Below are 63,218 nucleotides of genomic sequence, written 5' to 3'. Positions count from 1 at the left end.
TACTGAATCATGAAGAGGAAGTGTGCTCTTAAAATCCTTGCCCAATGCCTTTATAAACCCAGGACTAGGACCCGGAATACAGACTTTGTCACAAGACTTTATTTGTACAGACTTTGTCACAGTGGTCCTCCCTGTGATCTTGAGCACTGAGCACCTAGAGTGATTTATCATTCTGTCCCCAAGAGCACACTTTTACAGGCAGTGTACCTGAGTTCCACATTCCAGTTTAACAGTGTCTGAACAGATTTCTTGAGTTCAGTGGCACAGTGAAGCGGGTGAAGGGGGTAGCAACTGCACTGGGCAACAAGCTGTAGGGGAGCAACAAGCTGAGCTTGACATTAGTGGCCAAAATTGTGAAAATCTGGTATGTACGAATAATATCACCATGATACATATAATTGGAAACGGTAATTAAATGCAGAATGCAATGAAACAAACTGCACTGGGATATCTGTATTCTATCAAAAGTTACCACCAATTCGCCAGAAAAGGAAAACACAACTGCCTTATGGAACAAAAAGTGGATTTTCATAACTCAGAACCTATCTATGACACTTTGTTCTGAGAGTCAATGAGATGTTATTATGATACGCCTTGGAACCAATAAGGTGTTAATGTGAGTGAGCTCTCAGTTCCATGTATCATAATACAGTTATCACTGCTAACTGGGTAAAGAGGAACTTTCTCCTCTCATATTTTGCAGGAGGAGAATAACCATCCCTCTTCACCCCAGCACAATGTCTCTAACCAATAAGAAGCACCCTTTTTATTTATTTACTTAATTAAATTTGATTTTGTTGTGAGGTGGAGGCTACAAAATCTTCTTTGACCCCAGGTAGCAAATATGCCTTAGCTATGCCACTTAGCTATGCCACTGACTATGCCACTGCCACTGTGGCACTGCCTCCACTTAGCCACTTAGGCACTGTGCCACTGCCACTTAGCTATGCCACTGACTGGGGGGAAGCAGCAGGGCAAGTGGGTAGTGAGCTGGTGCGGGGAAGAGATGGGTTTTCCTCTGATTTTCACTTTTTCAAAAGCCCGGGCGTGACATCACTTCCGCTTGTGACATCACTTCCAGGGCATCACTTTGAGCTCGGTAGTGGGCTACACAATCATTTGCTACACCACTGCTAAATCAAGTAATGTACCTGCTTGTGTGAATCAGCCCCTTTGACTGACAATTGAATGTGTGAATTGCCTAACTGAAGAGTATTGCTTTTGGAATACCTTAAGAATAGGAATACCTATTGACTATAGGAATACCTTACTATACTATACTATATATTGTATACTATATTGTACACTATATATTGTATATTGAATACTATACAATAGGAATACCTTTGAACTACAGGAATACTATAGGAATATATGGACCATAGGAATACCGATGGACCACATGCATGTCAGTGGTCAAAGCACAACAAAGAGGCTCTTAATGAGAAAGTCAGTTCTCTCATGGCTTGCAGCAGTGTCTGTTTGCACATCAAAGAGGCTCTTATGCAAAGAAGAGGCAATAAGGCTGCAATCCTAGACACACTTTCTTGAGAGTAAGCCCCACTGAACAACACAGGACTCACTTCTGAGTAGACCTGGTTAGGATTGTGCCCTAAGTCTCCAGTACACTGAATCACAGTGCAGCCTCCAGAAGCACAGTGCAGCCAGTGTCTGTTTACACAACAGCAGTGGACCTCCCCAAACAAACACCCCAGGGCAAAGGTCTGCAATGGTGCCCTCTGTGGGATGCCGCCACCCCCACACACGCAAATCCACCCCCCACTTACCTGGAGCATACAGTGCCTCGCATAACTCCAGGACGCATCAGGGAAGCCTATAGATTCCCTGACACTTTAAAGGGCTTTAAACCAGAAGCACAGTTTCCAACTTTGTCAGGGGACTCAGAGAAGCTTCCACGGGGTCCTAAAGGTGCGCGAAGCAAGGCTCCAGGTGCGTTTGCCCCTTGAAGTTAATGGCAGGTTCATCGCTGCACAAGGCAGGCTGGGCCAAGTGTTCATTTAACGACCTAACCACATAACAACAGGGATAAGAGAGCGGTCCCCGCGGTTAAGTGGCAGACACCTGCAGGTGGACATAGTGGTTGCGATGAGGGCCCAGTTCACAAATGCAGGCCACTGCGCACGACCATCAAGGGAGGAGCAGGCACGCGAGAGACAGAGCAAAGCCACCCCATCCCCACCGCGTGCAGCCCGCTCTCCAGGCGTGCAGGGAGGCACGAGGCGCGGCGCATCGCATCGCAGCAAGGAACGCGCAGTAGCGCCGCACACCAGTCGCCCCGCCCACTGCACTGCATCTGTGCACGGCAAGCGACGTGCATGCGTGCAACCACAAGCCCGTCTTTCCCCCCGCGCGCCGCAATCCCCTTTGTCTGCCGCCCCTGATTTGCTATCGGAGGATAGCTCCCCACCCCCTACTCTCCTTTAAGGCGCCCGGCGCCGCCTCCCCTTTAAGCCCGGCTGGCGCTTTTTTTTTTCTCCCCCAGTCGGGCGCGCGCGCGCTCCTCTTAGGTCTGATTTGTCTCGCGCTGCTGCTGCTGCTACTGTTGCCGTCTCGGCGCGAGCCCGGGCGAAAGCGAGGCTGCCGTTGCAACCTGCCGCCGTTGCTGCTGCTACTGTCGCGCGGCCGTTGCCATGGCGGGGGGTTCGGCTCGCGCTCCTGCCCGCCCCCTCCCCCCGCCGTTCGGGCTGGCGCTGGTGCTTCTGGGGCTGATGCTTGGGGGCCACCGAGGGGCCCAGGGTGAGTGAGTGAGCGAGCGAGCGAGCGAGAGCGGGGGAGGGGCTGAGAGGGAGAGAGGAACCTTATCCAACATGGCGGAGGCTGCTTCAAGCTGGGGTGGGGCTTATAATATTGGGGCGCCCCCCCCGTGGTAAACTTGGGAGAGCTTCCCTTGAGGGGTGAGCGAAGAGACCGGCCTCATCCTCAAGGGGAGCTGAGGAGGAGGCTGTTGGGAGGCCGAGCCCAGCCTCTCGGAGGGGCTGTCCACCCCCCTCTGCCTCCCCCCTGCACCTTCCCTCAGTGGAGATGCTGCCCTTTGAGGGCAGCTTGGGGAGGGACCCCCTCCCTCCTCCCCCTCCCCCCATACGGACTCTCCCTCCTCCCCCCCCCCATACTGGCCTTTTCCTTTCGTCCCTGCAGCCCTGGGGCTGCACCCGCCTCCACTGGTTGCCCAGGGCCAGGAGAGGTCCATTTGGGGTTGTGTGTCCCTTGCTTACGAGGGAGAGAATGGGAGAAGGTATTGGGGGATTTGTGACCATTGGATGGAAATGCATTCAAGTGCTCTTTCTGCCCAACGTTGCATATACGCAACAGGGACCCACTGTGTGTACCTGTGGGAATGGGTGGAGGCTGCAATCCTGTCCACACTCACCTGGGAGTAAACCCCTTTGACTCTAATGCAGTGATTTTCAACCTTTTTCATCTTGCAGCACACTGGCAAGGCACTAAAATGGTCAAGGCACACCATCAGCTTTTTGACAGTTGACAAGGCACACTATGCTGTCAGTGGGGGCTCACATCCCCCACTGGTCCTATTGATAAATGACCCTCTCCCAAGTTCCCGCGGCATACCTGGGGACCATTCGCGGCACACCAGTGTGCCACGGCATAGTGCTTGAAAATGGCTGCTCTGATGGGACTTACTTCTGAGCAGACATGCATAGGATCCGGCTCTAAGCCATTTCTGCCCAACGTTGCATATACACAACAGGGACCAAATGTGTACTCCTTGTGGGCCTGGCAAAAATGAGTTAAAAGGGGTGGGGCGGGGACTGTTGGTGGTGATGTTGGGAACCAGTGGCTGGCATGGAAGTCGGGTTAATTCCTGGAGAGAGACAATGGAGGAGTAGGAGACCACCACCTCCCTCATTTTTCATGGAAATGAAATTGGGGTGCTGTTCTTTCTGGCATTGTATCCCTATGATTCATTTTGTGTGGGGATGATGGTGATTGCATGGGACCCTTGCCTAGAAAGTTCCTTGTTCGTATTGACTATTGCAGATCAGATTTTGTGACAAAGTTACGGTATGATCAACAACAACAAAAGATGCTTTGATATGTAAACATTTTAATCATGTCCACAAGTGTATAAAACTATAAATGAATTCTAGCTTCTTCTTTTCTTAAAGGCAGTACAACATGGGACCAAATTTTACCCTTTTTAACTAGCCATAAACCTTAAATTGAATTTTAGTACTGTACATTCCAAGTAACTTGATTCTGATTGACTTGAGTCTTCATTTTACCACAAAGCTCTGTCAAGTCTGATGACTCCAGATTCCCTTTTGCTGTCTCAGCAAAGACATCATCAAATAAGGAGTCAGTTAAAAGGCAGCTTCTTATTTGCAGAACTATTTGTTAATGTATTTTAAAGGGATGTATGGCACATCAGCATCACCCTTGAGTACATCTTGTGTGTATATCAAAGCTTTTGGTTGGGCAAGAGTAACTGTTGCATTACACTAGACAAATAAGTATGCTTAAGCATTGTAGCTGGTCAGAATTTAACCATAAAAAGGCAATCCCATGTCCCAACTTCAAAATGGAATTAAATTCAGCTTTAATTTTATTATTGCCACTGATTTCTCAGGCCCAAATCCTAACCAACTTTCCAGCACTGGCACAGCTGTGCCAATGGAGTGAGAACTGCATCCTGCAGTAGGGGGGCAGTCAGGGAGGCCTCCTCAAGGTAAGGGAATGCTTGTTGCATTTCTTCAGAGCTGCATTGCCCTTATCTTGATGTTGGAAAGTTGGTTAGGATTGCACTCTCTGCAGTTCAACATTTGTCCAGATCATGTCTGTGATGAGGCTTATGTTCCTCCTCATAAACTTCTCTGATGAGCTGGACTTGGATCAGATACCCGGAGACAATGATTTATCACCTGGTAGAATCTAGGCTGACCTTTGTGATTGCCAATGACCACAAGTTCTATCAAAAAGTCTAGGGGCAAAAACTATATCATGAATATGGAAGCAGAAGGCACCAACTTTATCCTTACACTGTTTGATGTCTGATTCTCCCCCCCCCCCCCAAAAAAAAAGAAAGAAAAAAGGCATGGAGGATGTTCTGGGATGTGAAAGAAATGAGAAGTGGTATTTGAATTTGGCTTCTCAGGGAAGAGAATGAGAACTGGTTAGATCTAAGTATTAGGTAAAAGATCAAGTGAAACATTCTGTATTCAATCTGATCTTTTGAGGATTAGGATAGCCTTATTTTATAGATTACAGATGTTTGGAGACCACTCTGCAATGGGGCTATGGAAAATGAAAAACTGGAATAGCTCAGTCTAGAATTAAGAAAGGGCTGGTAAACATCCAAAGTGTTCTGGAAGAGACTTTAAAGAGCTCCTGTAGTGAGATACTCCATAACAGGTCTCAGTCTTTTTGAAGCTGTAGAAAAGATTTTGTCAGTTACTTGGAAACTTGGAGTTTGGGAAAGGATGGCAACAAGATTACTTGCCAGAACATTTGCATAGTTGGGCTTATTCTGCTTTAGATATAGGTATAAAGTAGCTTCTTCAAAGAAAGAAGATCTGGAAAAAGATCAGCAGCAAATAGTGTTGGGTAGCAGCTTGCTGTCTCTGAAATATGAATTGGTAGAGATTGAAAGAAAATCTCACCATGTTCCTGAATGATGGTGTCCAAGGCTATTTGCTTAATCTGTTTTATTATTAAGAGGTTTATTGCCTTGGTTTCTGAAGGCTAATTGTTTACCATTGGAGAAAATGTAGCTTTAAAGGGATTCTGCTATCAGGAGTTCCCATCAGATTTATCTAAAGGCCTGCTTGTTTTTCAGAATCTTTTTTTAATGGAAATTTCCATTTTAGTATTGAGGTCAATGTTTTAAAAACTCTTTCTTAAATTATAGTTTTTAAAGGTTCACAATAAATAACCCATTTTGCAGGAGAGCAGCAGTTTAAAAAAAAAAAAAGTCCATTGTTGGAATTATAATGCCCTTTCAAAGAATGAGCAATGACCTTACACATGTTTACTTCAGAATAGTTCCCACCACCTTAATGAAGTTTACTTTCTAGTAAGTGTACTGTACTTAGGATTTCACCCTAAGGCTGCAGTGCATAGCAGTTCATTGGTGTCAGCTGTATTTAACTCAGTTGGATTTTCTTTTGAGTAGCTAAATAGGTTTTGGATGCATTTCTCATTTATTGATTTTTCTGAAATACTGTATTAGGTAGCAAACATTTTCACTCATGGGTAAAATTTTAGATGATGTGAATGTAAAAACTCTATGTATGGAGGTTCATGAGACAAGATTTTTGATTAATAAAGTGTTGATATGATCTCTTGGCCTTTTCAGTCCTTCAGCTCTTCTGTAGTGTCCTGTAAGCATGCTCATGGTTTTCAGTTGGTGTAATCTAGTAATTTTTCCAGTGAGACCTAAACTAAGGCACTCTGTTCATTTACTATATGTCTTCAAACAGTTATTTCAGCTTTGGATTGTTCAGCTCTAACGTTAAACAAATCCTAGGTTTCTGGCATTTGAGGCAGCAGATGAAAATGAATTTATAAAGTTCTAGTTGGAATTTTTCTAGGAATATGAAATCATTAGGGGCAAAACAGTGTGTGAAGCCCAGTGAAGACTGAGCCTGTGCATCAATGTCATGCTTCAGACTGCTCTGAAAAGTTCATATTGATTTCCTTAAAAGTTCTGGCTCTTCAAAAAATAAACAGGAATGGGGAAATTGACTTCCCTAGTCTTTGATGCTTTGTTTTGGTAGACAGCCACTGTTTCCAGCAAATGCTGTGTGTATGTTTTGACTAACAGTATTCTTTGGTAAGTGTGCATGCAGCATAGTCTAACAGGCATGGAGAAATGCACCTTGATGTTTGTGAATAAATGTGAGCAAGGAACTAATTTTGCTGTGCTGCAGGAGAAAGGTGTGGGTAGCTGAAAACCTTTTAAAAGGAGGAATAGTAAATAGCAAGAACTGTGAGAAGGCTAACTGTTCTGTTTGTTGTCTGCTTAAGCAGAAATAACATGATTTGTATGGCCTGCTAACAAGGGTGGTTTTCAGTAGCTTTCTGTTGTGCCGTGTATGTATTTTTACACAAGAGCCTTCAAATTATTTTGTATGAAAAAAGCATTCTTTGTGATGATTCCGTAGCTTTTGTGCATGCAGCTCTCTGTGCAACTGATAAACCCCTTGCTCAAAATCCCAGCAGCAATCCCCCTTGTGCCATAACTTAAAGAAAAATAACTACAATATTAGTTGAATACACTGGCAGATTCAATACTTACTTAGAACAAGGGCTTCCTGAGCTCTGATTTGTTCTGAATAGAGCATAATTTATAAGTTCTCAAGCAAGATACCACTTAAGTGGAAATTGAATGCACTGTCCAAAGAAGCATTCTTGAATTCGTTGGCTAGACAGTTGAGATTTCCCCCCCCCTGCTTCTTGCAGTGGGTCTAAATGTCTAGTTGTCAGTGAACTTATGGAAACGGCACTTAAAAGACTTTTAGTAAAATGTCTGTCTCATGGTACTAGTTAGGAGACAAAGTTCATTGGGTGTCAGCAAATAAGATTATTTCCCTTTCATAAGCCATTGAGTTTATTATCTGGGGTGGTTTTGTGCTGTTGCATTCCAGGAGAACTCGCAATGGGGTGGGTGGCAGTGAGGGGATGGGTCTAAGGTGAGCTTTCACTTAATCATAAACTGGGATACAGTTATTTTAAGCCAGTGAAAGGAAAATGTTGGTAGCCTAGGCCTGGGGAACTGTGAAGCTGCTGCTTATCTGCTAAGACAATGTCTCAAACTGTGGGTTGGAACCCACTAGATGGGTCCCCATTCATTTCAATGTTTTATTTTTAATATATTAGACTTGATGCTACCATGGTATGCGACTACATTTGGGGCAATGTTACAGACCTGTTCTTTTAACAAGCTACTATATATATTTTAACAACATTAGTAAATGGGACGTACTTGCTGGGTAAGTGTGGATAAGATTATAGCCTAGGATTGTTAAAAATTTTCCTGCTTGATGATGTCTCTTCCGGTCATGACATCACTTCCAGTGGGTCCTGACAGATTCTCATTCTAAAAAGTGGGTCCCGGTGCTCAATGTAAGAAAACCACTGTGTTAAGATTTAAAAGCAATACTGAATTACAATGTGTATAATATTGTAGTAATTATTGGAGTCTGAGCCTCAAGATGTAAATTTGATAAATTTACCAGATTGAAATAAGCTTACAGAGCTGTGTATTATTATGAGGAAAGCATCCATTTATCAGTAATGCAGGTCAACCTTGCATTTATTAGCATGTTGCAGTAAAATGTAATTTTACATAAAACGAAAGGAAAGAATGTGCCTCTGTTCACAAGCTACTATTTTTTATAAGTGCCTCACTTTCCATTGTTCTCCTTGGATATAATAATTTCCCCACCCTCTTACCTCTGTTGTACAATATAGGTATCACACTGATACTTTATTGCAATTATGAATATTAGAGGAAGTGTGGGATTGATTTACATTAGTTGGTCTTTCACTAATTATATCTGTAGTAATTGCCTCCCTCCCCCCTGTTACCCCCATAACCATTGCCATTTTTTATTCAGCACGCCAAAAATATCCTAAATTCGTTCAGATATCATTGGCAACTAAAAAGGTTTTGTTTTTTAGTTCCCTCCCACGGCACACCCAAGAACCATCCGTGGCACACCAGTGTGCCATGGCACAGTGGTTAAAAATCTCTGCTGTAGAGAAAGGGACAGAGCAGGGTCTTTGTGGTTAAAAGTACGTGTTTCTCTGTGAACCCTGACTCATACAGGATTTAAAGCAAGTATCCATCATTTCTTCTTTCATTTATCAGATGTCACCATGATGCAGTAAACATAGGCCACAGATACACAGGCATTCTTGAATTGGAAAATTTAATGAATGGATAATTCTTGGCTTTATAGTTTGACCATAGTCAGTGAATTGGTATGACATCCCAAACTATCTGATTTAGGGCGCAATCCTAATTGCGGCCTGGGCCAGCACAAATCTCTTGTACCAGCCTAGGAGGGATGCAAATGTGCCGTAAAGCACATTTGCGCCTGCATGTGAGTAGGTTGTGCCAGCGCACTGAGATACACTGGCCTATTGAGGCCATATCCAGCCTCTGTGGCAGCAGCAGCAGATAAGTATGTATTGGCTGACACAGAGGTCTGGGGGGTGTGGGAGGGCAGGGAGGAGGCGGGAGTGAGGCATTTTGGGGTGGGGCAGAGTGGGTGGTGGGCATTCCAGGGGCAGGCGGGAAGTGGGAGGTGGGGCCAGGACCCAGCAGTTATGCCAGATCCTAGCCCATTGCACTGGCAGTGAGGAGCGGCTCCAGGCTGCTCCTGAGATGGCGCAGATCCAAGTAGACCCATTGGGTCTGCTGTGGCTCTCCCCAGATTAAGGGGAAAAGTTTTCCCTTGTCAGAGCCACAGGCAGCCTCAAACTCGTGCTGGATAAAGCGCAGGTTCACTGGCCTGCCTGTTCCATGGCAAGTTGAGATTGTGCTGTTAGATCTGTTCTAAGAAGAATTCAAGTATTGCAGTTAACTGTAAACTCTCACAATTCCTTTTCTGAACTCCTAATCTCAAGGAAAGCAGTGTGAATATATCTTAATATGGGTTGGAAATAAGGTTTAATGTGAAAAAAGGAAACTGCCTTATGCTGCTCTGTCCACTGGTGTATCTTGTCAGTGTTATTCACACTGATTATTAGTGGGCTCTCTGGGTTTTCAGACAGGAGTCTCTTGCAGTCCTATCTGGAAATGCCAGAATTGAACCTGAGGCCTTTTGTGTGCAAAGCATGTGTTCTACCACTGAGCTGGCCTTATCTCCTGTAAGTTCCTTCAGGGAGTTGTTCATGCACTTCTGATAAAACGTTGGGTAAAGGAGAAATGTGACAAAAAGTTTCTTCCCTTACCTAGCAAGATGGAAATTTTACTGAAGCAGAAATTGCACAGCATTTAACTTTGTGTCGTTGGAATAACAAGATTGTGAGAGCAGAGTTGTAATAAATTTTATCCCAAATTACTCTTGTATTTTAAAAATTAGAATCTGAATTCTAGTGTAAGTAGCTTATTGGAGACCACAATTTTAAGTCTGAAACATACCCCTGCTAACTGGGCAAAGGCACTTTTACAAGAGGTATTTCTCTTGTTTTTAGCAGGGAAAGGTAAGTGTTCCTACACACCCTAGCATTCACCCTAGTGATTTTCTAGCAGCTTGTTTGCTGTTGTGTCTTCTTTTTAGATTGTGAGCCCTTTTGGGACAGGGAGCCATTTAGTTATTTGACTTTCTCTGTAAACTACTTTTTGAACTTTTTTTGTTGAAAAGCATTATATAAATATTCTTAGTAATAATCTCCACATGGTGTGAATTAATGTTGTTAGAATTTTCCGTAGTGCAAGTGAAGTCAAATGTTGTTGTTGGCATCCTTCAGTCTCGGAAGACTATGGTATCGCACTCCGAATGGTGGTTCTGGAACAGTGTCCTCTCCAGTGCGCAAAGCCTGGATAAAGTAGATATGGAGGATAGACTGTTTCCCATGCAGCAAATCCCCCCTCTCCACGTCGCTGAAATGGTCCAGTGGAAAGGCAGAGGCCAATACGGTTAGTTCCAGCGGCGTTGCAGGAGTTGCCAGAATGTGACTGTTCACCCATGAACTGCCTCAGGGACTCTGGCTCCGGATTTTGCCTCGAGGTTGACTCCTGAAGCCTTTTCCATAAGTGGATGTAGCCACAAGGCAGTGGAGGTTTGGGATCAGAGTTTTCCTTCTCTCAAATGAGCTGCCTTCCCAGGCTAAGGCTGGTGGCTACAACAGGTACAGCCAAACTGAGGGCCTATTCTTATCCCCAGCCCCCAGGGGAAGTCAGATATTCTCCTCCTTTCACAGTATATCACTGTGTCCATTTGCTCCTCCTTATCTTGCCAAGACAAGAACTGAAGGCATTGCTCTGGATTTGGAGAGTAGTAGACTTGTACCAGAATATTTATTGACACCAATTTTTGTATTTCCATATCTCTAAATTTTGAAAAAACTAAAATAAACTATTGTAAGGGTTTGAAGATATCCTTATTTGTTATAGACCCTGCTTCTAGCAGTGCCTAAAGATTGTGTCCAGTTGAAGAAAGCAAATGAGGGAAACAGAACTGAGTTGGGCCTTCCCTCTGTCACCCAAACTTGTGTCATAGCAAGTCTGTGTTCTGTCTAAAGCACAGTGACAGTTCACTTCAGCACAAATGCATACCTGAGAGGTCTCTTGAGCAAGAACAAAGCTTTCATTCTGTGTCTCTGCAGCTTAGGCTTGTTTAAACAGCTTCTTTTGGGGTTGGGTCCTGCTTGGAGCAATATGTCAGATACAGGCATGCCAAACAGATATAAATGCAATTCACAACAAGCTGGTGTTACCTTTCTTTCAGCTCATCTCTTAAACATTTTATTAGAGCTGCAGATAATGATCTTTTTCATGGGATGCCACTTATTGCATTCAATCCAAGAATTTTCTTTTCAGTAGATTATGTGTTTTATTCAGTATGTGTTATCTTTTCTCCCATCCTTATTTTAAGTGCTGGAAAAAGTCTGATTGGAATTGCTTTTGTTTTGTTGATGTTTTAAAGTTGGGCTTTCCCAAATATTCCCAGGTGCATTCTGGATCTTTCTACAAAAGAAATTTGTGTTGGTCTCTTAAATACCTGTTGGTTTCCTAACATTTTTTTTAAGGTGAAATAATCATAATACCTAGCTTGCATTTGTTTTGATTGGTGCAGGAATAACTTTTTCCTGTTGCTAGTAAGAACTTAAAATATTAGAACTGCACAAGTTGCCTTCTCATCTAACTTTTGCTAGCTACCTAAAAGTTCCCTTCCTCTCTGAAGGGTTGAGACAGACATGCCTGTTTCATGTCAAAGTACCAGTCACCTAGCCTTGGCAAACAATGATGCGTTATCACTGCAGCTTGGTCAAATTACCATTACAACATGTTGTAGACAAACAAGGATCTCAGTATTGTTCTACCCATTTGCAACAGCAAATACTAACTCTGTGCTTGATTTATTCATAACCCAGGAGCATTCTGATAGACAAGACTAGTATCTAAGAAATGAAATTGGATACAGATGTTTCTTAAAGGATTTTTTGTGTCAATCTAGTACAAAGAAAAATCTGCAGGCTTAAAAAAACTTTACATAGGGAAATACTAGTGTGGAGAAGGTCACTCTTTTCAGCATAAATTCTCCTGTGATTCTTTCTCCCTGTAACTATAGAAGGCTGCTCCTTGATGGCAGATTTCCCATCCTTCATGTCAAGTGCATTGAGACAGCATGGATGAAATGTGCATGCTTTGCATGTTATGGGGCATGCTCTGAGACATGTATAACATGCTCATGCAGGGAAATTTTGACTGCATATATGAGGTGCAGTGGCTCATGATACATCTCAATGGATTGGCATGAAATAAGAGTGAGAGAGACAAGGATACAGATGCAGCACAATACTGTACAATTTTTATTAGGGGGATAAATTTACAATAAGAAGAATGGGGAAATATGCAGTGCAATTCCCCCCCCCCCCCCGGCTAAATCCTAAATGTCAGGCAGATTAATAAAAAGGGCTAATCCTTGGGAGTACACATAAATGTACAGAATGGAGGAGGTAGTGAGGGAAAGGGAGAAATATAACAGACAGTTATAGGGAGATGTTACCATCTACCCAGAGGGACCAGTGAATAAGAAGCTGGGGCTTGTGTGATATTAAGAGGAGAGAAGTAATAGAATGTTGGAAGAGGAGGAAGAAAGAAACTGGGGGAAGCAAGGGTTCTGGCTATAGCACAAGACTGTGTCATAGGTTGGAGTTCACTGTAGCCTGGAACATTGCCTATAGGCAAGGAGTGAGTCCCTAGATGGACCATAAAGCAGTAGGATAGACTCCAGCACACACTTGCCACACTCGCACCAAAGGAGGAGGGGATAGAGACACTCAGTGTGTCATCAATTTGACTGTACAGAAGACAGTGTGGATTGGGGCCAATGGGCAGGGTCACCTACTGTAGATATTGTCTATAAGTCGATCTCACAGATAGCTCAAGGGCAGGTTTTGAGCCAAAAATCATGGAGTTTTCTATGACCCTTGGATGAGTTGGGGGTTAAACTTAGGGTGGTTCTTAATATAATTTTGTCTGATTTTACTCAAGGCTAGATCCTGAAAAATAACCTACCAGTAATTGTTACCAAAGACAAGGACATCTGCAAGAGGGATCTGAAGGCCTTAGGAGTGGACCTCAACAAGTGGGAAACCCTGGCCTCTGAGCGGCCAGCTTGGAGGCAGGCTGTGCAACATGGCCTTTTCCAGTTTGAAGAGACACTTGGCCAACAGTCTGAGGCTAAGAGGCAAAGAAGGAAGGCCCATAGCCAGGGAGACAGGCCAGGGACAGACTGCACTTGCTCCCAGTGTGGAAGGGATTGTCACTCCCGAATCGGCCTTTTCAGCCACACTAGACGCTGTTCCAGAACCACCTTTCAGAGTGCGATACCATAGTCTTTCAAGACTGAAGGTTGCCAACTATTGATTGTAGTCTCTAATATTTTAAAAGACATAGTAAAATATCATAAGATACATTTTTATTCATTAACTTTTTAAATTCTGGTTTTCATAACCTTTTTGTAACAGAGTAAGTGCCCTGTAAACGACATACCAGTAACACATCAATCAGATTCTTCTTTCTGGTGTATTAAGCCAGAGGCTTTACATATAACATACAACTTATAATACAACTGGGAGTGTACAATTCAATTCACAATGGAGAGACAAGCAACAAGGAATGACCGTGACTAAGTTCAGCTGCACATAGTTGCAACCCAATTTATTCAGAAGTTAGACCCATTGCATTGGGTGTTATTCTTCAGAAATGGTGCACTGAATTGTAGCCTGGGACTTTGTTTCAAATGAAAACAAGGATTACATCCTCCTGTTTAAAAAACCAGACCCCTGCCAAACATTTGCAAAATGGAATGAGGGTGTAGAAGGGTCTGCTAAAGAGAATGTGGCTTGCTTGATTTCAGTGGAAGCCTTGAGCTCTGACAGGCTTTTTAACCAGGTGGAAGTTACACTTAGTGGTGTGTGAAATTCTTTGAAAATGACTTACCAGGAATTGTTCTGAGATAGCAGCAAAAAGAAAAAAACAGGAAGGGAGATAAAGAGGTTTATGGGAGTTGTAGGCTTTGTGAGGAGTACTGTGCTGTATTTCCGTAGCAGCAACTTTCATATAGACTACAATTCCTATAAGTGCCTTCACCTCACCTGTTTGGAGAAAAAGTTAAAATGGCTATCTCTGAATACCATAATTACTGGTAAGTAAAATTATTCCCTTTTTCTCCACCCTCTGTGTTCTGCTTCTCAGCCCAGTCCCACCCCCCACCCCCACTTCACCAGACAGCTGCTAAGCTCCCCAGAAGCTTCCCAAAGCCTCTCCTCCACCCACAAGTCTGACCCATGTATAAGTCGACCTGGGTTTTCAGGGTCAATTTTGGGCATGAATTTTTGGACTTATACACAAGTATATATGGTATCTGTATCTGCTATAGCTGAGTCTATAGTTGAGGTGGAAATGGGTTTGATAAATAAACCCAGAAGGGGCTAAGCAGCAAGGTGCAGCTTTTTATGGAATTTTCCAAGCCAGCCTGGTCGGGTGGGGAGTGTTGTTCCAAAGAACCAAAGTTGGATCTTTGTGCTGCATGATGCTTTCTTGTCATTAGCCCAGGTGAAACAACATGAGACTGGCTTTGGTCACAGTCTTCTATCACAGAGGTTCTAAAACTGTGGGTCACAACCCACTTGGTGGGTTGCGAGACAATTTCTGGTGGGTTGTGAGAAGCTGGAGGCCACCATATTGAAAAGGGGCAAAATGAAGTGGGCGGTGCCATTTTGAAAAAGGGCAAACAGACCTTGGGGGTGCCATTTTAGGCTTCCAGGCACACAGAGTAAATAAACAGAAAGAGCGACTCACACATGCGAAGGGCAGGCAGTGTGCTGCTTTTCCTTTGTGAGCATGCTGCTGCCCATCCCCATTTGCAGCAGAGGAGAGCGTGCTTGGAGATTTTCATGTGTGTGCTCCCTCATCATTGAGGGGTACGGGGCCTCCTTTAACCTTAGGCAGGCGAGAGGGAGTGTGGAGAGGAGCACCACACTTTTCTGATGCATGTCATTTAGTCAAACAGATATGATACATGTCTCCTAGTGCCTTGGCCATCTCATCTGCACTGCGCATATGTGTGAGAAGCTACAGACAGGGGGTTGGAATAGATGACCTCTTATGTCCCTTCCAGTTCCATGATTTTGGTGATCTTTGGAGTTGTATATGAAATGGACTGAAAGTAAAGTCAGAGTGTGTGGCAGAGAAGCATTTGAAATCTTTAGGATAATTTGTGAAATGGGGTGTGTTACTGATGATGGGAATGGTGGTGGTTGTCCTGGCAGCGAAGTGATTTCAAAGCCCACAAGGCTCACTCCTTGCTTGTGTCTCTGGTTCAATCTTCAGAGAACTACAGCGCTGCCATGGTCTTTCACCATGGCTGAACCTTTGTATTTCTTCCACTTCTTTCTCTCTTTCCCCCAGTTCCTTTCCCTTCCTACTACTGCCAAATCTCCAGTTTTCCAATCCCAAGTCTCCCTGGGTATAAAGCAACTTCATAGGTATTTAATTCAAAAATTTTTCTACTGTATTTCTGCCAGGGAAAGATGTAAAACAAATACTGTATTTCCATTCATGTGTAAAATGACATATGAAAGAAAGCACACCCAAACCAGCCAAAGCTGGTTGTTTTCTGCTGTGGTTTGTCAGCAGGGCAAATGCACAGAAAAGGGAAGCAAAATATCTGAATGGGAAATCTGTGCATGATTAGCTGTTGTCTTACCAGTAATTTTGCTTTACTGTTGCCAGCTGACAGTTCTGGCATATGTTTAAAACTTCCTACTTCTTGGTGGTGGTTTTACAGGTGGACTTTTACAGATGTTTTATTTTTATTCTTTTTGCTTGATAGCAATGGTAGCGGGGGGGAGAATTGGAAGAAGCTTTTGAGCTGGAATATTTTCTCTTGTCATTTACAGATTGAGTTCCTAGGTAAGAACAGTGATGTCACTTCTGGGTTGATGACATCACTTGCGGCTCTGTCATCACAGTGATGTCACTTCCAGCCATGACATCACTTCCAGGTTGATGACATCACTTCCAGTGGGTCCCAGACAGATTGTCATTCTCAGAAGTGGGTCCTGGGCTGAAAAGGGCGAAGACCACTGTTCTATCATAATCCAAGCACCATGTACACTTGTACATAAATGTATTGGGAAACACACAGGTGCTATGCCAATAGTCATGTTTATTTCTAGTTTTTTTGTCTGAATTGCAGACGCAATACATGCAGGTGCCACATTCCAAAATGGGGAATTCCACATTCCAAAATGATATACAAAGCCCTGTGCTTTTTGGTACAGTATGTCTTCCTTGAGGCACAGTCACTTCCCCACACACTTCTGATGTAGTGCTGCAGTGTTAAATCAGTAATGGGACAAGCTGCAACCTGGTGGCAGCTTTAGATAAAGCTGAGAAGGGATCTTACAAGTGTTTTTGCAGGAACTTCTGTAGTATAAGTTTGTAAATAACCACTCATCCGTCCAGAAGTGGTGAGTAAGAATCTCCTCCAGGCAAGGAAATTGAGGATTGGTGAAATATGTGAACTGAAAAAGAATGTGACTTGTTTTCATTCAGGCTATTCATGGGCTACAACAAGTGAATAATGAATTGGCTTCAGGATATGCACAGGCAGACAAGTTAGTGTGAACTTTGTAGGGTCACTTTGAGTTAGTGTGAACTTTGTAGTGTGAACTTTGTAGGACACTTCAAATCCCTTTTCCTTCCAGGAGTGTTCATTGCATTGGATTGTTTGGCCAGACAAAAGCTCCAAAGCATGTTGAAGAAAATCCTGGCAGATTTGGGCTGCAGGATATCCTGGTTATATTACACTGTTTATTCATATTTTACATCTGGGTCACCATTTTCATTTCTCCATGATCTGTAAAGTAGTAAAAAGTGAATAGTGAGTTTTCTTTTTGATGCAAATATGTCTTCTGACGTGGTTATATTTATTTATATTTAACATTGATATATTTTAAATAAATTTTATAAGCATATATTTATACATTTAACATATTCTCTACTCTTCTTGGTGCTCCTGTTTCTCATTGGTACTCCCTTTTCTTTGTGTTTGGCATTTGATTGGGCAAGAGAGCATCTGTGATGGATCTGTTTATTTTTTAGTCTCCCATGTCAGTTTCCCTCTAAAACCTCTTGCAATACTGTTACTCACCTGGTAGCTCAGTTGTATCATGGCACAAAGAGGTACTGCCTATAGCAGGGGTGCTCACACTTTTTTGGCTCGAGAGCTACTTTGAAACCCAGTAAGGCCCAGAGATCTACCAGAGTTTTTTTTACAATGTTCGCGCCATCATAACATATAACATTTATGTGTACAATGTATGTTGGTGTACCTTGAGCCCCACTGAGTAGACATGCCTAGGATTAGGCTGTGAGGCTGCAATCCTAGCCACACTTAAGAACATAAGAACAGCCCCACTGGATCAGGCCATAGGCCCATCTAGTCCAGCTTCCTGTATCTCACAGCGGCCCACCAAATGCCCCAGGGAGCACACCAGATAACAAAAGACCTCATCCTGGTGCCCTCCCTTGCATCTGGCATTCTGACATAACCCATTTCTAAAATCAGGAGGTTGCACATACACATCATGGCTTGTACCCCATAATGGATTTTTCCTCCAGAAACTTGTCCAATCCCCTTTTAAAGGCGTCTAGGCTAGACGCCAGCACCACATCCTGCGGCAAGGAGTTCCACAGACCGACCACACGCTGAGTAAAGAAATATTTTCTTTTGTCTGTCCTAACCCGCCCAACACTCAATGTTAGTGGATGTCCCCTGGTTCTGGTATTATATGAGAGAGTAAAGAGCATCTCCCTATCCACTCTGTCCATCCCCTGCATAATTTTGTATGTCTCAATCATGTCCCCCCTCAGGCGTCTCTTTTCTAGGCTGAAGAGGCCCAAACGCCATAGCCTTTCCTCATAAGGAAGGTGCCCCAGCCCCGTAATCATCTTAGTCGCTCTCTTTTGCACCTTTTCCATTTCCACTATGTCTTTTTTAAGATGCGGCGACCAGAACTCTACTTATACACAGAAGGTATGGAAATTTTTCTCTGCAGTAAGCAGGCACTGAAAATTTTGTCGATTTCATTTTTAATACCTTGTTTGAAGCAACTGCTTTATTGCCAACAACATATTATAGTGAACTCAGTTTTTAACAGTTTAACAGGGGAGAAGGGGTTAATGACATTAATGCTGGAAGTCTGTTAAATTCATTTATGTGAATGGAAATGTGTATGCACAAAGGGTATATGACTAGCTTTTAATGAAGCAGACAATGGGCACAATCCTAACCAGGTCTACTCAGAAGTCTATTTTGTTCAATGGGGCTTACTCTCAGGAGAATGTGGTTAGGATTGCAGCCAATGTCTGTTATTTCTGAAGTCTGTTAAATCATACAGTCTGTTCACTGTAGTCATACTGTGAAATCTTTGAAACAAGCAAGTTGGGCTAAATGACAATGTTACAATACATGCATCTGTGTGGCGATTCCTCTATTTAACTGCCATCAAATAGCGAGGGGGAGAAGACGTGAAATGCCCAGAAACCTCAGTAGTTATAGGGCAACTTTAGCAGCCCCTGCCATGTTTCTTATTCAGATTGCATGCCCCCTCCCTACAATCTATAGTAAAGCATAACAGAAAACCACAAGCTTCTACAAGCTTTCAATAGGAGTTAAAAAAAATCAAACATACAAACTATAAATAGGTCATGGAGGAGCACATGATTAGGATATAAACTGCAGCAGAAGCTAACTGCTAAAGCTCCCCTTCTCCTGCCACCATTTTGGGGTGTTTTGCACACCTTCCCCCATGCTATCTGTTACAGAGGGGGAAAAAAAGACAAAATTCATTTATCATAAAGTATAGCTTGGCTCTTACACTCTCTATTCTGTGCACCTGTATAGGCATTGTACTCCCCTTGCTAGAAATTACATTGTTTTGAAGAGACATAAATTTTTGCTTTTCAAATTACTGCACTAAATAAACATAGGCCACAAATTAGGAACTGTAACTTTTAACCCCCAAAAGAAATTACCTCAGACACTCGCCTATAAGTCGATCCCACAGATAAATCCAGGGCAGGTTTTGAGCCCACAGTCATGGAATTTTCTTGACCCTTGGATAAGGCAGGGGTTAAACTTAGGGGTGGTGGTGTATGACTATAGTTTTGTCTGATTTTACGTGAGGCCAGATCCTGAAAAATAACCCACCACTAATTGTTACCCAAGAACTGCACTCTCTAATTTATTAAAAACGCAGTAAAAGATCATAAGATACATTTTTATTCTTTTTTAAATTCTGGTCTTCACCTCCTGTTTGTAAACACTATCTAAACTACATACCAGTAAAACAGTGGTTCCCAACCTGGTATTCAAGTACTCCCAGGGACACTCAACAGGACCTTTAGGGGTACTTGAAAAAGAATAACATAATGCAGGTCATGCTCCAGAATGCCTTGCAAGACTGGAATGCCTTGCAAGGACCAGCAAGGCAGGAAGGGAGGTAGCTAGTTGGCTCTGAAAGCCCCACCAATAGCTAGTTTTTGGTCATCAATTCATCTATGAGCCCGTGATTGAAAACCAGCACAGTAAAAAAGCTGAAACATAATATGGAAAGTAATCAATCACCCAGAATTTCTCAGCACTCTTCTGGTGCAAAACAGTGCAAAGGTAGAGTCTTCTGTTCTTCAAACACATAAAAAGAGAAAACACTGTGATGAATACATGAAGCCTGGGCTTTCGTATAGAGGAGAGGAGGGCTTGTATTATTAATTACAAACCTTTTGCTAATATGAAGGGTACAATTTATGGAAATAGGCTGCCAAGGGATATGCAAGTGAAAAGGGGTGGGAACCACTGCAGGAGGACCATGAATCAAATCCACCTTTATGGTGTCTGGTGTTAAGCCAGAAGCTCTACATATAACATACAACCCATAACACATAACTTGGAGTGCGCAATTCAATTCACAGCAGAGAGGTGCAGCTGCATATATTTGCAAACCTTTATACTCAGAAGTAGATCCTCTGCTCTCCATGGGTATTATTCTGAAGTAATGGTGCACTGAATTGTAGCCTGGGAAGGAGGGTCCCATCCTGGTGTTTCAAAAAACAGACCTGCTTTGCAAGCATTTGCAAAGCAAACCAGGCTGCAGCAGAAGGAAGGAGAATAAAAGGTTAACTTTGGCTAGAAGGTCCCAGCTGGTGTAGAAACAAATTGCTTCTGAGCCTGCCTGCTGCTTGAGAAACTTGGTGCCTGTCTGTCTGCACTTGAGAAAGGAAACTTTTCAGAGTTGAAAGGCTTTGCCCTCTGATTGACCCGGAGATAAGGCGAAGTGATAATCTGAGCTTGATTACTTGGCAAAAATTTCACTATACTATAGGCCAGGGGTGCTCAATAGGTGGATCGCGATCAGCCGGTAGATCGTGAGGCAAAATGAGTAGATCACGGAGTGCCGACCCCCCCCCTTCAGGTGCCTCTGGGAGGAAATGCTGGGAGTAAGGCCCATTGTACTGAATGGGGCTTACTCCCAGGTGCGGTGTGCCCCAAGGATCTGTCCTGGGACCGGTGCTTTTCAACCTCTTCATAAATGACCTGGAGACAGGGTTGAGCAGTGAAGTGGCTGAGTTTGCAGACAACACCAAACTTTTCCAAGTGGTGAAGACCAGAAGTGATTGTGAGGAGCTCCAGAAGGATCTCTCTAGACTGGCAGAATGGGCAGCAAAATGGCAGATGCGCTTCAATGTCAGTAAGTATAAAGTCATGCACATTGGGGCAAAAAATCAAAACTTTAGATATAGGCTGATGGGTTCTGAGCTGTCTGTGACAGATCAGGAGAGAGATCTTGGGGTGGTGGTGGACAGGTTGATGAAAGTGTTGACCCAATGTGCGGCGGCAGTGAAGAAGGCCAATTCTATGCTTGGGATCATTAGGAAGGGTATTGAGAACAAAACGGCTAGTATTATAATGCCGTTGTACAAATCGATGGTAAGGCCACACCTGGAGTGGATGGACAGATGGGAGGGGATGGACAGAGTGGATAGGGAGATGCTCTTTCCACTCTCACATAATACCAGAACCAGGGGACATCCACTAAAATTGAGTGTTGGGCGGGTTAGGACAGACAAAAGAAAATATTTCTTTACTCAGCGTGTGGTCGGTCTGTGGAACTCCTTGCCGCAGGATGTGGTGCTGGCGTCTAGCCTAGACGCCTTTAAAGGGGGATTGGACAAGTTTCTGGAGGAAAAATCCATTATGGGGTACAAGCCATGATGTGTATGCGCAACCTCCTGATTTTAGAAATGGGTTATGTCAGAATGCCAGATGCAAGGGAGGGCACCAGGATGAGGTCTTTTGTTATCTGGTGTGCTCCCTGGGGCATTTGGTGGGCCGCTGTGAGATACAGGAAGCTGGACTAGATGGGCCTATGGCCTGATCCAGTGGGGCTGTTCTTATGTTCTTATGTACTGTAAATCTTGTTTTTTTCAGCAGCTCTAGGCTCCAACTAGTAGATACTTGAGGCTGCTGTATATGGTCTAGAAACTCTCTTGGAAAAACTTAACATGTTTGCACTGCTTGTTTAATACTCCAAGCAGAACAAGAGCGTTGAAAGGGATTTAATCAATTAAACAGAGTCTGATCAACAGTTGCTACAAGCCCAACATGTTACATATATATGGAGTGCTAGACTTATGGGAAAATAGTATCTACTTGTTCAGCAGTATCTGACACTTTGTTAAAAGGTGGGATTATCATTGAGGGTGTTTCCCTTAATGGATTATTGTATTAAATCCAGGTTCTTTAAATCAAGGGTTCAGTGTAGTCATAATTTGAAAACCTAAATATGCACATTAGGGCCAAAGTACACATTACAATAAATGCATCTGTATGACTATCTCTCTTTTAAAACAAAAATGTGATAGTGTATTGATAGAGCCTTGGACTCTGGAAGCCTGGGTTGAAATTCCAAAAAGAAACTTGTAGTACAGTTCTGGGCAAGCTACTGCCTCAGTTTAACCTACATCACAGGATTATTTTGAATGTAAATGGGATAATCCTGTGTTTGCCTTCCTACATTCCTTGGAAGGAGGACAAAGTACGAGCAGGCTTCCAAAGGCCTAATCCTTAAAATAGGAAGCCCTGATACTGACAATCCATAATTGCAGAACTGTAAAACCAGTGTTTTATTTTCATATACCTGATGGTATCTTAAGCCTGTAAATCATTTTCAGGGTTTCTTTACAGTTGTAGACCTGAACTGATCCCAAGAAAGATTTCCTTTAAAAAAATGAAATTCTGCTTTTGGAGAAATTCATGAAAAAGGTCTTAATTGTAATATTTATTTCTCCCTTCCCCCCTCCCCATTTAAAGTTATTTATATTGTGCCTGTACTTCCTAGAAGCCCAGGAGGACATATAACTAAAGCTAGATAAAGAGAACTAGAAAATGTTGCTGTTATTTTTTGTAATTTCAGTTCAACCTTACCTCCAAGTTGAAAACACCTAAAGTAAACTGAAGAAAATAATTTGTTCTTACCTAAATCTGTGAGCTGATTCCAGCAGTTCCACAAAATATGGTTTGCTGGATCAGGAACACAACCTAAACCCTCCAGAGCCCATGTAGTCCCCCCCTTTCCTTCTCCATTTGTACACCACAGACATGTTGGGTTTGTTAAAACAGCAGCTCCGCATGTTGTCCAAACCAACAGCAGCTGTCTAACTGTGGTTTATAAAACAGCAGCTTTGGGTTCAGGCAAACCACAGCAGTCATTTTAGCAAACCAGGATTTAAATGTTACAGTTCCATGCCAGAGCTGAGTAACAGGGAGAAGGGAGCATATGAGCTCAGGAGGATACAGGACACATTTCCAACCTTTCAAACCATCTGAGCTAGCAGAGAAATGCACTGTCAAAATCATTCTTCTTGTTTTATTACTGAGACAATGGAAAGTTTCCACTGTACTTTATCTAGTTGTGTTATATAGTCACCATTTTTTATCAGCCTAGTTGCTGAAAACTGATTAACCCAATGATCATTATAGTTCAGAACTTGTGATCTGTTTGATTTTTCATAATAAAATAAGGTTCACTTTTATGAGCAGTAAACTTCAAAATTCCTATAATGGAGCAGTGAAGTCTTTTTGTCATCAATTTCCCTTTTTTCTGAACTAAAATAGAAAGGCTATCTGCCTGTGCCAGATAGTGGTGCTAATCTATGTTTACGTCTTGTGAACCACTCTTGAGAGGAAAACTTTATTTTTAATTTCTTTACTTAGTTTGTAATTGACTTTTTTGACAGCTTATCTTGTATAACTCTCTATAGAACTGTCTGTTCTAGTGGCTGTCTGCTGGTATTCCTTGGCATCTTTTTAGATTGTGAGCCCTTTTGGGACAGGGAGCCATTTAGTTATTTGATTTTTCTCTGTAAACCGCTTTGTGAACTTTTAGTTGAAAAGCGGTATATAAATACTGTTACTACTACTACTACTACTACTACTACTACTACTACTACTACTACTAATAATAATAATAATAATAATAATAATAATAATAATAACTCTTAGCCAAGGTAAAAATCCATATTCAGTGGGCTCCTTGCTATCTCATAATATAACTGCTCTTGCAGTAGAGGAATTCGAAGAGGAAATGAGAGAGGTTGGTCCAGTTTAAGCTGCAAGGTGAATATAGGAAGGAATTATTTTGATTACTTGAGTTGGTATTTAGCCAGTTCCCCTTTTAAGACCTTAAATTTCTGTGTTGCCTACTATTCCAGTGCTGTCCTAGAGAGTTCTATATTGCCATAGAGTAGTGTTTCTCAAATTGTGCGTTGGGACCCACTAGGTGGGTCGCTAGCCAATTTCAGGTGGGTCCCCATTCATTTCAATGTTTTATTTTTAATCTGTTAGACTTGATGCTACCATGGTATGTGACTGCATTTGGGGAGATGTTACACACCTGCACTTTAGTTACTATGTATATTTTTTTAACAATGATAGTCAATGGGACTTACTTCTGGGTAAGTGTGGGTAGGATTGCAACCTAGGATTATTAAACATTTTCCTGCTTGATGATGTCACTTCTGGTCATAACATCACTTCCGGTGGGTCCTGATAGATTATCATTCTAAAAAATGGGTCCCAGGGTACTAAATATGTGAGAACCACTGCCATAGAGGAATATCTGCCTACAGTTCATCACTTCCTGAAGCATCTTGGATTTTTGTTTTGAACTGCATTTCAAGACTTGACCCAGAGCTGACCCTGCTTAACTTGTTAAATATATCCATTGTTTGAGGTGGTGTGATGGATTACTTTTTTCTTCCCTTGTTCATCTTACAGAAAAGGTAATAGGCAGTGTAAAGATTGCAATCTGATAGTTGCTTCACACTCCACATGCAATTGCGTTGGTCATAATGACGCCAGTGTTTCTTGCAGTTTAAACACTTGTGGATGGCAGGTGCCTGTCCCTAAAGAGGAGGTGGATGATTACTGTGGCCAGTCAGGATGTGTCCACTGCATCTTTAGGAGCACTAATCTGCCATCCTTAACCTGTGTTCATACTGTGTGAATGAATGCTGGTTAACTATGGCAAATACAACAGCATGTGATATGTGAACAATTCTGAACTGGCTTGATATTGTAATAACTTGTTATAGATTTATAGGAATTTGTTGTTGGGAGTGCACAACACAGAGCTTTTTTGTGTCAGATTCTTTCTGACTTTTTGCCTTAAATTCTGTGCAGCAGGTATGTACACGCTCCTGATCCCTTCTGGGGAAATAGGATCCAATGACAGCTGGAGAAAGTAAAGAATGCTTATTAAGTGTTCCCACCCTTCCCCTTGACATTATTAAATTCATTCTTGTTGCTTGGGGATTTGGCTGCATTTTTTTCAGGCACCTTGAGAGAGGAACAACTTCTGCTTAAGGGCTTGAGCTATGAAATCTGGCAGCTGTTTTGTGTCTGACTAAAAAGTAGAATGCAGTCTCTTGCCCCAGTGAAAACAAGTACTATTGCATACCTTTGAGACTGAAGATGGAACTATACTCACTCTTGGCCAATCTATGCTCCCAAACCTGATTTGCTAAGATAATGTGAATGTGGGATATAGGGTCTTGTATTTGCTGATTTTTCCCCCCAGTAAATCTTGCTCTCTTCCCAGAGGGTAACTATGCTAACCAGGTTTACTTCTACCTTTGGAACACAGGTGATCAGGATGGTCTGAGGGGGCATTTACAGAGAACTAATTGTTGGAGCCTCTTGATTGTTCCTGCACACCTACAGTTCTGCCCACACCCACATTAGCATTACAAGGGAAACATGGAATTGGAAATCATGTGCTTCCCCTCTAGTGTAGTTCTGTTCTCATATAAGATTTAAAAGTAAAACTGACTTGTGTTTCTTAGTGAGGAATGAAATGCCTTAAATAAACTGATAGTAACTATATCACATAGTAACCTATATTGGAGTTAAGTGGGAGTGCATGTTTACAAATAAGTGTTCAACTTATTTTTCACATTTTTATATCACCCTTCCTCCAAGGAGCTCAGGGTGGAGTACATGGTTCCTTTCATCCTCACAACAACACTGTGAGGTAGGTGAAGCAGAAAGATAGTGACTGGCCTGGGGGTCATCCAGGAAGCTTCATGGCTAATCAGGAGTTTGAACCTGGTTTTTCAAGGTTTTCAAACTCTCTGGGAGAGTTTGAGAGCCACTAAGTTCTTGCGTGGGCGGGAGGGGGGAGGCAGCAGGGGTGGGGGAAGGCAGTGGCGTGATCCCCAGGATTGTGCCACTCAAGGGGGCTGCAGGGGCTTGGGTACATCTTCCCACAGCAGTGAAAGTAGATGCGGAGCGATCATGCCCCTCCTCCGCTAAAGCTAAAGTTGCGTGATCGCTCCGCAACTACTTTCACTGCTGTGGGGAGCCCTGCTGCAGGTCGCACCAGGTTCCCCGCACCCCTGGGAGGCTGCAGGGGCTTGGGTATGTGTACCCATGCCCCTGCAGCCCCCCTGAGTGACGCAATCCTGGGGATCGCGCCGCTGCCTCCAGGCTGCCCCCGCCGCCAGGGCCCTCAGTCTGGGGCGCTGCAACGCCCCAGTTTGAAAAGCCCTGATATAATGCTTTAGTGTTCAGAAATTTAGAACTGGTGTAGCCTCAGTATCTGTGATGGATCCATTGTCAGATCCCCCCCATACCAAAAACCTCAGATAAGCAAATCCGTGATTTTTCGGCCCGTAAACCCTCCAGAGGAGCCAGAGTAGCGCTCCAGCCACCTTCGGAGGGTTCACGTGTATGCAAGTCTGGTTCAACACTGGTCCAAGGGACCTGCATTGAGCCAGATTTGCGGATATAAAATCTGCCAGTAAACTGGCTCCACCTGTATAATGGTTTAGTGTTCAGAACTTTTCACTTACACTGGCCCAGTCAGGCTACCACATTCCAGTTCTCCAGACCAGAATTTGTGGAATCTGAAATCTTTCTCACCAGTTCTTTCCAACTGTTGTGACATCTGAATCAGCACTAAACATAGGTGACCAAACTTCCAACCCATGGTTTGCAAATCCATTTCAGCTAATAGTTTGGAGGTTAGCACTCATCTGAGTTTGTCAGATTTAGATTTTACAACAAACTATGGTTGGACGAAATCTGGAAATGGGGGGGGAGCTTGGTGTTCCCAAGCCCATGGCATGTTCCCAATCATTGAAACCACAGTTTTGGAAGATCATTTAGAAGATGTGAACTAGATCCATGCTACTCAAACTAGTGGTCCACTTTGGTGCTGGTCCATGAGCAATTGACTGCCAGGCAAATTTTCCAGGTAAGAAAGTAACAAAGATATAATTTAAAAATCACACTGGAATTCCACCAAGAATAATACGGTCCTTGCTTGCTCAATTATAATAATAATAACTAGGTATTTTTATACCACCTTTCTGGTCATCGGATTACTCCTCTGACTTTATTCAAGGCGGTTTACATAGGCAGACGTTTCTAAATCCCTCAAGGGGATTTTTACAATCATAGAGGTTCTCTCTTTCAAGAACAAACAACATTTCAGAATGGATCTTCCTGGTTTGGTCTCACTTCTGGCCTCCAGTTCTCCCACGCAGGCTGACAAGCAGCTCCATCTCTCACGTGGAGGGCAGCCAAGATGCTTCTTGCTCACACCAAGAGCAGGTGAAATCACTCAGCTGGGCTTGTCAGCTGCTTCAAGGTCTCGCCACTCTCGGCTGTTCAGGGAGCTGCCAGTGTCCTCGAACTGGCAACCTTCTGATGTTATCTTTGGGCTAATGGAGGCTCTACCCTCTAGACCAGACCTTTTGCCCATCCTCATATTGTTGCGTACGATATGCATCCTCAGACCTCCTGACCAGATATCCTCATACTGTTGCATACATGCTTTTTGTTTTTATTTAGTGAATACAATAATAATATGGCATATATATGGTACCAGTTCCTAGCACATTAGGAAAAAATTGCCAGTTCATTGCATTTGCTAGTTTGAGAAGCACTCATCTAGGTAACCTTTAAAATAGCTCAATTATGTAGGTTAGTACAAGTGTGCGCTACTTTGCGATCTTCTGGCTTATGTCAGGATCGCATAACCAACAGCCACATGTGGTCACGTGGTTGTTGGGGGCGCACACCCCAACCCTTCAAAAGTGAGGGGAGCTCTGCTCCCCTCCTCTCTAGAGGGATGTGTGAACCTCCCAGAGGCAGTGCACATGCTCGCGCTACCTCTGCAAATCTCAGATGGAGAGAAATCTTGTCTCGTGTGATTTCCTTTTTCCTTCGTGAAACCGGAAGTATCTAGAGAGATGCGATTTCCCTCAGTCTGAGCTCTGCAGAGGCAGCAAGCGGACGTGCACTGCCTCGGGGAAGCTCAGACGACCCTCCGGAGGGGAGGGGAGGGGAGCAGAGCATCCCCTTCCCTGTGGAGGGACCAGATTGCGTCAAGCCACACTTGATGACGGGATCGTGTTAAGTGATGCATGATTGTATTGTTCTTCACTGAGGAAAAGGAAGAGGCTGAGACTAAGAGGCTATGGCTTGACCTGGTCAGGTTTTCTTAGCATCTGAACTCAGAATCATTGGAGACTATATTGAAGTATTGCTGGGAACTTGTACTTGATAGCTTCTTACCGTTTACTCCATAATAACTGGGACCAAGATCCCTTGTAGATCCAGTACAGCTGTAAGTAGTGCAGGCATACATCACAGATGCATAAGTCTTATTATGGTATACGAGTTTCTCAGATGTTCTATAACGTTCACAGGTGTATGCAACTATGAGCTGTTTATGTGGATTTCTATATGTACCTCCACTGTTTCAATTTTGTTTCATAAATTTGGATAGCAACTGTGGCACGAAATGTGATGTCTGAATTAATTTTTTTAAAGCTGATATTCTCCAGAACAGTCTTTAGGCCTGTTAAAGCAAGCACCTACTCTGCAGGTTAATTAAGCATATAGCAAAAGATCCTTTTTCAGATTGCCCTTGCTAGTTTGCCACCTACAATAAAACAGAAGCAGAGGCAGTATAACAGTTTAAAAGAAAACACTTTATGTACACTTTATGTACAATTTACACGCACATGTGTGTGAGTAACCTCATAGCATGGTTTGACTGGCAGAGCTCAGGAAGAAAGATCCTGCTCATTGGAAGGCTGGGGGGGGGAGAGGTGGGGGTAGCAAGGTAGGGACATGCCTCCACAGGTCACAGAGGAGAAGAACAAAGATCTGAGGCTAGTAGCCTCTAGGTTATCTGCCTCTTGGACATCTTGTTGGGGGACATCCCTTCAACATCATGCAGATGGTGTTGAATTAACTTTCCAACATATGTTTATTCTAGAGCAATGGTCCTCAAATTGTGGGTCAGGACCCACCAGCAGGTTGCAACATGATTGTTGGTAGGATGTGAAACTGTCAAGCTGATAGCTGACAAGGAAAATGTATTGAGCCCCGTGGAAAGCAAAACTGAAGCGCATGTGTGTATTTACTTGCAGGTAGGTGACTGTGCCTCAGTCCACTTTGAAGGGCAGGCCAATAGAAGTACACTACCACCAGAATTGTCCCAAATCAATCAACGCAGGCCCCAAAAAGCTCTGGAGAAGGAAGTCCAGCCCCTCAAGCTAACAAGGAAAATGTACTGAACCCTATGGAAAGTGAAACTGAGCCACATGTTCACATTTATATGAGTAGGTGAATGTCTTGGCTCATATGAAAGGTCAGGGTAGGGGGAAGGCAAGGCCACCAGAATGGTCCAGATTCAATGAATGTGGAATTCAACAAACACTTCGGAAGGCGCCCCCCCCCCGGTGCCCCAGTAAACCAAATAAAAAGATAGGCTTGCACAGCTGGTAAACTTTTTCTTAGTCTTGTAGAGTTAGGTGGGTTCCGATAGAGTGTCATTTTAAAAAGTGGGCCCCAGTGCTAAAAAATTTGGGAACCACTGTTCAAGAGCAGCATTGCTCAACATTTGTCCCCCCTGTACCACTTCACATGATCTACGTATTGGAAGTACCACTGGAAGTAACTGGCAATGACATCATCAGCAGTTACTTCTGGATTGAAAGGCCAGGCGCAATGGAACAAACACCACTAAGAGGCTCAGGGCAGACAGGAGAGCTTTTTTGAGCATGTGGCAAGTGCCCACTAGAGCTTTGCCTGCTGAGCTGAGCCTCCTACTACTGCTTTTGGCTTTGCAGTGCTGGTCTTGCTGCCAGACGGTGGGAGTTCTACACGTACCACCAAACACCACCTCAAGTAGCACCAGTACTAGTACCACTGGTTGAGAGACAACATTCCAGAGGACTGGTTGAGCTTCAGTTAGCTTCTTGGTGCTATACAAAGTACCTGAAAAGCAATTGTTTCAAGTTTCTGAATAACTGGTAGGGTGTTTGACCTTCACAGTTCACATTATGGTTTGGTCAAGATTAATGTTTGGTCATTGATATCTGTCCATTCAGGGGTGGATAGTGAAGAGCTCTTTAGGGAGAGATGTTTTGATGTGTGTTGCAGTAAATGATTTCTTATATTCTTGCTGATATTCTCACTCTGCTTGCCACAAAGAGCACTGCATACTTGTCAGCCCTGAAACTAATTAAAAAGCCTGCCTCAGTGATGCAGTATCCAGTATGGCAGTGGTTCTCAAACATTTTAGCACAGGACTCACTTTTTAGATGACAGTCCTTCCAGGACCCACCGGAAGTGATGTCATTGCTGGAAGTGATATCATCAAGCAAATTAAAATAATTATAAAGCAAAAGAAATAATTAAATAAGGGGAGATGAGATGGGGAAGCCATCCCTATTCCACCAAGTTAATTCTCTCTGTAGCCCACCTGCAATAAGCTCAAACACTCACCCACCCCCCAACAACAACAAAAATCAGTAAGATTTCCAGCCCAGTTCAATTTTAGTTTTTATTTTTAAACCAGTTCAGTATGATTTGGGATGAAATCAGTTTTAAATCCAACTTTGGGGGGGAGGGGCTAGAATGAGCTTCAAAGCTTCCATCTAAACAGCATTAAACCCCAGAGTGATGAGGAGAGGAAATGATGCTCCATGGGCAGGAGGGAAGGAGTCTGGAAAAGGCAACAACTCTTTCCAATAAAGCAATTGTTCCCAAACCTATTAGCACCAGAACCAACGGTTTAAAATGAGAAACTATCAGGACCCACCTAACTTTACAAGTCTAAAAAAGAAAAAAAATCGCCTTACCAACTCAAGCCTCTGCTTTTAACCTTTTTCAGTGGGGGTGGGCTGCCTTCTGGAGCATTTGCTGAGCTCCACTTTGATCGGATTGGGACCATTGTGGTGGGTTTGTATTCCCCTTTGCCTGACCTTCTACACAAGTCAAGGCATGGTTGCTTACACATGAGCAAATACAAACTTGTAGCATAGTTTTGCTTTCCATGGGGCTCAATACATTCATCAGCATGGAGGGAGGGTCTTCCTTTCCGGGTGTTTTTGGGGGGCTTCGTTCTTCATATCAGGACCATTCTGGTGTTGCCAGATTCCTCTCAGCTGGCCCTTTGCAAAGGACTAAGGCTCATTCATGTACTCATGAGTAAACACGTGATATGGCTCAGTTTCACATTCCATAGGGCTCCATGCATTTACCTTCTCGGCTACCCACAGTTTGAGCAACCCTGTTGTATGGCATATTCAAGCACACTGGTCATCCAGGGCAGTAGATGAGACACCTTTAATTGCATAAAAATATAACTTGGAAGTGCTTATTTTGCAGTTGAGTGATTAAGATAGCTAAGCCATATCTATTTCTAGTATTCTTCACCAGCAGTGGGAAGGTGCAGCCGTTGGAGAAATGCTTCTTAAAACTGAATTGGCAGAGGAGCCTTTAAAATATGGGTGTGCTTTTTATAAAGAGTAGCTATCAATAAGAGAGGGATAGGCTTGTCTTATTCCTGATGGCAACTGAGTTCATCATATTACAGAGATTAGGAACTGAGTCATTCTTTTATGGACTTAGGCAGATGGGAAGTCTGAAGTAACAGTAAATGCCATCCATGTAGTCTTGGCCTGTTGTATTCAAAATGTTCTGCAAAAGCTATTGGCCTTGCTTGAAAGCCAGTTTCATCTCAAGGAAACACTGGTGCAATCTAGAACCCCATCTCAAGAGCAAGAGGGACTTGCAGTTTTGTTTCTGTGGGGAACTTTGTGACAGAGGTTTCTTTTTCTCTTGTTGATCTCTGCAGCCTTACTGTGTTTGTGCTCCGAATGCAACCAAGGGAATGCCACATGTGAAACAGATGGTGCCTGCATGGTCTCGATATCAAACATGAATGGGATCAAGCATCATGTCCGAACCTGTATTCCTGAAGCAAAACTGATTCCTGCAGGAAAGCCCTTCTTCTGTCTGAGTTCAGAAGATGTGCGCAATACACGTTGCTGCTACACAGATTTCTGTAACAAAATTGATCTCATGGTACCCAGTGGTAAGTAAGGCTCTGCATAGGTGAAGGAGGGACTGCACTATCATTTGAAAAATCCTGATATGTTCTTAGTGCTGTATTCTTACAACCATTCTTCCACCAGTATTTCTCATTTTAGTTTTGTTCTGCTAATTCAAAAGTTCACAGCACTAGCATAATATCCCATTCCCTGAAAATCAGTGATGAGTAGTCATGCTGTTCCTTTCTTTCTTGCTTTGGAAAGTGGGATGGATGGATAGATAAACATTTCAAATTCTCATCTGACCATGGGTGGTAGTAGCTTCTTATTTTTGAGGACCCTAGGTGAGCATGCAAGCACTGAGGGCAGATCTTCATAAACATTAAACAGTAATGGTTTTGCTGTCATATGGTTTTTGCTGTCATTAATGGCATAGCAGTCAGTAACCTATGCATGTCCTAAATCTTGTACGATCATATCTCAAAGCAATAGATGCACTGTTTGGGAGATAAATATCAGCACTGGCCTGTTAATGAACCCTTGAATCCATGGTGATGCCTTGCAAAGGTCTCAACCACCTTTGCTGACCATCCCCACACAACAGCTGCCACTGCCAGCTCCTCCTTCCATCCCACTCCTGACCAGCTCCTGCAATACCAGGGATCTGAAGGAGTAGAATGGTTGCTCAAACCTCCAGTCTTCCACCCTGTTTCCACCTTCAGATGATAGTAGGAGTTAGACAGCAGTGGTGGCAAATCTCCTACCACTGATGAAGGGAGAAGGAGCAGGACCTACTTCCTGGACCCATTGTCAACAGTGCTGCCATCACCACTGTTGCAACACAGGGAATATGAGTAAAATGGGTGGAAACCCCACATGGCTCAACAGGGAGTGGAGGCCACTACCTTGGCAGCAGCAGGAATATAAGTAAAAAATAGGAAAACACACACCCAGAGCTTGGGCAGACAAAAGAGGACAACTGTCTGCTGTCACCACTGCCCCAACTGAAGCAGCAGTAGAAATACAAATAAAAAGGCTCAGTGCACCAAGCAGAAAACAGGAAAGGTGAGAGGGAGTCACCTTGTCCCCAGGTTTGCTTATTGGAAAAGTTTAGGCCAGGACTGAAGCTCATATTTCTGGTGACAAAATGGAGAACCTGCAGTTACCTCCACAATGGAACACAGCCACCAGGGGTCTGTTAACTACCAGATTTTGGTGATGGTTTTATTATTTTGAAAAGTTTCTGTGATTCATGTCCTGCTTGTGTCCCATCTAGTATGCATTTTCTTTTGACCGGGAAATAGTACCTTGGAGAAAACTGGATAAAAATTGTTAATATCATAAATGTACAAATCTAGAATGGCCGAATAGATTGTACATAAATAACCTGCTGGATTTGCGGTTTAATGACAAATTCTGCCCTTTGGCAGAATTTCAACCATGCAGATTTTTAGAGCTCTGGTCAGGACTAGGCTGGAGTTCTTGTGCATTAAATAAAATTCCAGTATTTAAATAGTTGCATATGTGGGACTTCGCTCTTGAATATACCTTCTCACTAGGCTTTTGGTTTGTGTGAGTGGAGGTTGGGCATAGCTTTGGCTCCCCCCTGTGGCATTAAGTTAAATTTTATCCTTCTTTACATTTTATCAATTTTTTGTTTTATCACAACCTGTCTACATCTGATGAAATGAGCTTTAATCCATAAAGGCTTATGCTAAAAATAATTTGTTCCTGTTAAGGAGCCACAAAACTGTGTTTTACAGCATGAACATAACCTGTCTTGAAAACCCTGGGATGAGGGTACATGTACACTCATAAACAATGCATTTGGCTTACCTATGGCTAAGCCAATTAGAGTGAAGGACTGCTTCTAAATTGTTCAAGGGATGCTTTGTATAAGTTAAGACCCTTGAATATTCACTGTGTACTTGTTTGCTCTACTTTTTTTCAGGCACTTGTTGAGCTCTTGCTTATGTGTGCAGTTCTGGCTATCTACAGAAAATCATAATAGCAAAATCCATGCCTGCCATGTAGTTACTCAAAGACATTGAGAGATGTTTCTTTCATTACAAGTGGGCAAATCTTGAGGGTTCTAGAATTTTTTTAAAAAGAACAAGTTTGCTCTTAGCAACACAACAATAGTTAGTCTTGAGAGAGGATGTAAGACGTGTTGAAGAAGTCTATGAAAGAAGCTTATAATACACAGAAGAGATGTCTATCTACCATTCTATTGTAGTCTGCCAGTATAAGTAGTTTTCCAAGACAAAGAGAGAAACTACAGAAAATGAGTTGCATGTAGGGTTATTCTTCTTCTATTGCAATTTAAATCCCTGCCAAACCTTTTCCTCACTCTTTGCACCTTTTCCTCAGTTTGTCTTGTTAGATCTTCTAGTCCACACTAAAGCAAAACAAACAAAAAATGGCATGCATATTGATTTTAAATTTGGAGTTAATCACCTGATTGGGCTGCTTATCATACTTATTCTTTCCCCTCTCCCCCACCACCTAAGGAATTGTGAAAAACGATGGTGGTCCTTCTAGCTGGGGACCTGTGGAGCTGGTGGCTGTGATTGCAGGTCCGGTCTTCCTTGTTTTCGTCATTATGATTATAGTGGTTTTTGTCTTTCACCACCACCAACGAGTATATCACAATCGTCAGCGGTTGGACATGGAGGATCCATCTTGTGAGATGTGCCTGTCTAAGGACAAAACCCTGCAGGATCTAGTGTATGATCTCTCTACCTCTGGCTCTGGCTCAGGTGTGGATGCTTTCCTTTTTGAACAAAGGGTTAATTTTAGTGTTGCTGTGGTTTGGAACATGGCTGTAAATTTTAATTTATTAAAATGAGTTACATGCCACTTCAGTTGCCTATTTTGAAGCAGGCAGCTTCTTTTAAAGAAATGAAATTCTGAAACCATTCTCATTCCCAAGGGTTGAGTTAAATAACAAGTGTTTAAACCAATTAGCTACACTCTCAGGGCCCAATCCTAAGGAGTGTGCACCGGCTTACTGCTGACGCGCACTGTAGCAAACGTGCCAGTGGTGGGCTAGCGCTAGTGGAGCACCAGAGCTCCACCACTCAGCAGCCATTTAGACCGCCAAACAGTTGAGAGGTAGGTGGGGAGGAGGCATTACAGGGCAAGGGGAGGCGGAAAGGTCAGGGAAGAGGCGTTACGGGGGAGGGGAGGGGTGGGTTGAGAGGGAGGCAGGACCGGTGGAGCTTTGCTGGCCACCCTGTGTTTGCTTCTGGTGGGTCACCACTGTGAGGTTTTTTAGGAGAGGGTTGAAACATTGCTCCTTAGCAGGACTAGGAAAATTGGGTGGAAGTCTTAAATGCAGTGAAGTCAAACTTAGGCAGATTTCTAAGATGCTGTTTTAAATTCATCACTTTGCCTTACTTTCTTTTCTTTTGTATTCTTTGCTGGCAGGTTTGCCACTCTTTGTCCAGCGCACTGTGGCTCGAACAATTGTCCTGCAGGAAATCATTGGCAAAGGTCGCTTTGGGGAAGTGTGGCGTGGTAGATGGCGTGGTGGTGATGTAGCTGTGAAAATTTTCTCTTCCCGGGAAGAGCGTTCCTGGTTCCGGGAAGCGGAGATCTACCAAACAGTCATGTTAAGGCATGAGAATATTCTTGGGTTTATTGCTGCAGACAACAAGGGTATGCTCACTCCCTCTTTCTGTAAACAAATACAGGTGTCTTCAGAGGATAAAATTGGTGTGTGACGTATTGGTGGGTAGGGTGACTACAGCAGTTTTTCTATTTTACAATGTTGTTTTAGAGTGGGATCCCCAACAGGATGGGAGGATATGAATGGAAGTTATGTCAAACTTTTCACCAACCATGTTCTTAAGCACTACCTTTCAAAGCTCTGCTGAGCTCACTGCAGCCCCCTAAAAATCAGCTTGCAACCCCTTTGGGGGGGGGGGTCCCAAACCTCAGGTTGGGAACCAATGTATCAGTGGAATTCCCTGCAGAATGGGAGGATAGAAGTTACATCAGACAGGTTTTGCTGCAGCCTTCCTCTCAAGAACATCTAGATGTTGATAAAAATTCAAGAGAAGGTGTCCTACATTCAAAATCGAAAGGGTGAGATTCAATAGAGAAAACAGCCTTTGCAACCTTGAAATAAATGTATTAGTGGGACTCCCTGCAGAATGGGAGAATATGAAAAGAAGTTAATAACAAACTTTTCACTAACCATATTCTTAAGCATTGCCTTTCAGAGCTCTACTGAGCTCTCCACAACCCCCTGAAAATTTGCTTGCTACTCCTAGGTTGGGAATCTATACATCTTATCAGTAGTCCACTTTATGTTCATGAACGTTCCAAGTGCTTGGAAACAAATGGGTAACATGACATTTTTGGAGATGGAACTGATGTCTCTATCAGCCTAGAGACATTGCAATTATATAGAAATTGTTTCTGCATATGGACCCAATTGGGTATTTCTCATGCAACATTGATCATCTTAACAGTTGCTTAATAGTAACTATTAAAAATATTGTCTGATGATGCCAAGACATTAAAATGATCTAATAGACTAATTTCATGCAAATATGCGCAGTATAGAGTACATAGTTTTTTCCCCTCCTGGTAGTCATCATTTAATCCCCCCACAATAATTACTTCATTATGTTACTGTAAAAATTATGGGAGTAGTAGTATATCTAGTAGTTGCTTCTTTCAGAGGTCATAAATTTTCCACAGTGGTTTTAAAATTTGAGGGGCATGAGAATGAACCTGAAGTAGAGGCACTTCCTAGAGTAAATACATCAGAAAATGGCTGTACACATTCAGTTTCAGAATACCAGTATTGTGCAACTGTACTACCATTGCTACATATGCCATCTGCTGTTCTTAAATGAATTGTGAATAAAAGTGTGTCTGCAGTTCTCCCAGTTTAACAAACGCTTCCACCATTTGTCTTGCCAACAGATAATGGAACTTGGACTCAATTGTGGTTGGTCTCTGATTACCATGAACATGGCTCTCTGTTTGATTACCTCAATCGATACACTGTAACCATTGAGGGGATGATTAAGCTGGCTCTGTCCGCTGCCAGTGGACTGGCACATTTGCACATGGAAATTGTGGGAACCCAAGGTAAGAAAGATACTGTTATAGACGTTAATTCTATAGTGGCAGATTCAAAAATGAGACTCCTATGACAAAAGAGAGCCTTGAACTGAGAGTTCATTTTAAATATGGAAGGTCAAAACTGTTAATGAGACAGACAGAGTTTAGGTCAAAGATGACAGACTGAAAGACTTTAGCTTGAGATAGTATGTGATGCAGGTTCCTGTCTTAACTAGAGCCAGCTAACAGTAGGGAAACCCATTCAGCTCAATCCTTGCTGAATAAAATAGATCTTGTTTCTTCTGGATTATTGGAAGAAGAACATAGATGTTTCTTTAGGCTGTGTAGAACATAGATTAAAACAGAATGACATCATTTACTGTTTTGGTGTTAACCCTGCCTTCTTGCTTTAAACTCAGCAAATCTTTTATTGATTGTTGCACACAGAAGGGCGACTGTGGAATACTGTCTAATTATGCTTTGTTAGGAAAACCTGGGATTGCACATCGAGACTTGAAATCCAAAAATATACTAGTGAAGAAGAATGGAACTTGTGCCATTGCAGACCTGGGTCTGGCTGTCCGCCATGACTCTGTTACAGATACGATTGATATCGCACCCAATCAGAGGGTCGGAACAAAACGGTAAGGAAACATTGAAACTGATAGTTTTATCAGTATTTTAAATGTTGTTGTGTGGGCAGAACTGAAAGTTTTGGCAAATATTTCATTTATACTGCCCCTTTTCCTGTGTAATGTCTTGGTGATTCTGAAAGTATTATTTTTGCTTCCCCCAATTTCCCATAATTCAGGGCTTTTCAAACTGGGGTGTCATGACGCCCCAGCCTGTGAGCTCTGGCCTGTTTCCCCTTAAGGGGTGGGGGCAGCCTAGAGGCAGGGAGGAGGCAGCAGCGCGACCCCCAGGATCGCTTTGAAAGCAAAAGCGGAGCGATCGCGTCCCGCCTCCACTAAAGCAGAAGTGGAGCATGATTGCGCCATTTTCACTTCTGTAGCTGTGGGGAGCCCTGCAGAAGGTCGCATAGGACTCCCCGCACCTCTGGGAGGCTGCAGGAGGCTCAGGTACATTCAGCCAAGCCCCTGCAGCCCCCCTGAGCGTGTTCCTGTTACCCTGCCATGAACATGCTTAGGCTTGAGCTATTATCTGCAGCAAGTGAGCTTCTGCATTGCACTCAGATACTATAATAATTAGAGGTCATAGAATGTGTGTGTTCGTAGTAGACCCCATGGAAGTTAACATGGCTGTTCTTGTTTTGATTTAGCTACATGGCTCCTGAGGTTCTTGATGAAACAATTAACATGAAGCATTTCGATTCATTTAAATGTGCTGATATCTATGCCCTGGGCCTGGTCTATTGGGAAATTGCTCGCAGATGCAATTCAGGAGGTAATCATTGGATAGTTGTCTTTTGTCAATCTAGGAATCAAGAGAATTTTTATTGATTTCAAATGTTGGAATAAAATGGAGTCATCCAGGTTCATAGAAATTTAAAAAAGAAATTACTCTGGCCTGCAGTATGCTAGAGTTGTGATAGGTGGGGAGTTGTGCTGCCTGTCTTCTTTGGGGAAGGAAGACATCATGCTGATTCAGGAGATCACTTTATTTCCTGTGAGTCAGCATTCTGAGCAGTCTTGCTGATGTATTTGGATTGAAACTGAGTATTCTGGTGGTGGAGTCATTGTTCTGGATGATCTATAAATGATAGTTCCTGTTCTCTTGAATGCACTGATTCATCAGCGTATGGTATTATTCAAAATCTCTTGACCTGATATTAGTTAGTGTATGCCTTCATATTTGGCAGTGGATGTATAGGTGCAGGTGTTTGTTTCCAGTAAGATAAGATTTCAGCCCAAGTCTTGCTGAACACAATGGGCTGAATAAAATAAATAAACATGGATCGTCATCACAGCTCAGTTTTTTTTTCCCCTTTCATATTCTTCATCATGGCATGAGGAAAAGGTCATTTCTGTTAACTTATTGGGTGAAAATATTTGGGAGTAGATGGCAGGCAGAGGAGGACTGGAAATTATGCTGAGTGAGAACATTAGCAGAAACAACTCACATGTTTTCACAACGTGAACATTTTTCACAAGAAAAACAGGATGTTTTTTCTTCCTGTTTGCAATCTGGAAAACCAGAAAATAGGAAACAATCTTCTATTGCATCAGCTCATTGATTAGTCTAGCTCAGCATTTCCCAAACTGTGGGTCATGGCCTTAATGCTCTCTGTCATACCATAAAGCATTACTGGGAGCCACTGGAGGCCACTTCCGGGTTGCACTGGCCTATGAGCCACTCTGTTGGCCATCATGGGCCCCAGAATACCTTGGGGAAATGACCAAAAGCTACTTCCAGTTTGCTTCCACAAGGTATTCTTGGGTCCTTGGAGACCAGTGGAGTGGGTCACAGGTCCAGCACAACCTGGAAGCAGCCTCTGGTGGCTCCCAGTAATGCTTTGTGGTGCAACAGAGAGCATCAAGTTGCAACCCAGTGCAGAGAATGAGGTGTGTTGTGGTGGTACAAAGTTTGAGAACTGCTGGCCTAGCTCATTATTATCTACTCCAGGAAACTCTAAACTTTTAGGCCAGAGGACCACATCAACTATCTGGCATAGTGTCAAGGGCAGGAAAAATAAATAAATACAAAATTTAAGTAAATACATTAGAAAGCCTAAGGCCTTCAAACGGCCCCAAAACATCACTTCTGGTTTTTCAGGAAAACCAGGAAGTGATTTTTTAGGCCTTTAGAAGGCATTCTGAGGGGAGGCACATGGCCTCCCCGGCCTTCAGAACACCCTCCATACACAACTGGAGCACAGCTCTGGTCACATTTTTTTGAGTGGGCCAGAGGCTTGCTGTAGGCCAGAAAGAGGCTTGTTGAGGGCTGTATGTGGCCCCCAGGCCAGGTTTTGGAGACCCCTGATCTACACTTACCAGCAGCAGCCCTTCAGAATTTCAGCAAAGGATGGATCTTCCCCCATCCTTATGGGGAGATGTCAGGGATTGAACAGGGAATTGTCTGTGTGCAAAGCATATGCTTTCCCACTTAGCTATGGCCACTCCCCAGAAACATGGTGTGCATTTCTATTTTGTTTTTTGAAATAAATACCAACTTTCTCAGGACAGTAGCTACCAGCATTTTGTATGAACACATACTACCTTCAGATTTGTAGACTTCCTTTGCATTGGATTCTTCCTGTCTTTCCTAGAAGGATATGTGGGATTAAACCCTGTAGGGTGACTTTGTAGGAAATGGTAATACCTGAAATGGCAGTCAAGTTTCTCTTTGTTCACCTTCTTAAGGCATCCATGAAGAATATCAGCTCCCGTACTACGATCTTGTCCCATCTGACCCCTCCATTGAAGAAATGCGAAAGGTTGTGTGTGACCAGAAGTTGCGGCCTAACATTCCCAATTGGTGGCAGAGTTATGAGGTACAATTTGTTTTCACATAGGCTAACAGAAAAAAAATATTGCCCTTAGAGCAATCCTCACAGAGGCATTATTTTTTGATAATCATGGCAAATACTATAACATGACATTGCGCACTGTCTCCCCTTGTAACTGCCATTAGTGCAAACCTCTGTACTTCTATCAGGTGCTTTGTGTAGCTTGGTCAAGCAGAACCCCATACAAGTTCCTTTATTGGAACCCATAAAATAATCCATTTGCTAAGCACTTCTGTTTGATTTGTTCGTTGTCGTTTACTATTCTTACTTTGCTTCTTTTTCCAGCAACCTGGTAGAAAGATAATAGTAAATGCTTCCACTGAGGGACACCTCACAAGAACCCCAAACTTTATTTTTTATTTTTAGTCATTGTTGATATCCCAGATGAAATGATGGACATGATAGAATGTTCAGATAACAGATTCAGATCTGTTTTATCCAGATTCTAATTTACTATGTCAGCTCAGTGATCATAGTGAAATGTTGAAACTCCTGCCTTCCAGAGGTGGTTCTGAGCCCTGCAAAGGCCGCATGTATCTGCTTGCAGCCTCTGCGGGGCTCAGATTTAGACCAAAAAAGTCACTTCTGGTTGTACAAAAAAAAAGGAAGTGATTTCCAGGCAGATACAGCTGCCTCACACCAAGTTTGGGGAGATCGGAGTAAGGGATAAGAGACTGTCCCAAAGAATGGAAATCTCTGTTTGCGCCAGGGAAGGGTTTCCCATTGCACAGTGGTCCTAAGTTTGGATACCACTGATCTAGGCTGATAAATAATCAGCATGGACTGAAAAGAGAAATGCCTCCTGTTTGCAAGTCAAAGTGTTTGAGCAAGTTCATGTTTGAATGTAGATAGATCTGGTATGTTATGTTCTCTGCAGATAAATATAAAGTATTCTGTGATAGTTTGACTATGTGTAGGCTAAAAGATCCATAGAATCTGACACATTGGGAAGAAATCTCTGATGGCATCTTTTCTGACTGTGTTGTCAGGCTTTGCGAGTAATGGGGAAGATGATGCGAGAGTGCTGGTATGCTAATGGGGCAGCCCGACTAACAGCGTTGCGCATCAAGAAGACTCTCTCTCAACTCAGTGTCCAGGAAGATGTGAAAATTTAGACAGCAAGCTGTGTCTGAGGAAACTGCACAAATCTACCATGCTAAAATTGATATGTGGTCAAGACAGCCTACCTCACATTTCTTCACAGCCTACTGCTGTAAGCTGGGCCACTTGGCCTGCAGATGATTAGGTGAGGAGGGTGGACTTCATAGACTTGGCTCTCTTCCTGGTTCTGGAGCGAAGTGCATCTTTTTTGAACCCCACCTGAGAACATAAAGAGGGGCTAATGTAGAGAGATGTTGGCCACAACTTTAACCTGATTTCTTGATGGAAATTGCTGTAAATTCTAGTGTCCTGCTTGTTGGGGGAAAAGCCTTCTGGGTTGGGAGAGAAAAAGGACTTACTCCTGTACTGAAAAGTGGGAGGGTGGGTGGAGAACCTTCTTGAAGACTGAACTGTATACACAGAAGAGGCATCAGAAGCCTTGTGTGTTCTCCTGTCTAGCCGTGTGAAGCTCTTGGCCCTTTTCTAGCTTGACAGATCCTAAGCCAGTGCAGCGCGTAATGTTCAACAGCGTGTGCATGTGCAAAGGTACGTGTCCCTATGCCCCTAAGGTATGTATTGTGTCCGCTTGTGCTCCTGTGCATGTGCAACCGTAGAATGTCCTGTTGTGAAGTGCCGGTGCCAGTGCCCTCTTTTGTCTGCTAGTCATCTAGCTGACTTATAAAGTCATCTAGCTTTCCTCTTACTGGGAACGGGTGAGCCCTGCCAGTTGTTAAACATACTGGGGCACTGCACAGATAATCTCACTGCCAACCTTTCCCTCTTCTTTTCTCTTCCTTTTTGAAAGCAGATAATCTGTTTTAGTTTCAAGACCTTTTCTCCCCAGACCCCCAAATTGGTTTTCCTGGGTAGCAACAATAAACCTAGCAAACCAATTGGTGTGCAGAAGAAACAGGTCTCAGCTGAGATTAGTGAAAATAAGGCAAAAGAGAACTTGGGAAAGATGCTGACCTTTTGGAATCACAACCCTTCCATTTTTTTCAAGGTGCTTTTGACGAAACTACTACTAGCATTTTGAATTTGAGCGTTCTAAAGCATGAAGAATATGTGTGGAGACATACACTAAGCTGCAATCCTACACATGCTTACCCAAGAGTAGGACCCATTGAATTCCGTAGGGTTTACTTCTGAGTTGATACGCATAGGATTGTGCTTTCGGAGACTTCCTGGCAAGATTTGTCTCAAGGAATGATGACTTCAAATGAGTCTGGTGTGTGTGTTTTTTTAAGTACGTATGTGTGCACACATACATATAAATATATATATATATAGTGTCTCATAATCTGGAAGCAGCTGTGTGTCACTTGGGGGTGGGAGGGAGTTGGGAATGGATTAACTGCATGTATTTTGTTTCATTTGAATAAATCAGGGTGTGGTGAGATGGATTTGGCTGTCACAGTTGTATGGGGAACAGCCAAGGACTATTATGATGCAAATAGTGCATCAAACTCCATTGTGTGTGGGTAGGGGTTGGATGTTTGTGGTAGATAACTCCTGAAGCCATAACTTTTAACTGGAGTGGTTTGATTATTTTTTAATTATTATTTTATTGGGTGGGTCTGGATTTTAACTTTTTTTACTATTCTTTACAAGAGAAGTAAAACTGATGATTACCTCTCATTCTGTTTATAAAGAAATCACTGCAAAAAAAAACCACGATTAAAAATGCACGCAGCTCAGTTTTACACTGGAACTGTTTCTACTCGAACCATGAGCCCTGGCTTCCAAGAGGAGGAGTTGATTCCACTCTGAGGCAGGATATTTTTTAAGAATATAAGACACCCTGTGTTTGCTGTCTGTATGCGTGTATGTGTCTTTTGTCTTTCTCCTGTTCTTCAGACTTTTCTCTTGTCCTCAGCTGTGTCTGTGTAATATTGAAGAGTTGATCGTATTTTGGAGTCAATTTTACTTGCTCCTTTAGGTTTGAAACAAGCTGTTGTTTCCTTCAGGACTGTGTTTTGAAAATCTCAGGCGCTCATGGAAGGGTGTATGGAGTTTGCACATCTGTTCATAAGACTTGCCTTCCTCACTGATTTTTGTTCTGATCGCTTCTGAGCCAGAGGCTGCCACACATCTCCAGCAAGGGGGCACAGCTTGCCAAATCATTTCTATATCTCAGATCTAACATGAAATGTACCTTGAAATTAATTTAGGTCAGCTATTTCTGTGAGAAGAGTGGTTTATTTGGTTGCTAGCGTTAGAAGTTAAAGACAATATATCACATGGTTTTAAATTTGGAAGTTGGGTAGTGGGAGATAAACAGGGAAGTTCCACACAGAGGTATAATTTGCTTAGTCCCCGTTGTTTCTAAAAATAAACATCTTTGAGGCGTTATTATCCTATCAAAGCATCATGCCCTGATGGTATGAAGTGCTAACTTGCTGCTGCAAGGCCCAGCTTTCTCATGGGCATGTCTTCTGGTAAATCCTCTTTCCAGTTCATGTTTTCTGATTTCCATTATACACTACCTTTATGAAATACTAAATACATACTTGCAATCCCAGCTATGTTCTTTAAAATAGATTCCATTCAAATTGACAGGGCATGTTTTGTGTGAGGCAAGTTTATTTTGGGGTGTAGTTCTCCTGTTTACATTAATTTAGCCTTTTCCCTCCCCACCCCCACACAGTACAAGTCTGTCACTTCCTCCTCATATATAAGCCAACTGTCTGGTGTTGCACCCTAAAATAGAAAAAGGGTAGACTGGCTCATATTCATACAACATATACATACATCTGAATATGTGACTGGGTCTCCAGGACAGAAATGATTTTTCTATGTAGCATTTTTTCAACACTTGTTTGTCCAAAGATCTCTGCAAGCAGCAGCAGAATCAGAGAGGTCATGTTGCTGCATGCCAACCTGCAACCATATCAGAAGAAGAGCAAAGCAGTAGGCTAAAGTGCATAAAAAACATATATTTCCTTTCAGGGCATAGCTCACTTAGGACACTTCTGTACTGAAATGTCTAATTCCCAATGTGGAACTTGGCTGTAGGTGCAATTTACAGCACTACAAATTTACACCAAGTTGAAGCGGGGCAGATTTTCATGCTTTCACTTCATTTGCTGCAAAAATGTATTGGGATGGAAAGTCTAATATTGCATTCAGAGATGTTCTTCCCTGTCAGCTCTGCCATGGATTAAAAGGAGAGGTTTGCGAGTACCTTCACAATTTGAATCAGAAGCTTAATCAACCAGGCATGATTGCACTACTTGCCATGTTTTTTTCTCTTCTTGATTATGTGAACAATTCAGGAAAACGGGAGGGATGCACAATTATGCAGTGCTCAGTTAACTTTTTTTTAAACTAAGGACACCTAGAAGAATGATAAATAGTCTCAGACACCTCTGAGATTTATTTAAATTCATGGAGATCACAGAATGGAAATTCTAATTAGAGAACAAAGCACCAGATTCGCCTTGGCACCAAACATGGAAGAGTCCTCTGACATCAGACCTCCAAATGAAAGAGTTTGTCTCATGTATAGAGCCCTTAAATCTTTTTCAAATCTCAAAGGTGGGAAGTCTCTGGCAGGTGGCACACTACACTGGCTTCAGAACAGATAGTTTATGGTACTGTCGTGTGTCTCCTCAATCTTCCTCATTTCCTCCTCTTTCTTCTCCTATCCCGACTCCTACTTGACCTTTATATTTGTTTCAGGTTTTGTATGTTTTCTTAGAAAAAGACTGTAAAATAGCCACTTAGACACTTTACCTCCTCAGTATGTAAATGTAAATATATGTAATATAGGAAAGAAAACTTTTGTTTTAATATAAGAATGATGCTGTCCAATTTTCTGTTGTATATTAAAAGTTTGTTTTTATTCATATAAACTCTGATCTTTTCTGTTCTGGTTAAGTGGACTGTAATAATCTGAATAGTTTTGATACCAATTAAAGGAGTTGTACTCTTTTTATAACAAAGGGAACATCCATTCCCCAGAGGGTACACTAAGCACAAAACAAGATAACCCAAGGACAATGCAACAGAGTACAATGAGTTTGAGCTATGCCTAATAATGTGGCAAGAGTCTGGAAGAAATTGTTAAGATTCATACAAACAGTGCTTTTTGGATCCAGTTGCAGAAGCTCTCTGACTTACAGACTTTCAAATTACAAAGGCCTTACAGATGTGCTTGGTCGGGGCTTTGAAGCAGCTGCAGCTGTGAAGACGCCACACAACAAACCAGGGATCTGCTTGGAGACAACCCAAGCAGCTCCAAAACCTTGAAAATAGTGACCCCTTGCTGTGACAACAGGAAGAAGCAACAGTTCAATAACATTGAAGACCTGGAGATTCCTGGGGGCAGGAGAGGATGAAGGAAGGGGAGCATTAATACTGTATGAGAGACAGTGGACCCTGAATGGAGGCAACTCCATCAGAATAACAAGGGGGGAAGGGGAGGCTTAGAGCTAAGTTTGATCAAGGCCCCTACAGCTGCATTATGCTTTCTTTAAATGCAAACAAATAAAATTTTACTGTCAAAATACTAAAATTTAATCATGATTAGTGTGATTAAAAATTAAAACCAAAGGAACATTCTTATGACAGCACCCTTTTGTGTTCATAATTGCCTTTCCCAGTGACCACCCGAGAGTCATACTTTTGCCCACAGGGAACTCTTAAGAATTTAGTGAAGTAGGTTAGAGAACATTATCAACCATTTATCACCCCTGGGGAGGAGTGCCAAGCAAATCTGACACAAAAACCCAAAGGGCAGACGTCCCTCAAATGAGGGAACTAGTTTGAAAGAAGTTGAAAGGTAAAAAGTCCAGAGTGCTTTTTCTCTCCAGAAAATCTCTCAAGAGTGCTTAGAGGCTATTTAAAACAACGGTAATAGAGGTCCAGTGGAAGTACATATATACCGCAAGGGAAGAAGGGCTTGACTAAGTTCAGGAGGGAGCCAGCATGGCTAACAAGCAAAGTTAGGCTGTAAAGGGCAAGGAAGCTTCCTTTATTATTATTAACAGAATTTATATACCACTCTTCAACAGAAGTTCACAAAGCAGTTTACAGAAAAAAATGAAATAACTAATGGCTCCCTGTCCCAGCAAAAAACACCAGCAGATAACCACTTAAAAGGACACTGCTGGGGTGCCTTTTCCCTTCCATAAATGGATGTCTTGCCCTAATGAGGAGAATAAAAAGGAACACAAACTATGACAAAAGAAATGTGAGATGATACAGGAGGCCAAGAAATACTTTGAGGAGTGTGTGGCCAGCGCATCTGTTCATCGCAGAAGACCTTGGGCAGATATTGCTGCCCAGACAGCCCCTCCTGACTAAGGAATTAAGTCAGATAGAGGTTAAAAGAGAATACATTTCTGACCTAGGGCCCAATCCTATCCAACTTTCCAGCTCTGGTGTAGCCACAATGCAGTCCCCTGGTAAGGGAACACATTTTCCCATTCCTTAAGAAGGCCCCAATGACTGTCCCTCCACCACAGGATGCAGTGCATACCCCACTGTCACAACTGCACCAGCACTGGAAAATTGGATAGGATTGGGCCCCTAATTGACAAATTAACGATCAGTAAGTCACTGGGTTATTAAGAAACTGAAGAACAAAGTTGCTGATCTCTTGACTAAAATATGCAACTTGTCCCTTAAAATGGCTGCGTTACCAGAGGATTGGAGGGTAGCAAATGTCACACCAATTTTTTAGAAAGGAAGGAGAGGGGACTCAGGAAACTACAGACCAGTCAACCTAACGTCTGTTCCAGGTAAGATGGTGGAATGCCTCATCAAATCTTAAAACACATAGATGCCTTGCTGAGGGAGAATTAGCATGGCTTCTGTGAGGTTAAGTCTTGCCTTACAAAATACTTTTAGAATTCTTTGAAAAGGTCAACAGGCATGTGGATGCAGGAGAACCCATGGATGTTATATCTCTGGGCTTTCAGAAGGTGTTTGACACAATCCCTCACCAAAGGCTGCTGAGAACTCCACAGTAGGGGGATAAGAGGGTAGGTCCTCTCCTAGATTAGGAACTGGTTGAGTACCAGGAAACAAAGAGTAGGTGTCATGGGGCAATTTTCACAATGGAGAGGTGAAAAGCAGTGTGCCCCAAGGATTTGTTCTGGGATGGATGCTTTAAAACCTGTTCATAAATGACCTGGCAACAGGGTTAAGCAGCAAGGTGGTCAAGTTTGCAGATGACAGTAAACTTTTCCAAGTGGTGAAGGCCAGAAGGGATTGTGAAGAGCTCCAGAAGGAGCTCTCCAGATGAGGAGAATGGGCAGCAAAATGGCAGATGCATTTCAGTGTAAGTGTAAAGTCATGCAAATTGGGGCAAAAATCCAAAATTTCACATATAGGCTAATGGGTTCTAAACTGTCTGTGACAGATCAGGAGAAAGATCTTTGGGTGCTAGTGGGCAGCTTGATGAAAGTGTCAACCCAATGGGCGGCAGCAGCGAAGAAGGCTAATTCCATGCTTGGGTTCATTGGAAAAGGTATTAAGAATAAAACAGCCAATATTATAATGCCATTGTACAAATGGACAGTAAGGCCACACCTGGCGTATTGTGTCCAGTTCTGGTTGCCCCATCTCAAAAAGGATGTAGTGAAAATGGAAAAGATGCAGAAGAGAGCAACCAAAATGATAACTGGGCTAGGGCACCTCCTTTATGAGGAAAGGCTACAGCGCTTGGGGCTCTTCAGTCTAGAAAAACAGTGCCTGAGGGGGGACATGATTAAGAAATATAAAATTTTGCTGGGGATGAATAGAAAGGGATGTTGTTTTCCCTCTCACACAACACCAGAACCAAGGGATATTCACTCAAATTGAGTGTTGGGAGAGTGGGAACAGACAAAAGAAAATATTTCTTTACCCAACATGTAACTAGTCTGTAGAACTCCTTGCCACAGGATGTGGCGATGGCATCAGGCCTGAATGCCTTTTAAAAGGGATTGGACAAATTTATGGAGGAAAAATCCATATGTTACAAGCCATGATGGGTATGTGCAACTTCCTGATTTAAGAAGTAGGCAACCTCAGAATGCCAGGTGCAAGGGAGGACACCGGGATGCAGGTCTCTTGTTGTCTTGTGTGCCCACTGAGGCATCTGGTGGGCCACTGTGTGATACAAGAAACTGGACCAGAGGGGCCTTTGGCCCGATCCAGCGGGGCTCTTCTTATGTTCTGTGTTGTTTGGGAAGAGTAATAAAAAAGTGCAACAAGGACCAAATGAAAATAGCAGAACATGAAGAACCAATGGCATTCATATCAACAGCGAGCCTCAGCAAGTCCTGTTAGCCCCCTCTTTTTTTAAAAAAGACTACCCACTATAGAGTATTATACTGTAGGTGTGCTGTAAATGCAAATTTTCATATTGCACAAAATGTTTGCTACTGATAATACTGATGATGGACTTAAGTACAGAACTACTTAAGTACAGACCCCTGAAATCCAACTTGTACTTAACTTAGAGCAGTGGCGTAGCTAGCGAGGGGCAGGGGGTGGTCCACCCCAGGTACCAGCCTTGGGGGGGGTGACACCACAAATGACCCAACAGCACTAAAATCAAGGAGGAAAGGAGTAACCCCATCATGTTATATACCATTGGAAGCAGAATTTCCAGCGGAATGCAGTGCAAAAAACCAGAGTGAAATATCTCCTTTCTATCAAAAGTTATGGCCAAAAAACAAGAAACCAAAAAATGCATGGAGCCCTATGGAAAGTGAAAGCGAGCCATATTGCGCATTTACTCACAAATATGTGAACTTCCCTTAGTCTGTCGGGAAGGGCAGGCTGAGAGGAATCCAAAGACACCAGAATGGTACCTATCCAATGAAAGCAGCCCCCAAGAAACGTCCAAGAAGGAAGTCCCTCCCTCCAGGCAGACGAATGTATTGAGCCCTATGGAAAGTGAAAGTAAGTCACGTGGTTGCATTTACTCACGAGTAAGCAAACGTGCCTTGGCTCCTGGTCAAGTCAGGCAAAGGGGAATGCAAGGCTAGCTGCATGGCCCCAACCTGATGAAAGTGCAGCTCAACAAATGCTCCAGAAGGCAGCAAAGAACAAAACAGAGAAACCCCCCAAAGAATAAAACAGAGGATTGAGCTGGTAAGGTCAATTTTTATTTGTTTTTAGACTTGCAAAGTTAGGTGGGTCCTGACAGTGATATCCTTGAAATATTAGAATTTACACTGAACTGGGCACTGGGGAGGGCTGAAAATCTCACTGACTTTTTTGTGGGGGTGGGGGTGTTCTTGCAGGTAGGCTACAGAGAAAATTCACTTGGTGAAACAGAGCTGGCTTCCCCTTATTTAATTATTTGTTTTTCTTTATTCAGGGCCCAGTCCTATCCTATCCAACTTTCCAATGCCAGTGCAGCCCCAATGCAGCCCCAAGGGAAGGGAACAAACATTCCCTTACCTGGAGAAGGCCCCGATGATTGCTCCCCTACTGTAGGATGCAGTCCATGCCCTGTTGGCACCAGTTGGCACTGGCTGCACCCGTGCTGGAAAATTGGATAGGATTTGGCCCTTAATTATTTATAATTTATTTTATTTTGCTTGATGATGTCACTTCCAGCCATGACATCACTTCCAGTGCATCATTCTAAAAAGTGGGTCCCAGTGTTAAAAGTTTGAGAACAACTGCATTAACTCAAAACAGGCCAATGAGATATCCTGGGGGGGGGGGGGTGGCACCCTAGTGACCCAAATTCTGGAAATCATGGCTTTTAGGAATAATACCATCATGTTATATACCATTTGCAGAATTTCATTCATTGCTTGTGGGAAAATATTCACTGCATTTATTTTCTGGCCATTATTATTCATTTCACATCATGACTATTACTGTCTCTCAGTCTCACTTACCTCACAGGGTTGTTGTGAGGACAAAATAAGGGGAGGAACCATGTACTCCACCCTGAGCTGCTTAGAGGAAGGATGGTATAAAAATGTGAATTGATTGATTGATATGGGGTGACAAAAATTTATGGGCCCCAGGTGTCAAATGACCTAGCTACACCACTGACTTAGAGGAGCTACCTTTCAAGCTTAGGCCTCTAGTCAGAGAGGCTTTGAAAGTTAATACATTATAATTCCTGTGTTGTCTGAAGAGAACTTCAGAGTCAGTTTTCCATGTGATGGAGACGTGAATGACCAGGAAGCTGGAGGCACTTGGGCTTCCTGTTTCTTCTGCACCAGTGTAACAACACTGAAGGTGAGTTAAATACAGCACATCCCAAGCTTCTAAGACCTGCTATAAAGTTCTTTTTTCTTGATTAAAAATTGAGGGCTCCTACACTCCTACACTCAAATTTGTTTTATTGATTCACTCCCAGAGCAGTGGGGCTGCATCTTTGCAATTGTGAGGTGCCCCAATGAATACTGCTTTGTGGTATCCTGTCCTCCTTTTGGTCTAGAATCTGTATCAGCCATTTTCAGCCACTGGGCCATGGCACACTGGTGTGCTGCAGATGGTCTGCAGCTGTGCCATGGGAGTTTGGGGAGGCATTTGTTAGTAGGGCCACTGGGGAATGCGAGCCCCTGCTGTCAGTGCAGTGTGCCTTGTCAATTGTCAAAAAACGGATGGTATGCCTTGAATATTTTAGTACCTTGTCAGTGTGCCATGAGATGAAAAAGATTGAAAATCGCTGATCTAGATCCTAGTGGTTCAACACGCAGCCCATGGGCCAAGGCCAATTCTGGCAGCCCTCAGGTAGCAACCAACCCCCCCCCCCATTCCTCTCCAAGTCCAGGCCCCACTTGGAAGGTGCTCTACAGCACCTTTGCCCATTAGCTGAAGCAGGGCATGGCCATGCTGGGGAAAGGAACTCGTTAGGTCAGGCAGCCACATGAGAGCTCCCCCAGCATGTCCTGCTCCACTACTACTGCTCCAGCACCTTCGCGCTTGTCAGCTGGAGTGGCGCAAGGCATGCTGGTGGCTTTTCTGTCTCCCTGCCACACCATTCTAGCTTCTCCTTTGGAGAAGAAGCCGGAATGGTGCAGCAGGGAGATCAAAAAGCCCCACCTCTCTTCTCCTCCTGTCCTGAGCCTGCCAAATGACTTTGGCAGACTCAGAATGCGGAAGTAATTGGTGGGGATGTCATTGTGTCACCACCAATTCCGGTTTGGCCCGCATTAGCACAGCCAAGGGTCATACGGCCCCCCCAGTTGTCCAAAGTTGTACCAACCTCATCTAGATAGTAAGAGATTATTGGGGGGGGGGAGCAAATAAATGAGTGGTCAGAGAGTTGGAGGCGTGCTTCACATTCCTTTTCATGTTTAAAAAATGCTTTACATTGTGTCATTTAATATTTCTGTGACAGCTATTGATCCCAGTTCTTATTTTACAGATGGGGAACTGAGAGGATACACTAGCAGTTAAGCTCATAGCAGCCATGGACTTAACAAGTAGCGTTTAGTTCCCCCAATTCAATAATGGGTGACTGCAGCCTACCAGGTAATTGCATAGTAAATGTAGGGAAGGGTTTCCACTTAAGGTAGTAGATGCCACAAACTTTAATATACATTAAAGCATGTGATAGCATAAGTCACACCACATTTTCATTAATGAAAACAGTGAAGCAAAAACACAAAATCTTATCACTTTGTGCATAGGTTGCTTTTACTGAACCATTGTTGTTGGGTTGAATGAGACATCTCATAATACTTTTTTTGTGGCAGGTTCCCTGGTCTAGTGGTAATACTCTTGCTTGGCAGGCTAGAGGATCTGGGTTTGAATCCCTTGCAGTACCAAGCCAATAGGGGCAGGATGTTTAGACATTTTTTTCCCTTCCACCATGTCAGTATTGTGCCATGTTGGCGAGGAAGCCATGCAGGAAAGATGGCAGTACTGCAGGATTGCATCTGGCCTGGGTGCCTTTAAAAGGGGATTGGACAGATTTCTGGAGGAAAACTCCATCACAGGTTGCAAGCCAAGATGGGTATGTGCAACCTCCTGATTTCAGAAGTGGGCTTGTTGTCTTGTGTGCTACCTGAGGCATCTGGTGGGCCACTGTGAGATACAGGAGGCTGGACTAGATGGACATTTGGCCTGATCCAGTGAGGCTTTTCTTATGTAGGAGCCCCTTGGTTGCTGCCTCCCTGGTGGTCTAGTGGTCAGGATCTGACCTTTCAGCACCATGGCAAGGCTTCAACCACTGGCCAGCTAAAGCTTTGCATGGCACAGCCATGATCTAGCAGCATACTCCCCTACCATTTGTCGCCCCAAGCCATTCCCTGAGAAATGTGCTGGGAATTCCCTTACTGGGAATTACTTACTGGGAATTTACTGGGAAGTAAGGGAAGCAGACTGTCTCCCTGGTGGTCTAGTGGCAAGGATTCAGTGCTTTCACTGTCATGGCATGGGTTTGATTTGATTTTGGCCTCCCACGAGCCGAGGGGAGAAGCCAACTGTGGCACAGGTGTGGATTGGTGGGAAGACTCCCTTTGGGAGCAGAGCAGAGTAATATAGTGGTCTCACAGTCTGAAGGACCTCAGTTCAAGCCTCTTTTGGTCTTGGGGGGAGGGAGATCAGCCACAGCAGGCTAGACATTCTGTGGCAGGCTCCCTGGTTTAGTGATAAAAACTCTTGCTTGGCCAGAGTGCCTGGGTTTGAATCCCCAGCAGCACCTTACAACTGTGGGGACAGTGTCTATAACTTTGGAAGACTTTTTTTAACCCTCTGCTATGACAGAATTGGACTTATGTGGGCAAGGAGGTCAAGCAGAGAAGACTGCAATGAGTGCAAGCGCTCTTTGTTTGTTGCTTCCCTGGTGGTCTAGTGGTAAGGATTTGGTGCTTTCACTGCCACAGCCTGGGTTCAATTCTCAGCCAGGCAAGGCTTTTGGCCTCTCCCCCCAGCCAAGAGAGGAAAAAACTGTGCCGCATGCTCCCTCTTGGTTCAATGGATGTAGCAGTCATATAGTCTGAAGGCCCCCACGAAACAGCACTCCTTTTGGTTTTTTGGAAGGGGGGGGTGTCAACTGGGATTGATCAGAGGGCCAAGCTGGTCACCATGTCACAGTCTCCCTGGTCTAGAGCTAAATCTCTTGCTTGGCATCCCAGAGGGCCTGATTTCAATTATCAGCAACACCCTGCCAATATGGGGACTGGATATGTAACTTTAGAAAACATCCTTTTTTCCCTTCTGCCATGTTAGAGTCAGGCGATGTGATTGCAGGAAGTGCAAGAGTTTTTTGTTCATTGTCTCCCTGGTGGTCTAGTGGTAAGGATTTGGCACTCTCACTGCCACGGCCTGGGTTCGATTCCCAGTCAGGGAAGGCTTTTGGTTTCTCTTGCCAGCCAAAGGAGGAAGGAATTGTGGCATGGGCTCCCTCTTCTGTTGCACTGGGACCTTGAGTATGCAAAATGCTCTTAACAGATCAGCCCATATCTTTATTTAAGGCATTGTCAGATGATGTGCATGTCCACAGATCAGGGTGGCTCCCCAGGGGTTGGGGGGGGGAAATCATATTAAAACAAAGATCAGATTAATGCTTGCATCTAAAATAGCAAAATTCATAATTAATACTACACAGCAGATCTCAACAGCTGAACATCTTGTAGGATAAAAAAACATTGGGCATCCTTTACAGTAAAAGATGAGGGGAGCAACTCCCCTTGAGGGCAGCAGCAGTAAAGTGCTTGTTGCTGGTGAAGTTTAATTTCCCTAAGAGAAGTCAATTGGAGCAGGGCCTGACCCGCAGTCTGTAACTGCCGCGGAGGGAGAGGCAGTTTAAAGTATGGAGTCTTGGCCAGTGAAGGGCTTTAAAGGGGAGAGAGACTACAACTTATCAAGATAATATGGCACCCAACAAGTTCAATGTTCTTATGGTCTGAATCAGCCATTTTCAACATTTTTCCGCTCACGGCACACTGACAAGGCACTAATATTGTCAAGGCACACTACCAGTTTTTTAATTACATTAAATTACTACATTATAGTTAATTTTAATTAACATAATTAATACAATTAAATCATTACATGACAAAGAAACTCACAAGAAGCTGGGAGAGGGAAGTATATGTGGTTTCTGGAAAGGAGGAAAAATGTTTTGAAGTAGAGTGATCAAATCGTTTTCAAAGTCTTATGCCAGAAAGTGTTGGCAAAGAGAGGGCAGATTGATCATGTAGTGGAGAAATGTGGGTAAGGGGCAGTGAGGAGACATGATTGAAACAAGTGCAGGATTAAATTGGGGGTGGGGAAGAGAGAGATAAGGTGAGGCAAGTGATTCTGAACCTTTGAAAGGTGCAGAGGAGTGAAGGGAAGGACAGTAAGAGAGGTGTTAACTGTGATTGTGACGGGGGGAATATGCCTGTGGAAGGGGGTGGGGTGGGGGAGAAGAGGAGGGAGAAGTGCCAATTGCCTGCTCCTGTATTTGAGAAAAAAAGTGTGACCAAAAGCCCAATCCTATACATGTTTACTCAGAAGTAAGCCCCATTATAGTCAATGGGGCTTACTCCCAGGTAAGTGTGGATAGGATTGTGGCCCAATGCCCTTCCTCTAAAAGGCAAAAAGTGCCTTGTTGGTGAAGGCAATGCAGGGAGGGTCACTTTGAGGAGTTGCAGGCAAAGTATGGCAAGGAAAAAGAACTTTCAAGGGCACTTTTCAGCCAGCCAGTCATTAGCTTGGTGTCCTCAGTAGACTCACTCACTACATGCCGGCTTCTGGCTCCCTCCTTCTCACTCACTCCGCAGCTCCCACCTCCTGGTGCCTCCTCTGATCCCGTGGCACACCTGAGACAGCCTTGCAGCACACCAGTTGAAAACCGCTGGTCTGAATAAATGTATCCCTGAACAATTTGGAACAATGCCAGATTGTTGTACTATGCACATGCCCTTGACACTAAGCCCCAGTGAAATCATTAGGGTTAATCTGAAGGTAATCTGCATTGGATCCATCTGCACATTACCTACTGATGTCTCAAGAAAGAAGCAGGACAAAAATTCAAGCACTCTAACCCATTTGAAAGTTGGGGAATCAGTTCACATGTCTTATTATGTCCTTACCAGTTATGTAGTAAGGAGGCGGGGGGGGCAAACCACACCAGCTGACACCCTGGAGGGGGGGGTGACACCACTAGTGGCCAAAATTGTGGAAACCTTGGTATTTTTGAATTATACGATAGTTATATATAATTAAATAGGTTATTTAATGCAGAATATAATGAAACAAGTTACGTTAAATTACACAGGCCTATAAAATTGAGGGTCAGAAAGTTTTTCCCAAATTTTATGGTGGTTTGATGTGAATTTGGGGTGCTGATTCCAAAAATGGCATCCATTTTGCCCTCTCTCGTCTAGTTTTGGAGATATAATACAGCCTCATTAGTGAATGGTTCAAGCAGCTTCCTCATGAGGAAGCCATGGTGTAGGTTTGAACCATTCCCTAAAGAAGCTATGCCGTGTCTCCAAAACTAGATGTGAGAGGGCAAAACGGATGCCATTTTTGGAATCAGCACCCCAAAAACACCCAGGAATTGGTGTAACGTTTAAGGAAGCAAAATGTGTGTTGGGCTGTGTTATCTGTATTCTATCAAAAGTTATAGCCAATTGACCAGCAAAAGAAAACACAACCACCTAAAGTAACAAAAAGTTGATTTTCTTAGTTCAAAACTGGCCAATGAGACTGATTGTTCTGCAAGCCAATGAGGTGTTGTTATAACACAGTAGGGAACCAATAAGGTGTTAGTATGAGTCAGCACTTTCCAGCACTGACATAAGGGCAATGCAGCTCTGAGGTAAGGGAACAAATATTCCCTCACTTTGAGGAGGCCTCTGTGAGTGACACCCAACTGCAGGATACAGCATGTGTCCCATTGGCACTGCTATACCAGTGCCGGAAAGTGCTGGCACTGCTATGCCAGATGCTTGTGCTGCATCCAACGCAGGTTGTTGACCACAGAGGCAAGGGGAAGCTCTTCCCCTTACCCCTGAGTCAGGGCTGCTCGCCCCAATCGGTCTCCTCTGACCTGCGCCACCTCTGGAGGTGGCGCAAGTCCAAAGAGAGCGCAGCAGCTTGAAGCTGCTCCGTTCTCCCCAGGGATGAGGGTTGGGATCCGGCATAACCTCTGAGCCCCAGCTCTGCCCCTAGCTCCCCGTGCACCTGCCCCCGGGGCCACCCATTGCCCGCCCTCCCCCTGCCCAGAAACGCCTCCCTCCTGCTTCCTCCATGCCCCCCCCCACGCCTACCTTCGCCACTTGTGTTGGCGTGGGTACGCTGACAAAAGCAGCAGTGTGGAAGCTGCCACAGAGGCTTCTGCTGGGCTCCATGCATCAGCACATCTAGATGTGCCAATGCAGCTTCCTCCCACAGAGGCGCAAATGTGCTTGACGGCATGTTTGTGACCCTCCCAGGGCACTTATGCCGGCCTAAGTGCCGGTTAGGATTGCACCCTAAGTTAGCAACTGTTTCTTTTGGGGGGGGGGGTGTTGGTTACTGATTTGTTGGGTGACCTGTTCTGTTGGCAACCTTCAGTCTTGGAAGACTATGGTATCGCGCTCTGAATGGTGGTTCTGGAACAGCGTCTAGTGTGGCTGAAAAGGCCAATTCGGGAGTGACAATCCCTTCCACACCGGGAGCAAGTGCAGTCTGTCCCTGGTCTGTCTCCCTGGCTATGGGCCTTCCTTCTTTGCCTCTTTGCCTCAGACTGCTGGCCAAGTGTCTCTTCAAACTGGGAAAGGCCATGCTGCACAGCCTGCCTCCAAGCGGACCGCTCAGAGGCCAGGGTTTCCCACCTGTTGAGGTCCACTCCTAAGGCCTTCAGATCCCTCTTGCAGATGTCCTTGTATCGCAGCTGTGGTCTACCTGTAGGGCGCTTTCCTTGCACGAGTTCTCCATAGAGGAGATCCTTTGGGATCCGGCCATCATCCATTCTCACGACATGACCGAGCAAACGCAGGCGTCTCTGTTTCAGCAGTGCATACATGCTAGGGATTCCAGCTCGTTCCAGGACTGTGTTATTTGGAACTTTGTCCTGCCAGGTGATGCCGAGAATGCGCCGGAGGCAGCGCATGTGGAAAGCGTTCAGTTTCCTCTCCTGTTGTGAGTGGAGAGTCCATGACTCGCTGCAGTACAGAAGTGTACTCAGGACGCAAGCTCTGTAGACCTGGATCTTGGTATGTTCCGTCAGCTTCTTGTTGGACCAGACTCTCTTTGTGGGTGACCTGTACTGTTATATAAATAAATAAAAGTCAGTGGGGTGACACGAACCCTAGTGGTACTTCTGGTCCTTGCAACAACCCCGTAAAGCAATTAGTATCGTCCTCTGTGGTACTTGATAAATAAATTTTAAGCTGCTTTGAGGACTCAGCCAGGGCCAGGGCTCCACGGACTTGGGCATGGTGATCATGCCATTGCCAAGAAACCCCAGAGCACGAGACACTACCAGCTGGCAGCAGTATCACCGAGAGTGCGTGGGAGTGGGGGGTGGGAGAACACAAAAGGGAAAAAGGGCAAGGAAGGAGGAGGCAGTGAAGATGGTGGAGCTAGTGGGAGCAGCTAGAGGAGAGTGGGAAAGGGAGACAAGGAAGCAGTGGGAGCCAGGAGGAGAGAAATGTACAACAAGCAAGTGTGCCACAGTGGGCCTGGGAGGTAAGAAGTAGGAGAGCATAAGAGGCGAACAGCAGGTCAGCTTAGGGACAGGGGTGAAGGCCTCAAAGAAGGAAAAAAAGAAGAGGCATAAGGGAGAAGCTGGAAGGGGCTCAGAGAGGAAGATCAGGGCAGGTGGGAGTCCAGGCAAAGAGACCAGGAGCCTGGGGGCAAGCAACTAAAGAGAAAATCTGGGGGAGGCAGGCATGTCTTTGACCCATGTGACCTAGCGACCTGGCCACTCCTGAAGGCACGCCCCTATTTTGGTAACCCCCACCCTCTAAATCAGGGGTGCCCAAACCCCGGCCCGGGGGCCACTTGCGGCCCTCAAGGCCTCTCAATGCGGCCCTCAGGGAGCCCCCAGTCTCCAATGAGCCTCTGGCCCTCCAGAGATTTGTTGAAGCCCGCACTGGCCCAATGCAACTTCTCTTAGCGTGAGGGCGACTGTTTGACCTCTCACGTGAGCTGTGGGATAAGAGCTCCCTCCCTGCTTGCTTTTTCACATCTGTAGCTGAGAGGTAGCAGCTTGCCTAGGGCTACTTTAGTGGGTTCATGACAGAGGTGAGATTTGACCCGAGTAAGACCTGACTCTCAACCTCTACACCCCCTTGGTGCCAAATAAGAATGTTTACAGCCTGACACTGATGTGCCCTACATTGCATCTCCCTGAGTGTCATTTGGGTAAGAGCCATCAGTGGTAGACAGATGTGGAAGGAGGGAGAAATGAAAAGCTAATTCTTTTATTCTCGTCAAAGTGCCACCCTACATTTCAACTAAAGGATTTCCAACAGCAGTAACAAGCTTATCTGGCTTGAAAGCAGTGAAGTGTGTTTAGCAAAAATTAAGGATTTTCCCCCCTAGCAGTCTGGCAAGTTAAAATTTCCCCTTAAGCACCTTTTTGGCATAAGAGTAAGTAACCAGCTTATCCCATTTTCTGTGATTAAAGACCTTACCCCATTGCTGGCCTACATGAACAGAGCATGTTGTGAGAGAAGAGTCCGTTTCTCCTTCCCTTCCCCTTTATCCCTTAACATTATGGAATCCCACCTACTCTTAAGAGCCAGCCAAAGAGAATTAGGGGGCTAATCCAAACAGGAGCAGGGGGGTTGCCATCTGGGTCTGGAGCCCTCATTCTAATAGGCTTTTTTCAAACACGCTGTAATTCTTTCTTCACATAGTTCAAACTTACAATTGGGAAACATAAAGTGTTGATAGAGCTCACCAACATGGGCAAGGGTCTTGAGTGTAGATGGGTCTCTTATTTCTCCAATCCCCTTTCACAAAAAGACCTCTTGAGAGATGGTCCTCTGGTTCTCAAAGACTGTTTGTGCATGTCTTTTTAGCTGGGGTCTGGCTTAGGCTTTATGTTAGGCCTTGTTGCCACCAGCATCAACCGGGGCAAGGCAACTCATGAAGAAAGAACTTGCAGACTTTCTTTGTCTTTTTGGCTGCATTCAAGCAAACAAAGCAAATGGGTATATTTCAGCAGAGCTTATTCAGGAATGTATGCCTTCTGCCTGTACTGTTCATGCATACTTTATAAACGGAGAGACATTTGCTAATATGTTCTCAATGTCAGAGTTGGTGAGACTATTCCGGAGCTTGCTTTCGCTGTGAGCTGCTTTCCAGGGTGTGCAGAAACAAGCTGAGAAGGTATGGCGTGAATACTCATTACTAGATCCAAAAGGGAAGCAGTCTTGGGTCTGTGGTAGGAAAGAACAACAGTTTTATGTCATCTTAAAGGCACAGTATGTCTTGCTGCTGCAATATGTCTTTCAGTAAAGTCATACAGAGCCCAATCCTATGAGTGTATACTCAGAAGTAATTCTCATTATAGTCTACGGGGCTTACTCCCAGGAAAGTGTGATTAAGATTGTAGCCTTAAAGATATAGTATAGCATATGCTTTTCAGGGCTGCAGTCCATTTCATGCACAGATCCAACAAAAACTCTGCACACACAAAACTAGCTTGTCAGGAGCAAAGGGTTAGCCTCACCATTTCTCTGACATGCTGTTTTCTGTATACAAACACAGAACTTTATCCTGGGGTGGGCAAACATTTTGGCAGGAGGGCCACACTGTTTCGGGAGCTGGAAAAAAAAAAAGAATTAATTTATATTTCAATTTTGAATAAATTTACATAAATTTACATAAATCAATACATTAGAGACAAAACTTATATGAATGAATGAATTTTACTGAGTTTATTTATAATGCACATGAAAACTACAATACAGGCATGTAGAACCACTTGAGAACTATGAACCGTTTGCCACACACCTCTTGAACAGTGAAAACATACAGACCAAGACAGAAACAATGGAGACATAAGTTGTTCAGAGGCAGTGGGGAGGGGGTTTAAAATAATGCCCAGGGAAAAGCAGAAAACACATGAAGACTATAAAAGGCCTTGATCTAACTCGACTGGCAGTCGCAGGCCACCCTGGGCTCCAACAGTCTCCGATGGGCCAGGCATTCATTGGAGACTGGGGACTCCCTGTGGGCCAAATTGGAGGCAAATGGCCTGTGGGTTGGGGTTTGCCCACCCCTGCTTTATCCAGTGGGGATCTCTCTCCAAGATGAGTGTTACGCAATTGTGAGCATTAAAATGTTCAGCATATTGAATCCTTCATAACCTGTGCCAAATCTGAAGTGGAAAATGAACACATCACAGTGTGATACACTTAAACACTTACTGGAAGAATGTGTGAAGCAGACACCACAGATGCAGGCATAAGTTGTCCTGTTTGAAGATCTACACACCATCTAGTAATAGGTAAGCTGTGAAAAAAAGGTTTTAGTACATATTGGTTATGGCTCTGAAAGATTCCAGCATTCGTACATTGCATGATTTCTATCAGAGCATCCTTGCAGCACACGAGACAATTTCCGATGACTGAAAGATTCCTTAACACAGTTAAGAACACCGATTCCCCAACTGTGGCCAAGGGCACACCAAAAGGCTGAAACTCACCTTGAAAAATTACACCACCCTGTTGGATGCATGCTCTGCTCTATGCCCCTCAAAGCGAGGAAGCTGTTTGCTCCATGATCTGACTTCTCTTTGCTAACAAGTGGAGAGCAACCCACAAGAAGAAGCATGGCTGCACAAGGATTCCCTGATGCAGCCTGTACTACAGCTCACAGTTGTGGGTGTAGGGCCGTTCTAGACAGAGACTAGGAGAGAACTCTCTGCAATAGGAAGAACCTGGGAGCTTCAAAGTCAGTGGTGGAGACTAGACTGTGTAAACTTCTAGAACTGACATTTCCAAAAGGTGCTACCTTCCCCCACCTTTCCTTTATCCATACAGCCCTGAGTGTATGCACTGACACCATCTCACACCAGAGCCTTCAAAGGCTGATCAGTATGAAGATCTCCTAAATGCCATCTTTTGATTTTACACACATCTGACTATTGGAAAATATACAACGTGCCCCTCTTTCTATCTCCCCATTCTTTGGCTTACTATCTAGGCAGGTGAAGACTCCTTACGGATTTGAAAGTTTGCTGTTTGATCTTTCAGTTGGCCCTAAAAAAAACACATTTATTAGGATTGCAGGCTTGTGTGTGTGTGTGTGTGTGTGTGTGTGTGTGTGTGTGTGTGTGTGTGTGTGTGTGTGTGTGCTAAAACACACAATGAGCAGTAGCTTCCACTAGCTTCTCTTTAAATTACCCCACTGGTTTAAAGGGACACTTGTAGTTGTGCTGGCCCAGTGTTTACAAATTATTCCAAGTTCTAAAATAAGGTGTTGTTCTGGGCAGCCTGTGCAAGGGGATCAACTATAATGAGCTGTCCAGAGCCAGCACATCCATGCACCCCAGATTAGAAACAGAATAGAGGGCAGAGTGGAAGAGGAAGTGCACAGGAGAAGAGAGTGGTGGGCTAGAGCTTCTCCACCACTCTCCTCACTTCCTCTTCCACTCTATCCTGCTCTTTCTTTTCCAATCCAGGGAGTGGGAGGAGCAGTGGTGATCACATCACAAGGTAAAGGGCGGGACAGTGTTTGGCATGCTGCTTCAGTCATGGAGAGGTCTTGGGTCAGCCCTGGAACAGCCTAAACAAGAACTGGGTTCTCCAGTCCTTGAGACGTTTGAATTAAAGCTACATCTCTTTCCAAAACTTCTATTGCAGTTCAAGCTAACATTCTGGGATTGGCGGTAGCGTTTTCTACCCATAAAGTTTGTGCATCATATTAACGCAAGTGGCTTTGCACAAGGAATCTGAGCTATTTCCTTTTAACATTGGGTGGGGGTGACAAGGGATCCTTCAGAATATCGTCCAAAAGACGGCCATTCCAAAGAACAACCCCAAAGGAGAAAACTGTGCATAACTCGCGTCATTCCAGAGAAGACTTCCAAAACACAACATATCAGGCCCTTGTGCAATCGTCCTCCAGCTGCTAGCCAGCTGTCCCCAGACACCCAGCTCTTGTGTTTGTTCTTAACTGAGAAATATTTGGCTGCTGGTGACAAGTTCATTCCTTACTAAAAATTAAGATCAGCTGCTGGGCCCGAATGACACAGAAGGGGAAATGCTTTGTGAAGTTGTTGAAAGAACTGCTAGGCCTTGTCCACAAGCAGGGCCGGCTTTATGCCAATTGGGTCAATTGGGCCCCATGCTGGGGCTGAGAACCGATGGCCCACAGCCGGCACATTGCAGGTAAGCCACAGGCCTCGCTAGACTGGCATGGGTGATGCATTCTGGGGCAAACCTGGCGGAAGGAAGGAACTACCGGTGATCTGGAAGTGGGACTTTCGGTGCTAAAAACAGCTTTAAGGGAAGTGGCACAGTTTGACCGTGAAACAGTAGGAGCCCCATAGCCCAGTCCTATCCACACTTTCTTGGGAGTAAGCCCCACTGACTC

At 43.8% G+C, this 63,218-nt stretch overlaps 1 protein-coding gene and 1 non-coding gene across 2 annotated transcripts; both read left to right on the top strand.

Moving 5' to 3' along the window:
- Window positions 1–2,599: 2,599 nt before the first annotated feature.
- ACVR1B (activin A receptor type 1B) lies at window positions 2,600–43,082 on the top strand. Its single transcript, XM_066618523.1, has 9 exons — window positions 2,600–2,757; window positions 31,939–32,178; window positions 34,645–34,893; window positions 35,564–35,794; window positions 37,073–37,240; window positions 37,701–37,857; window positions 38,493–38,617; window positions 40,534–40,664; window positions 41,669–43,082. Exons 1-9 carry the CDS (start codon window positions 2,652–2,654, stop codon window positions 41,792–41,794), a joined length of 1,533 nt encoding a protein of 510 aa, XP_066474620.1. The 5' UTR covers window positions 2,600–2,651; the 3' UTR covers window positions 41,795–43,082.
- Window positions 43,083–53,970: 10,888 nt separating this feature from the next.
- On the top strand, window positions 53,971–54,042 carry TRNAE-CUC (transfer RNA glutamic acid (anticodon CUC)). The gene has a single exon. It is a non-coding gene; the product is annotated as a tRNA-Glu (tRNA).
- The last annotated feature ends 9,176 nt before the right edge of the window (window positions 54,043–63,218 follow it).

Source organism: Tiliqua scincoides, chromosome 2 (assembly GCF_035046505.1).
Source record: "Tiliqua scincoides isolate rTilSci1 chromosome 2, rTilSci1.hap2, whole genome shotgun sequence".
In the NCBI taxonomy this organism is placed as follows: Eukaryota; Metazoa; Chordata; class Lepidosauria; order Squamata; family Scincidae; genus Tiliqua; species Tiliqua scincoides.
The sequence above is the reverse complement of the archived record's forward strand: the minus strand, read 5'-3'. Positions and strand labels throughout refer to the sequence as shown.

Coding starts and splice junctions, on each gene's coding strand:
- ACVR1B (XM_066618523.1), top strand. CDS start 2,652: ATGGCGGGGGGTTCGGCTCGCGCTCCTGCCCGCCCCCTCCCCCCGCCG. Junction 32,179..34,644: donor TGATCTCATGGTACCCAGTG/GTAAGTAAGGCT, acceptor CCACCACCTAAG/GAATTGTGAAAAACGATGGT. Junction 34,894..35,563: donor TACCTCTGGCTCTGGCTCAG/GTGTGGATGCTT, acceptor CTTTGCTGGCAG/GTTTGCCACTCTTTGTCCAG.